We start from the raw sequence: 69,797 nt of genomic DNA, 5'->3' as shown, positions 1-69,797 counted from the left end.
GCCTTGCATGCTAATTGGCTCCAGTCTGAAGCTCCAGGGACTTACTTGTGAGCCCATCACGACCCCTTCTGTCCTCAGATAGGAATGTGCACAGGCTTGTAGCAGAAACCAGGGTTGCACAGGGACAGGAGGCCTGAGAGTGGGCAGGTGGAAGTTCTTGGATGTTAGGCTTTGCCCAAACAGATGCTGTCTTCTGAGGGAGATGAAGCACCAAGGTCAGGAGGCTCAGGTCAGGCTCAGAGGAGGCAGGTGCAGCGTTTCCCCGATGGAAAAATCAGGAATCAGGACACAGTGTGGAAAAGTTAATGTATCTTCCAGATCCTGGATATTGTCTTTCCTTCTGACCTCAGACACTTCCCAAATGATTTGTCCAGACCTGGCCAGTCCCTCCGCAGAGCCCGGGTGGACGAGGTTAGGGCAAGGAGGTCAGTACTGCCAACAGGACTCGAGAGCCCCAAAGAACCCATCTGTCTTCTTTCCTGAGTCAGTTCAGGCTGCCTCCGCAGGCGGCCTTGCCTGGCCCTCACTCCCACGGGGCCCACAGCACAGTCCTGTGTCGCAGCCCTGCATCCAGGCAAGAGGGATTAAAGGTGCTGAGTCCAGTGCTCTGGGTCTGAGTGTCAAGCCCCCCTGGCTGTTTATCCACCTCTGATCACAGGCCCCAGTGCTGGATCCAGCTTTCTGCCTTCTCTGAGGCCCTAGTCCAGGGGTGGGCAAACTTTTTGACTCGAGGGCCACAATGGGTCCTTAGACTGGACCGGAGGGCCGGAACAAAAGCATGGATGGAGTGTTTGTGTGAACTAATATAAATTCAAAGTAAACATCATTACATAAAAGGGTACGGTCTTTTTTTTTTTTTTGTTTTATTCATTTCAAACGGGCCGTAGTTTGCCCATGGCTGCCCTAGTCCCTCCGCCTGTCTCACAGTGAAGGCTTGATCTGATGAAACCTGCCCTGGAGTTGTCTGGTATCCTGCCTTCCTGCTCTTGCCCACTGGGCACCTATGGTAGCCATCTTTCCTACATTTTCTGCTGAAGTCAGATCCCCCCCACCCCCAATACATTTTTATTGATTTCAGAGAAGAAGGGAGAGGGAGAGGGAGACAGGAGCATCAATGATGACAGAGATGCCTCCTGCATGTCCCACACTAGGGATCAAGTGCCCAACCCAGGCATGTGCCCTGACCAGGAATTGAATTCTGGCCTCCTGGTTCACAGGTCAACGCTCAACCACTGAGCAACGCTGGCCAGGCAAAAATGTACTTCTAATCCCTTCACCTTTTTTCAGGTCAAGGGGAGTCCCGGGGGCAAGCTATGCTGGAGCTGAGAGCTGTGGCTGGAGAGTGTGTGGGCCTCGGTGAGTCCTAGGAGCAAGCGCAGAGCTGGTGTGGGTCTGGGGCCCGGAGCGCACCGGAATGACCTTGGCCAGCTGGCTAGGACACCTGGATTGTGCTCCTGCCTATGCGTCCAAGGTGAAGAGGAGTGCAACAAATGGTGCTCTCCAGCTCTTTCGTAATCCCTCCCTTCTGCAGGTTGGTGTGTTGGGGGTGGGGTTCCCATGGCACCATGTCTCCATCTGTCCTATTCATTTCTGTGTGGTCTCTCTCTTTCATTTGAGGTGCAAAAGCTGTTCAGTCAGCTCTCAGTTCTTCAGGGGGTGATTGCTTTGTCTGTAGGTGTAGATTCAATGTGTTCATGGGAGGAGGTGAGTTCAAGGTTATCGTTGGTGCTGCCAGGGTTCAGAAAGCCCCACTTCGGGCATCCATTATTGCCAGGGTTCTTGTCCCAGCATCAGGCAGGGTTCAGGAATCTGGAGAAGGCTGTGCATAGATGTTAATAGGAATCCACAGACTAATAAAGAGTCCGGAGACGATATATAATTTTGAAAGGCATTTGGGGGTCAGAGGAGCTTAGCTAAAGGAGCTAAATTCTAAGGTCTTAGGTTCTCTTCGTCCCCAGGACCCCATGCTTTTTATTAACACAACTTGTCCTGAGGCCAGGCAGAGATATACACTTCAAAGGGTATACACAAGCATTGTCAGAATGGGGGAATTTGCCTACGGCTGTTCAGGTGTTTGGCCAGTAGGAGGCAATAACATGTAGATTAAGATGCCCTTTAACTGTCTGACAGCCAAGCAATAATCCCTTTTCAGGTTTGGGGAAATGCCATCAGCCATTCCCAGATGCAGCCCTGCTGTCATGCTGGAATTGGTCTCCGGCACAAGGTCTTCCTACACCACCATCTTGGACTGGACTCCTGGGAACTTCTTACTAATGGAAACTCTCTGTCTCCCCCAGGCTGACTAAATTAGGGTTTCTGGAGATTGGGCCCAGCAACCTGTGTTTTGACAACCCTCCGGGAGATGCCGATGCACACAAAAGTCTGAGAACCAGGTGATTGTGAGATAGATTCAGGTTTGGGAGCTATTGATCCAAAGGTATTTCCAGAATACGGATTCCCACTGTGGCTCCTTTGGGCACATCCAGTGCAGTCCAGGTGGTAGGGCATGAACACTGGACATCTTTAGCCTTCTCTAGGGGAGGAGTCTGTGGAAAGGGAGGGGCTGGAACAGACAACCTCTCAAGACTTGCTATATGTGGCAGCAGTTTCTGTTGGGCCAGCCAAAGGCGTTTCTGAAAGGTTCTATTCAAAGTTGTTAGATGAGCAAACACGACTGCTTTTTTTTCCCTCCTGCACCTGGAGCTGTAACCAGAACTGTTGGCAGCTGGGGCTGTGGCCCCAGGAAGTCGTCGGGGGCTAAAGAAGACCAACCTCACCTGCTGAGGAGCTGGACAGCTGGGAAGGAGATGGCCAGGGGGTTGGAAAGAGGGAATGTCTCGCGGAAATAGGGCCAATTCCTTGAAGTGGGAAAAGCAACCCTTGTCCCTATCCCGGCACAGTGTTTACATTTAGAAGGTGCCTGAAAGGTGGGCTGTGCTGAACACGCACCAGATGGTCTCTGGGGGTTTCTCTGTCTGAGGAAGTCACATGGGCAGGCCGACCACCCACAGACAATCTAACAGCAACATGGAAACCAAGACGGAACCTTATATCACAACCCGGTCAGGGCACTTCGGGGTGGAGTGTGGCCCCCTCTAGCTGCAGACAGAGTGGGGGTTCGAATTTGTCCAGTCGTTCGTGGCTCACATCACATGACCAAAGCAGTGGTCTGTGCCGAATGGCCACTGCGCAGAGGGCATTCCATCGCTGAGGAGCCTGTCTCAGGGGCCTCGCGCTCTTATTCATTTCCACAAGGCAGTGCTAGTTCTAGTTTCTGATTTCAACTACCATTTATTTCTTTATTCTCCTGTCCTTTGATTCATCCTGAGACCAGGAGTCAACCCTCTGGTATTTTTGAAATCATAAGGCTTTGTGCTGAATTTTAACCCCCAAAGAGTCAGCATACACTCCATCACCACGAATGTTTTAGGAAACCATTCTTACCAGCAGTGGGATTGGGTCGCCTTCATGCTCTTTCCCAGCCTCAATGTCCTCATCTGCACAGTAGGGATGACACTGGCAATCTCACAATGCCCTTCCCTCCCATTAGAGGCAGTGGACAAAGCCAAGGAATACTAAGGATTGCTGGGAGCCCCCAGAAGGTAGGAAGAAGCAAGGACACATAGGAAGAAGCAAGGAAGCATTCTTCCCTGGAGCCTTCAGAGGAACTGTGGCCCTGCCAATGCCGTGATTTCGGACTTCTAGCCTATAGAACTGGGAGAATGTATTTCTGTTCGTTTAAACCTTATATCATAGCTGGGCCAGGGCACTTAGGGGCTGGAGTTGTGGCCCGCTATAACAGCCTTAGGAAATTCAAACGATCCTCTCTCCAAACCCAGAGCATGGCTTTGACCTTTCCTTGGCTGGCCTGGTTCCCAGCAGCCTCTGCTCTCTGGCTGATTCCCACCTTTCTCTGGTTCCCCCTAAAATAAAGTGATCTTTTACATGTGGATCATACTTTACAGTTTACGGGGCACCAACAATATCCAACTTCTCACTTAACTCTCACAGCCACCCTGGGAGTTTAAAGGTTTGTTCACCCTGATTTATAGATGTGGAAACTGAGGACTAGAGAGCTTAAATTGATTATCCTATGATCTCATGACAAATAGTGGAAGAGCCAAGGCTGAATTCAAATATTCTGACTCTTAAGCCAGGGTTCTTTTTCTTTATATTTTTATTATAAAAAATAAAAACACACATACGTAAACATGCACAAAATACAAATGCAGCCCAGATAGTGTTGCTCAGTGGTTGAGCATCGACCTATGAACCAGGAGGTCACAGTTCGATTCACATGCCTGAGTTGTGGGCTCGATCCCCAGTGTGGGACATGCAGGAGGCAGCCAATCAATGATTCTCTCTCATCACTGATGTTTCTATCTCTCTCTCCCTCTCCCTTCCTCTCTGAAATCAATAAAAATGTTTTTTTTTAAATAAAAATGCATAATTCAGAGAAAGCAATACCCACATACCCACCATGAAGGAATAGAGCAGTGCCTACCTCCCAGGCTCCTCTGCCCATCACTCTCCGTTCCCTTTTCCCCAGGATGACACTGTCCTTTTCACCAGACCACAAATTCCATTCTGACCTTTGTGTCATTAAGAACCAACGAGGGAAAAAGACAGAAACCCGTGTACTTAGCAAGTCCTCCAGGCTTTCCCCCGTAAGGCTCAGGAGTTCTCTGAAGCTAGGTTCTCTAGGGCTCTTCTCCAGCCTTCCCTTTAGGGGGGAAAAACCCACAACAACTCCCAACTGGTCTTGACATTTTCAGAACCATAAAAGTTGGGAGTGGTTGCCATTCTTTGAATCAGGAAAACCACAGACTTTTAACAAGAAAGGAGGGAGCAGGGGAGGACAGAAGGAGAGGCCCAAGGGCTGGGACCATGTATGGGTTAAAGAAACAAAGCAATAATCTCCAAGTCCCCCAGGACAGCCTGTCTGCCCCTTCCCCCCTCTCCCCCCAAATCAGGGCAGAGTCATGCCCTGAGGCAGGGGTAAACCAAGGCTCCTTGCATGCTTCCAGCCTGAGCTTGTTGCCCTCTCTCCTAGAGGAGTCTGTGTCCTGCTCTTGGTATTACAGGGTAGGGTGACAACGGGAGAATAAGAGAAGAGGGGCTCCTCAGAAAGCTCCAGCCAGGAATTTGAGCTGTCGCCTCCTGCCCAACTTCCGGAAAGTCTCTTACTTCCTCTGGGCCTGGGCCAGCCTGCTAAAGTAAGGGCAGGAGTCAGTCAAGTCCCTCTGGGGTGATGGTGTTAACACTGATGTGAGATGCTCAGTTGGGTTCCCAGATGAGAAGAGACAAGCAGATGGGTCTTTCCACAGTGGGGCAGACTCTGAGTTACACACATGTCCCCCAGGGTCAGTGCGGCTGCTTCTGCTAGTGGGCATCAGGGCAGGAGAACCAGGGGCTCTGAAGGGACACCAGAAGGTCAGGGTGAGTGACCGCTCAGCCAGCTGTCAGGGCTGCTGTGTGGCCAAGGCCGGGAGGAGGCAGGACAGTGCAGAGGGTCAGGAGAGTAGAGCGGAAGGGCTCTAGGCTCAGTTGTCCTGTCTCTTAATCGTGGGCCAGAGCAGGGCAGGGCAGGGCTGGTCCCTGAGCCCAAGGAGAAATCCATACTATTGGAGTTGTTATCTGAGGAGCAGCTGCAGTGTGAGGTCCTGAAATCTATTCCAAGACTGGCTTTATGTTCCAGAAACTGGAAGCCCTCAATTTAGGTCTGGTTCTACCACTTATAGTGCCTGAGCAAGTCACTTCCAGTCTCAGCCTCAGTTTCTGCATCTGGTAAGAATAAAGTTTTTTAATTTATCAAGCTCATATGTGCTAGGTAATGAGCAAGATGCTTAATATGCATTCTATCTAATATCTTTCCCTCTACCTCAGAGGGTGCTGGGAAGATCAAATACAAAATGCATTTCCTCAAAAAGTAAAACAGAATTACCATATAACCCAGTAATTCCATTCCTAGGTATATAATTGAAAAGAGGTGCTCAAACCAATACTTGTTCATGAATGTCCATGGCAACACTATTCACAATAGTCAAAAGGTGGAAACAGCCCAAATGTCTACCAACGGATAAACAGATAAACAAATTGTGATTTATACACTCAATAGGATATTATTTATCCATAAAAAACAATGACATCATTTTTAAAAATATATTTTTTATTGGTTTCAGAGAGGAAGGGAGAGGGAGAGAGAGATAGAAACATCAATGATGAGAGAGAATCATTGATTCACTGCCTCCTGCACGCCCCACACTGGGGATCGAGTATGCAACCTGGGCATGTGCCCTGACCTGGAATCAAGCCGTGACCTCCTGGTTCATAGTCATATGCTCATCCACTGAGCCACGCGGATTGGGCAAAAAAGCAATGACATCTTGACACAGGCCACAGTTTGGATGAACTTTGAAGACTTTATGGCTAAGGAAAAGAAGCTGAAGACAATGAATCACATATTGCATGTTTTTATATGAAATATTCTGAATAGGCAAATCCATAGAGGTAGAAAGCAGATTAGTGGTTGCCAGGGGTTGAGGGGAGGGAGGAATAGGGAATGGTTAGTGGGCGAGGGGAATTCTTCTGGGGTGACAAAGATCTGAAACCAGAGCGTGGTGGTGGCTGCAGAACCCATGAATGCACTGAGACACTGACTGTATCCTGTAAATGCCTAACTGCATATTCCGTGAATTTCATCTCAATGAAATGCATGTGTGTCTTTGCGATGTGTAGCAATCACTGGTATCCAGGCCTACTGGATAGCTTCCTCCTCTAAAAGGAGAAGCAATAAGGGCGGCTTGCCTTACCTTTCCTCTAACGTAGATTGCAGCCACGCTCCACACACACACACAGTCGGATTCAGCCTCCGGGTCGCTGCACACTTTCTTGCATACACTGACCTGCCCACAGGCCGAGTGACACAGTTCCCACGTGGAGCGAGGCCCTCTGCCGCCAGTGCACAGAGCTAATTGCCCATCTCCGGGAGCCATGAGTAAACACCACCACGGTTCCTGTGAGCCCTGCGCCTCCGCATGCACAGCAGTGCCCACCGAGGCTAATGGGAAGGTGAGGGCGCTGGAGATGGAGCACAGAGCAGGCCAGCCAAGGGGGAGCTGCGGGCAGCTGCCATCATGCAACCCGCAGGATTCCCTTTGAGCTGGTGAGTGATGCACCACGCTCACCGGTGCCCACTCCCACGCTGACCTCCAAGCATGTAAAGGGGAGTGTTCTCCTTGGAGAGGCCCCTGGACAGGCAGGGGCCAGGAGGGGAGCGGAAGCCTAGGGGGCAGGATGTGCACCCAGCAGAAGGGAGGAGGGTGGCTGAATTGTGACTGCCCTGGCACTCCGGGTTGGTACGAAGCCTCCTTCACTGCTTGGCCTGGGTTTACTCTTTTGCATGAAGAACCCACTAGGCTGGGTAGATGGAGCGTGGGGGGCGGGGGAGGGAGAGAACAGTCTTGGTGCTATGAGCTCACCAGGAAAAGGCTACTTTCTCATCCTGTCAAGAGCTGGAGGGGCCACCGGCTCTTCTCCATCCATCCCCCGCTCTAACCTCCAGAACACGCGGGGGCTTAGCGGGCCCTGGTTACCAACCTCGGATGAGCTGCCTTGCTGCCCCTGAGGCCACGTGCATGGTCCCAGGTGAGTGGAGCCAGGAGGCCTCTCTGAAACTTAAAGAAGTGTGTTCATGCCACTGGGCTTCTCTGCCCTGGGTGGGTTGGCACAGCAGTTACCACACAGGCTGCCAGGGGCCCTGCCAGCTGCACTCAAGGTCCCCACTACCTGGTGGCCAAGAGCACTCAACTCCCGGATGCCGGGCCTTAGGTAATGGCTCCGTAGTGTTTCCTTGCATTTCCCCAGACATGGGAAGTACTGCGACTTCAGGAGAAGCTGCTGGCAGCCCAGGGACTGTTCCTAACCCCATGGCTGCCATGTGGCTGGCCCTTCATTGGGCCACAAACAACAGTCTGAGGAGGTTTTGTGGGGAGGGAGCGGGGCCAGCATAAGCCAGGCAAGCTGCTTGCACCCCTCACTCTCCCCATGTGCGCCTGTGCACACACACTCTCTTCCATAAGAGACAAAATGTCAATACTCAACACAAGGGGGTGACTACTGAGAAGGGAGGAGGGGGGTTGTCAGAAGGGAGTCCTCTGTAGCTAGAGAAGCATCCAGCTGAGAAAGGAAAAAAGAAACAATAAAATCTGGCTTTCCTTTACCTCCAACCAGCTGGTGCTCTCTTCCCCAACCCCCTGCTACGTTAAATTAGAAGCAGGCCCCACACTGCAGAGGGGAGGATGCTAATTAGAGCATCAACTTTGTGCCTGAACCCCACTTTTTCTTGATGGCATCCCCACATAGCTCAGAGCCTCCTCAGGGTCCCAGCCTGGGCTGCAGACACGGGCCTCTAAGGACAACAACACAACTAGGCAAGAACACGTCCCAGCTACTAACCTTGCAATTCTTCATTCCCTTTCAGCTAATGGCACGCCTTCATGTCAAATTCCACCAGGGCCCAGCCAGCGTGCCCAGGCCATGGGCGACTGGGTTGGCTTCTCAGAAACACTATGGGCTCTTTGTCTGAGACTTCAGGCTGCCTGAGAGTGAGCCAACTAAGGACAAGGCTTCCTAACTCAGGGGCCCCTCGAGCTCCCCACCTCCCAATGGCTCCTCCCCTTCTTGCTTCCTGGTCATGTCAGGGACTCCCTTCCTGTTGAGACAAGATGAAGGTGATGTGTCTGGCAGCTGTCAACTCAATGCAATTGACCACACCTTCCCTGAATACCCACAATGCCCAAGGCGTGGGTGCCGAGCTAGGGAAGCTGTTCCTTCAGCAATGCAGATAAACCAAGGCCAAAGTCAAAGAAAACTAGGCAAGAACACAGAAAAAGAGAGAAAAACTAAAAGGACACATTCACCTCTGTCTTCTTCAACGTGGTTTTCATGGAACCTGGTTCTTAGGAAGAGGAGACCGGAAGTCAGGCCTGTGCAGCAGGTCCCATGACACCCACAGTCCCAGGCTCCGGATGGAGATTCAGAATCCTGTGCCCCACAGCAGATGTCTGTGTTTGAGCTTTCGGGGAGAGCTTTTATCCAACTAACTCGCACAGCTGACTCCTTTGGACAAGTATGGGTAGTAACGCAGGTCTCAGAGCAAGGGCTAAGTCCCTCTGGTGCGGCCCTCATCCGCCATTGCTGAGGGGGAGCCTCAGCAGCCAGGGAAACATGGATGAGGAGGAGTTAGCGCTGCCTGTGAGAAGCGTGGGAAGCCTTCAGTGCATTTCCCTGAAGGGATCACTCACAGTGACTCCAGGTGACCCTCAGGCAGGTGGCACAGTTGGAAGAGCCCTGAGTTTGGTTCCCAATTTACTTCATTCATTTGTCCTTTGTTCATCTATTCATTTATTCATCCATCCATCCATCCATCCATCCATCCATCCATTCATACTGTGTGTGGGCTTGTGTTTAAAAACTGAGCTCACCTCTTCAAGCCTCAATCTATCTTACGTGTTAAATGGAGATCATTGTAGCTGTGCTTCAGGTTTACGAAGATGAATGAAATGATGTCTGTGGAGGACCTAGCCCAGAGCTTTAAAAAATGCAGATTTCCTTCTTCCAGTTCTCCATAAAGAAGTCTCCCACTTCCAATCCTGGCCCACAGTCCAGCTACCCCCTCAAACCAGAGCAACCAGAGCGCATCTGCTCCTGGAAGATGCCATTTTGTTGAAGTTGGTCGATGGGGAGCTGGAGGAAATGGGCCAAGGGATTAGGAGAGGGGGCAGGTCTGAATGTAGCTGGACAGAAATGCCTCAGAGGCAAAGTTTGAGAACTTCTTATGAGTCTGGCTGCCAGCAGGGAGCGGGTGGGGGCACATTCCCTTGCAAGGGTGTGTTCTTAGAGTAGCTGGGATCTAAAAAGTGGGAGGTAGAGGAGGGAATGAATCTTTCTGTATCTTCACTGAAGATGAAAACAATTTCTATTCTTGCAAATTCCCTTGGAAATACAGCCTCATGGGGATTGAAAAAGGACTCTGTTTCTCCACAAGGCTCAGTAAGCAGCCTGGCTGGGAGCCATTCGGTGGTTTTCTCCAGCAGGAAAGTTGTGGAAGAAGCAACGGTGCCCCCTCCCACCACCAATGCTACAGCAACAGACATAGGGAATGGGGTCTGCGGGCTCCTGTCCCTGTGACCCCACAGCAAGGGTGTGAGGGTGCATCCTGAGATGCTCAGGGGGGGCTCCCCCCATGCCCCATCCTGACAGAGGGGCTTGCCAGCCCAGGTGAATGGCTTGCACTGTGCTCTTCAAGTTGGGACCAGGGAAGTGTGGTGTATCTGGGGCACCATCGGTACCCAAGAGCTGGGGGGGAGGAGGGGGGAGTGGCTGGGGATTTCTATTGAAATAAATATGAATTTTTTATTTATATGGGACAAAATGCAAAATTCACATAATATTTTTATATCAAACGTGAGATGTAAGCTTGAGTGGGCTGCTTCGGATTCTGCTTGTTGGACCCTGAAGGGTACATTTTCATTCCTCTCTTCTTTTCTGGGTACGTCATAAAGAAAAGTTTGGAAGGTCCCCTCTCTTGGAGTTAGATGTTTAACTGATGACCTCTGTTTTGAAGGTCACTGTGTCCATTTCCCTGCTTTCAGATAACACTCTCAAACCTGGATACACACTAAAATCATCAATCAATCAATAAAAGAGGCCTGGCAGCGAGGTGGCCCTCACCCCATCCTCTTCACCAGTCCTCTCACATTTGGTTGTGGGGAAGTCATGGGCTTTGGAGTTCCTAGCTTCAAATTCTTGTGTAAGCCCTTTCTTGCCAGGCAGTTTCCACATCTGAGCCCTTGTTTCCAATGCAAAGTACCTGCTGTGAGCATTTAAAGAGATAACACACATAAACCTCCTATATAGTAAGTGGTCAGCAAAAGCCCATTCATCATGTTTAATCTCCTCAAAGCCTCTTTGCCGAGAAGACTGAGCCCCTGACCAGGACTTTTTGAACAGCCCGCACAGCTTCAACCTTTTAGAGCAACCGAAAGTGCCATCTGCCTGACACCTCTAAATTCTCCAAATCCAAGACCTGGGGCTTTCTCAACCTCTTTTTAATACAGACTGTCTCCAATTTGACCCTCTGCACTGTTAATAAAAAATGTAAAATGGTGCATCTACTGTGGAAAACAGCATGGTGGTTTAGAAATTTAAAAATAGAATTGCCGTCTGGTCCGGCAATTCCACTCCTGAGCACACATCCAAAATAATTAACAGCAGAGCCTCTGAGAGATATTCATACGCCCATGTTCATGGCAGCATTAGTCACTACAGCAAAGCTGTGGAAGCAATCCAAATGTCCATCAGCAGAGAGATGAATTTTTTAAATGCGGTGTATTTATACAAGAGGAGAGTGTAGGAAGGAGATTCTGACACATGCCATAACATGGATGAGACTTCAGAGCATTATACTAAGTGAAATAAAACAGGCACAAAAGTATAGATACTGTATGACGGAACCTATATGAGGTATATAGAGTAGTCAAATGCATAGAAACAGAAAGCAGAATGGTGATTTGCAGAGACTGGGAGTGAGAGGGTGGGTGAGTAATGGGGGATTTTTGTTTAGTGAATATAGAGTTTCAGTTTTAAAAAAGTGAAAAAGTTCTGGAGACCAGTGACATGCAATGCAAATACATTTCCCTCAAAATGGTTAAGAGGATAAATTTTATGTTGCATGTAACTTACCACAATTAAAAATTATTTTAAGGGGGTGTTTCTTGGAAGTGAGGCCATTAGGTTGAAGAGAGCAATTAGGACACGTGATCTAAATTCCGAGGCTCCCAAATGTCTTCTTCCAACCCCCAAACTCCAACTTCAGACTCACAGACCTGTCTGAGCACATGTCCATGGAAGGCCTAACAGGGAACTTGCACATCCAAACCCAAAGCACACGTTGTTTCCCCCCAAGTCTGTTCCTCCCCGTCTTCCCGATGTCAGGAATAGAGCTCCCACCCACCCAGTGGCTCACACTGCAAATCTAGGACTCATTCTTGACCTCCCTAACTCCTCATATCAGGTGCATCTTCGGGGCTTGTCAGTTCCTTATCTAAAAGTACATCAGCCTTCCACTGCTCTAGGCCCACCTGCCATCACCTCTCAATGATGCTTCCACCCCCGCCTCCCTTTCCCCACACAGTAGTCTCGCCCGTGTGCCCTTAGAAATGTGAGTCAGATCCTGCGGCTTCTCCCCAGTAGATTATAAGACAACATGTCTTTTTTAGAATAAAAACTAAACCCATTCCATGGCCTAAAGGTCCCTTCCTGGCCTAGCTCCTGCACGCTTCGCAGACCTCATCCTCCCCTTGCTCAGGGTGTCTACATCTGTAAAATGGGTACAAGAGCAATCATCTCTCCCACGTGGTGAGCATCACTGGGTGCTGGGCCAGGCACCTCACACACAGCCTCTCACATCATCCTGTCTCAACCCAACAAGTTAAGTGTTGGGAACCCTAAGGATAAGTGCAAGTGTATGGTGCTGGGAAGGATGAATACTAGCTAGTGGAAGACACCATCAGCTGAAAGAGTTAATTAAGATGCCTTTACCCAAAGCCTGGCTCTCCCCAGCCCGGCATCTGCCCTGTGGGTTTAATGAGAAGCCCAGAGCCTGTGCAAATAACTTGTAGGGCGCCACTAACTCATTCAGCAGAGAGAGCGCAGCGCTGCCAATGCTGGGGAGACAGTGAGTGGAAAGAAGGTGGTTTTCCTAGCGGCAGGCAGACAGGACCGCGCGGTTGGGTGTGAGCTCCGCCCCTGCAGCCGAGCTGAAAAAGCCAGGATCCTGGCTCCTCAGCCCCTCTCTTCACAATATTTGATTAGGAATTCGGGGGCGGGACCCTGGCCTGGCACAGACCGGGCGCTCTCGGTACACACGCTCACTCCTTCGCTCTCACACACACTTCCTTCAGCCCCAGGAGTCCACAGGCAGAGGGACGTGGTCACTCTGAAAGGTTCAACTCCAGGTAAGTGTAGTCGTTTTACTTGTTTTTGTGACTTGTCGTTCCACCAGAAAATAAGGGAAAGGGGCTGGGGAGTGGGAGAGGGCGGCAGGGGGAAGTCATTCCTCCCTCTCCCTCTCTGGGCCGTGCCCCCAGGATGCTGGAGACGGCCAAGGGGACCTTGAAAGAAGGGGTCCCAGCTTGCTACCTTTGTCCTGCAACTCCTTTCTGATTGTTGAGGGGACCTCCAGTTCTCAGGCACAAAAAGCAAAGGGGAGCCAGCTCTGCCCGGCTACTACTCATCAATGCCCCCACCCCCGCACCCCCGCCCCCGCCCCGTGTCCCTGCAGTCTCTCCTATAGAGGGGCTGTGGGGCCAAAACACTGCTGGGGAAGGGGGGAGGGGAGTTTTGTGTATTGAGTCTGAGTGTGTGTGTGTGTGTGTGTGTGTGTGTGTGTGTGTGTGTGTGTGTGTTGCTGGGGTGAAAGGGAGAGAAAGAAGTGTTGAGAGCTGACCATGTGTAGGGAGCTGTGAGTGGGGGTCCAGTCCAGGGAGGGGATGGCTTCTGGTTTGACCTCCTCCACTCTGCTAAGGGAGGGGTGGTTCTGTGGAGTGGAGAAATGAGAGAGCAGCAGTAACTCCTGAGTAAGCTTCCCCAACTCACAGAGTGGCAGTCCGAGAAACTTCCCCTCAGGAAACGCTGAGCACAGGAGGGTCTCTAGCATTAGGGGTGATTTAAGAGCAGACAACAAGAAATGGGGGTAGGACAAGCAGAGGCATAAGGTCCCCACCAAACCCTGTCAGCAGTCAGGGCTCCTAAGGAGAGGCCAAAGTGGGCAGGATGCATGCCCCTGGAAAGCTGAGTCTTGAAGAGGAAGGTGGCTCTTGTCTGCCAAAGTACCCAGTCTGGAAGGAGAAACGGAGACAGAGGCTCACTGTGCCAGCCTCAGACAGCCACCTTGGTCCTGCTGCAGCCCAGAGCTGTGCATGGAAAAATGTGCTGTTGGCAGTGGGCCGCTCCATCAGTCTTCTCTCCTGGCCAGAGCCAGGGCCCAGCCAGCGTGCCCAGGCCATGGGCGATTGGGTTGGCTTCTCAGAAACACTGTGGGCTCTTTGTCCGAGGCTTCAGGCTGCCTGAGAGTGAGCCAGGGTACCTCTCCTCTGCAGCCCAGAGGCTGATGGGATGAAGCTGGCCTAAGAGAACTGTTTTCAGGGAACCAAGAGGTCTGGGATGGGTGGTGGACACAGAGTGACTCTATTGTCACAGTCAGGGTGCTGCCCATCAGTTCAGTGGATTTCATGCTGGCTTTTAGACTTCTCTCTTTCTCCTGTCCACAGCTGCCAACCCCAGCAAGGCCCAAAAGTCAGGTGAGAGATATCTGTGACTTTCCCAGGACCAAAAAGGGTCTAAGGTTTCCCCATCCAAGGGTGACAGTCACACCTCTGGACGGTGCCCATTGCTCACAGGAGCTATGCAGCACTCTGGCTATAGGTAGTCAGAGTAAGGTGCTCAGGCCTGATGCGTCACCCCCTGACCCCTCATCTTCCATACCTTCAGCTTCCCTCTCAGATGGCACCAAGCCTGCATTTGTCCCCAGGCCTGCCTGTTCTCATCTCACTAGCATAGAAGTTCAAAGGCAACAGCTGATGCCAGTGTGAGGGCCTCGATAGGAAGCCTGCTAATCCAGATGTCTCCACAGGGATGGCAGGGGCATGCCAGAATCCCATTCTAAAGCCACGTTCCCTTGGGCACACGTGTAAGTCTTCAAATCCTATTCCCTTTTGTGCTGTTCCTCAATTCATGTCTCTTGGCCCCACGTGGCTCTTGCGTAATGTCCGTGGTGGAGCATGAAGAGTGCTAATACTTTCCTAGACATCACAGAGGACAGCAGGTGGACTGACTCAGGCTCCCTGCCCTCAGCCACTCTGGAAGACAAGGGCCATTCCCGGGCGCCAGTGCCTGCCAAGTTGCATGTGTAGCCACACACTGCTAACCCAAGAGTATCCTCACCCAGCAGACTGTTCTAGATGCTGGCACTCTGGAGGGCGGCCCACGCCTCCCCAAAGACTCAGGATCAGAAACCCTCAGCCTGCCCAAGAGACCAAAAGATCTTTCAGAAGTAATTCAGATCTTCCCCTTTGAGGGCTCCAGCCACTTCTGGAGGTTTCCCAGAAACATGGGGCTTTTTCCTTGGACTTTTGAAAATTTTTACTTCCCCGGGGAGTCCAAGTTGGATGTGAATTCAGGCCCCCCACCCCACAGGGATTGCTATGGGCTCTCCAGCTGCCACAATAGAACCTTCAGGTTCTGCCCCTCCAAAAAAATGCAGCACCCCCATTCAAGTTTCTTCTCATCTCAAAGACTCCCCCTTCTGGGCCTCTATGCACCCAGCTCCCCTCAGACAGCCAAGGTCCAGCTGGGAGGAGGCAGGCAGGAAGGGAGAGCCAGGCTCCTATTTGCAGGTGTTTGGCACCAAATCAGATCCGCTCAAAGCCTGAGGCTCGCCCACTCCCCTCCCTGGAGTCTCACTCATGTGGGCTTGCCCTGTTCTCTCTCCCTTCTTGCAGAGACAACATGCAGTGGGCCTCTGTCCTGCTGCTGGCAGGGCTGTGCTCCCTCTCCTGGGCCCAGTATGACGACGACCCTCACTGGTGGTTCCACTACCTCCGCAGCCAGCAGTCCACCTACTACGATCCCTATGAACCTTACCCTTATGAGCCCTATGAGCCTTACCCCTACGGGGTGGAGGAGGGTCCAGCCTATGCCTATGGCTCTCCACCCCCACCACCAGAACCTCGAGACTGCCCCCAGGAGTGTGACTGCCCCCCTAACTTCCCCACGGCCATGTACTGTGACAACCGCAACCTGAAGTACCTGCCCTTCGTCCCCTCCCGCATGAAGTATGTCTACTTCCAGAACAACCAGATCTCCTCCATCCAGGAAGGTGTCTTTGACAACGCCACCGGGCTGCTCTGGATCGCTCTCCACGGCAACCAGATCACCAGTGACAGGGTGGGCAGGAAGGTCTTCTCTAAGCTGAGGCACCTGGAGAGGCTGTACCTGGACCACAACAACCTGACCCGGATGCCCGGCCCACTGCCTCGATCCCTGAGGGAACTCCATCTCGACCACAACCAGATCGCGCGGGTCCCCAACAATGCGCTGGAGGGGCTGGAGAACCTCACAGCCTTGTACCTTCAACACAACGAGATCCAGGAAGTGGGCAGCGCGATGAGGGGCCTCCGGTCATTGATCTTGCTGGACTTGAGCTACAACCACCTTCGGAGGGTGCCGGATGGACTGCCCTCCGCCCTTGAGCAGCTGTATCTGGAGCACAACAACGTCTACTCCGTCCCCGACAGCTACTTCCGGGGGTCGCCCAAACTGTTGTATGTGCGGTTGTCCCACAACAGTCTCACCAACAATGGCCTGGCCTCGAACACCTTCAATTCCAGCAGCATCCTTGAGCTCGACCTCTCCTACAACCAACTGCAGAAGATCCCCCCAGTCAACACCAACCTGGAGAACCTCTACCTCCAGGGCAATAGGATCAATGGTGAGACCTTGGCTAAGGGGCATGGGGAGGGGCAGTCTATTTCACTGGAAAGACCCTATTCTGCGTGCTGGTGGCAGCACAAAAGACATAGCAGTAGAGTAACTGGAGAGCACAACTAAAGCAGCCTGACCCAGCCTTGCACTAACAGCAGCGTGAATAAAAGTTAGTGGACAGTGGTGGGTAAGAAGACTTCCCAGAAGGAAGTTTCAATGTACGTCCTGAGAGATAAGTGGGCATGGGCTAGACCAGTGGTCGGCAAACCGCGGCTCGTGGGCCACACGCGGCTCTTTGGCCCCTTGAGTGTGGCTCTTCCACAAAATACCACGTGCTCGCGCGCACGTACAGTGTGATTGAAACTTCGTGGCCCATGCGCAGAAGTTGGTTTTCTGCCTGGGCGAGTCTATTTTGAAGAAGTGGCATTAGAAGAAGTGGGGGGTGGACATATAGAGAGGATGAACGAAAGGAGGTAGATGAAACAAGTATACAAGACGAGTGTGGATGGGAGAGTTGGTAGGGGTTGACCTCAGCGAACGTACCTCAATCAGATTGAGGATGTTTTTAGCAAAGGCCAGCTTAGGAGTACCCTAATTAAGTTAATAACAATGTACCTACCTATATAGTTTAAGTTTAAAAAATTTGGCTCTCAAAGGAAATTTCAATCGTTGTACTGTTGATATTTGGCTCTGTTGACTAATGAGTTTGCCGACCACTGGGCTAGAGGAACTCAGGACAAAGCCATTCTGCGAAGACAAATTTCCAGGATCAAAGGAACCAGTCATTGAACAGGTCACCTGTAGGGGACAGCCAGGAAATTCGTGTGACTGAGAGGAAGGGGTCATGAGATTGAGGAGCCGTGAGAGATTAGTCTGGAAAGGGTTGGGAGTGGCCATTCATAGAGAGAAGGGATTGAAGTTGAATTTGTAGGATCCATCCTGGGGGTGGGGGGGACGGGGAGGTGGGCTAAGAAACCATGGCATCTGCACCTACTCACTGGCCCAGAAGAGGATGCGCTCTCTGTTTCCACACCATCTACTCCTGCCTCTACAGCCTGGTCTTGTGTTTGGGTGTTTATTTGCTTTTCAAACATTAATAGTTGGTGGACAAGATTGTGCAGCTGCTCTGAGCTGAATGCAGTACTTGTTCTGGTCAGTTCTCCCTGGAGTTCAAGGAGTCCCTAGAGGCAGGGCAAAGGTCCCCCTGGAACAGGGGTCCTCAAACTACGGCCCGCGGGCCACATGCAAATACAAATATTGTATTTGTTCCCGTTTTGTTTTTTTACTTCAAAATAAGATATGTGCCGTGTGCATAGGAATTTGTTCATGGTTTTTTTTTTTTTTATAGTCCGGCCCTCCAATGGTCTGAGGGACAGTGAACTGGCCCCCTGTTTAAAAAGTTTGAGGACCCCTGCCCTAGAATAACATGAGCCTGAACACGACAAAGCCCTGGGGTGGTAGGAAAGGACCCCGGGCTTCTTCTTTCCCAAGCACTTCCCTGCAGATGCCTAAAGGAACCCAAAGAGCTGCCTATTCGTTTCAGATTGGATTACCTGGTTGCTTGCCAGCTCCTACTCAGAATGTTGCTTCAGACTGTGCTTACATGGCTCCGGGCATCTGATGTCTTAATCCTACCCGGAGGGCCCAGAGCCAGCATTTAACCTCCCTTCCTCTGTCAGCAAAGTCCCCTCTCCCTGGGGAAAGAAAGACTAACAAAGGGCTTTGAAGCAGAGCCTGCTGAGAGCAAAGAGCCCCTATAGGGCTGAGTCATCACCCTGAGTCTCTTGATCCTTTTTCTCCCAGTGCTCAGCGAACAGATCAGTCATTTGGTGAGACCTTAACGAGCTGGACAGCCCTCAGAGTGAGAGAGACACCAGTCCCAGAGGTTGGCAGTGGGGCTAGAAAGCTGACGAGGGCCCTAGCCTGTTTGGCTCAGTGGATAGAGTGTCGGGCTTCAGACCAAAGGGTCCTGGGTTTGATTCTGGCCAAGGGCACGTACGTTGGTTGCTGGCCTCCCCTGCCCAGCCCTGGTTAGGGCGCATGCAGAAGGCAACCAATCGATGTGTTTCTCTCAAGTCAATGTTTCTGTCTTTCCCTCTCTCTCTAAAAACCAATGGAAAAATATCCTCAGGTGAGGATTAACAACAACAATAACAACAAAAGAAAGCTGACAGGTGTCTGGTCCACTAGTTTGAAGTGCCAGACACCAGACGGGGTTTTGTCTTTAATGTCTCATTCCAAGGGGGCAGTTCTCTAAGACGTCTCTAAGATGGTGCATGCCACAGGGGGTTTGACATTTACCCGCAGCTGTCCATCATTCCACTAACTCTCCCTCACCCCTCCCAGAAGTCATCACTCCTTACCTGCCACCCATTCTGAATCCAGGAGGACTGTCACATCAGAAACGGCATGTTCTATGCTGTGCTCCATCAGAGTTTGACCTTGAAACCGTGACAGCGAAGAGCATCTGTCGGGGGAGAGAACCCATTTGTCACTGCCTAACTATGCAATCAGAGAGACTTGGGGTGGAAATGGCTTCATCACAGCGTCTGTTACCATCCTGCCCTCATGCAGAACCATGTCTGCTGCTCAAATATTAGGTGGTCCATCCCTTTCTAAAACTCTGCTGAAGATAAAATTACTTTAGTAAAGTGTCCTAAGGTCTCCCAAGAAAGTTCTCCCTTAAGTCAAAAAACCTAAAAGTGTTCTGCCCTGGCTGACATTCCTCAGTGGTTGGAACGTTGGACTGTGCATCAGAGGGTCTCGGGTTTGATTCCCGGTCAAGGGCACATACCTGGGTTGCAGGTTCGATCCCTGCCTCTGGTCAGGGCCCGTGTAGGATCGTTGTGTCTTTCTCACATCAATGTTTCTCTCTCTTTCTCCCCCTCCCCTCTCCCTTCCCCTCTACTCTCTCTAAAAACCAATGAGAAAATATTTTCACTCCTTGGGTGAGGATAAAAACAAAACAAAACACAAAAACATAAAATTTTTCAGTGTCTACCCCAAATCCCTTCTTGTACAATTTAAGCCAAATAATCTTTGTCTTGTTATTAGTCTCTCTCCTAGTCTTCTCTTTAGACAAAATAACAGCAATTCCTTATTTTTCTTAATTAGTGAATTAGCACATGGAAAGTGCTTGGTCCAGGGCCTGGCACATTATTGGGACAGCAATGCACAATCACTGTTATTAGCTTTTCTTCTTTTTGCCACTTTAAAGTTAACAGGCATAGTTTTGTTTTGTTTTACCTTTTGTGTTGTGAAGATGGGGAAACTGAGGCAGGGAAGGAAACGCAGCCTCTCCATGTCACCCAGGCTGTGTAGCATTGCACCCTGAGCCCCTCCTTTCGTGCCCCCCCCCCCCCCAGCCAGGCGTCTCTGGCTGAGAATGTGAGGAGCGGCCCCTGAGGCAGATCACCAGCAGGGAAGACAGAGCCCCAGCTTAGCCCCTCTCCTCGGGCGCATGACAGAAAGGCCCCCCTGCAGGGGCCGGCAGGGACCGGGTGGGGGTGCAGGCAGGATTGAAGGAGCCCTCGGAGAAGGGCAGGAACTAAGGGTGTGCAGGGGACAGGCCGTCCTCCCCCTCCTCTTCCTTCTTCCACTAGCATCGCCCTCAGTTTTTCCAGCCTGGCAACAGCAGGGAACACAGCTCGGACTGTACTCAGCAGCTCTGGGATCCAGTGGGGCAGGGCGGGTACAGCAGCAGGAGTTTGGAAAGACTTATGTCAGCTTTTAATCTGGGCTGGAAAGTGTCCTCAGAGTCTCCAAGCAGAAGAGCCCTGTGCTATGAATGAGCTTGGAGAAGGAACACAGGGGCTCAGGGCACCCAGCATGTGGGCGGAATCTACACACTGTGTGCCCACAGCCCCCAGAGCCCCCGGATTTATATGTGCAGAGCGGGGAGCCAGGGCTTGAACAGGGGGTAGAGATTCTATCCTGGGACCTCCAGCGAGCGCAGTCCCAAATAGGGTAGGAAATGCTACTCACACTGGGCCACTCTGCTTCTCCCCAGCTCACCCCACTCACTGCTTCCATGCGGACACCTAGACCCAGCCCCTGGCCTTTACTCTGCCCCCAGCCCTCCCACTCCGAGGCCACTCGGCCCATTCCCCAGGACCGGAAAGGAAGCATCCCAAAGATTTCAGACTCTCTCTCCTTCCCTAGTACACTCTGGAAAAGGGAACTCCCCCCCCCCTCCCCTCCCCTCCCCTCCTTCTGCTTTGGGCCTGGATTTTCTGTCTTCTGTTTACATTGGCTGCAGCCTCACCTCATCTCCTCTTGGTCAGTTCTTAACAGAGACGGAAACCCATTGGTTGTATTAATTTAAAAACACGTTCTTCCCCAGCCTGTGGCGTCTCTATACTGTCCTCCTCGAAACCTTCATTTCATCCCCACAACGCCCTCCACCATCGCCCCTGGGAAGAATCAGAAAGCCTTCCTCCCACTCCTGCTGCCCAGCTTCAGGCCTGCAGAGCTCCCAACCACCGCGGCAAGCCGAGAGCGCCTCTGGTGGACATAAAAGTGAGCCCCACCCTGGCTCAGCCCGGCGTTTCGCCCTGGAGATGTACTGAGTGGGCCCTACCCTTGAGACCAGACCCAGGCCGATACTCACATGAGCATCTTCCTCAAGCCCTTACCACGTGAAGGAGCCCCAGGGGCCTCAGAGCTTTTCGGTGGTGACTTCTGGTGTCCCTGCTGGATTTTTAACTGAGTTCTTGTTTTTCTCCTTTCCAGTTCCTGACCAGTAGATCCTAGACCAGCGGTTCTCAACCCATGGATCACGACCCCTTTGGGGGTCGAAGTATCCTTTCACAGGGATCGCCTAAGACCATCGGAAAACACATATATAATTACATATTGTTTTTGTGATTAATCACTATGCTTTAATTATGTTCAATTTGTAGCAATGAAATTGGGGGTCACCACAACATGAGGAACTGTATTAAAGGGTCGCGGCATTAGGAAGGTTGAGAACCACTGCCCTAGACAGAGGCGGCTGATGTGCCTAAGAGGACAATCAGAGGGAGAAGGGGGTGAAAAGCTGCAGAAGAGTTTGTTAAAACCGAACAGAACTATTGCACCTCTTAGGATTACGTGGTTTGAGGGGAGAGCTTTGAAAGGGGAACATTCTTTTGGAATTTAAAAGGAAGAGAAAAACCATAGTCATGTGAAATGCAGGAGGCGGGGGAATTGTGTACTTGACTCCGGGGGTTCTTGGCAGCCTGCTTCGTCTGTCGTGTCCTTGAGCCTCAGCGCCGCCTTGCTCACCCCTGGCAGTGCTGGGAGTGGAGGGGCACAGCCCCTCTGAGTCTGGCCCCCAGAGGCGGTCTCTCCATCCCGGAGCTCTCACGGTAATTTCCTGCCACTTTCTCTGTCTGCAAAGTGCAAGGGATATTCTAGCTTTGAGTCCCTCCATTTGCCTTGTCTTTCATCTCAGAGCAAAGCCCTCTCAAAAGCTATCCATACCTCTCGCTGCCAGGCTTGGTCTTTGATTTCCTCTGCTTCCCCCTGCTGCACGCAGATGGGAAGGGATCAGGTCCTGGTGGGAAGAACACTCAAGGGCATTCCAGGGTCTGCAAAGTGCTGTCCAGGCTGGGGGTGGGTAGGAGGCTGGAGCGGCAGACACAGCTGAAGTCCCACTTTTTGCGCCCCCTAGTGGTCGGAGTGGGTATGACTCCAACCCTAGAGCCCTCCTGGGCCACCCAGCCAAGCTCCAGCCCCGGCGCCAAGCAGCTTCCCAGGCCTCGCTGCGGATCCGGGACCCTGGTCCCGGCTCCTCCCACCCACCTCCGCCCCTCTTGTCCCCGCAGAGTTCTCCATCAGCAGCTTCTGCACCGTGGTGGACGTCATAAACTTCTCAAAGCTGCAGGTGCTGCGCCTGGACGGGAACGAGATCCAGCGGAACGCCATGCCCGAGGACGCGCCCCTCTGCCTGCGCCAGGCCAGCCTCATCGAGATCTGAGCGGCCCTGCCCCTGCGCGGGGCCCAAGCCCCCCCGCCCCTCTGCATTTGGCTTGATGGTTTGGTTTGGCTTTTGCTGGAAGGTCTAGGACAGACCATGTGACAGCACTCCACGGGCTCCCCTCATATCTTCTTCCCTGTAGGCAGGGTCAGGTGGGCCAGGGCACAGGCAGCTTTCCACCGAGGTGCAGGCCCAAGCTCCCTTTCCCAGGACAGAGGTGGCGGCAGAGGGAGCAATACCCGCAGTCCCAGCGTCAGGAATCTCACTACCCTTAGCTTCTTCCCGAGGGTCTGGAGTCATGAGCTCTGCAGTTGCCTGGGCACAGCACATTAGCTATTTTCCCAACAATCCCCGACTCTGAGCAGCGCCTGCCCGCTCCCATGTGCGCGTGCGGGGCTGGTCATGCCACTCCCCTGGGCTGGCACTCACTGTTCCTCAGAATATACCTCTGTCCAGCTGCCTCCCAGCTCCACCTCATCCCCTCAACTGGCCCCACAGACAGCTCTCTGGCCTCAGCCCCAGACAGGAGGCCTCAGGCCCTTGGCATCTGCCTGCCAGAGGACCCACCCTTGTGTCTGCAATTGGAAGGACCCAAGAGTCACCTCTCTGCCTCCCTAACCTCACTCCTTGAAAGCCACCAGACTCAAGGTCACCATTATGATGACAATATTCAGGGCCCAATATGGGAGGAGACAACCAACCTTAGGCTTAAAAGTGTAGGGGGCTCTTAAAACTGTACAGGGCAGGTAGATCGGACTTCAAAAGAGGAAGGTCAGGCAGAGCAGGCTGGACGAGGAGGCTGCCCCACACTCTGCATGGCCAGCAGCTCCCTGCTTGGGTCTTATCCTCAAAGGAGAGACCAGCATGAGAAAGGGAGGTTGGCCCCTCCTCTGACCCATGCACGAAGGCCCACATCCTGGTGGGAGAAGCAGACTCCAGCCAGCCCCAGGCTTGCCTGCTGGCCCAAGGAGGAGGCTGTGGCTCACCTGTGTTTATTGATTTGCGCTAAGGCCACGGTTCTGCAGGACCAGCGCTGGCTGGGGATGCTCACTGGGTCGCTGAAGCCCAGGCCAGGCAGCCAGCTCCTTCCGGTGCTGAGCATAAAACCCTCTGCTTTTGCAGCTCTGAGCTACACTCTCGTTACTGAAGGTTCCTGTTGCTTTATAGCTTGGCTGGAGAGCATTGCTATATACTCCCCATTTCTGAACGGTAATGTCGCCTGGAGCCTAGCCCTCCTCTTTGGGGCCCCATGGGGATGGAGCCACCTGGGAAGCCCGAGGCAGGGACCCCTGGAAGAGAGAGAGCCCTAGCCTGGCCCCTGCCAGATGCCATTGTGTCCCTGATACTGTGCGTGTTTGGGAGCAGCTTGCCCAAGAAGCGAAGGAGGGGTCCTTGGACTCTGTTCTTGGTCCCAGACCCTGAAATCCACAAAAGCCAAACAAACCAGCTCATTTCAACAAAGGAGCTCTGATGTGAGGGGCAAGGCTGCCCCCGCCCAGGCTCTTCAGGAAGCACCTGCACGTGAGCACCGTCATGCCGCTATACAGGGTTCTTATCGCAGGAGAAGCATGAGTGGTGGCTGGCTGACCAATAAAGGTATCTTGCTATTGCATCTGCAGGAATGGAGTCATTGAAGGCAGACACTTAAATCGGACCTAGTGGGGTCACACAAGCCTCAGACAGGAAGAGCCCGCCTTCTCATCTACTCTGCTTGGGCAGATGTAGTTAAAGGCCTAAAAACAAAGCAAAACACCTGTATGAAATCTCTAGCAAGCATACTTTGTGCATTGGAAGTTCTTCTTGAAGTCTAACTTCAATCTCTCTGGCTACACCTTTCCTTCCATTGGGTCCACCAGAGAGAAGGAACTGGCTTTTTTCAAGCATTCTGATGTTTTCCTCCAAGCCAGTAATTCTGGGTCCCAGGGGTCCTGAGTGTAGTTGTCTTAACCTCTCCTGCCCTCTAGCGGCAACTGTGCAGAACTGGGGGCAGTCAAGCACGGCAAAGCCCAGCTGGGCCTGGAAGAGGAAAATAAGCTCATTCATCCTCTCCACCCCCCACATTTCCTGAAAGCCTTTAAGTGCCAGATGTCGTGCTAGGTGCTTAGCAAATGTTACAAAGTCAAGAGGGCAGACTAGGATTGCGACTTTCGGGACAACCCACTGTTTCCCAATAGAGAAATAACTGATATTTATTGAGCATCCTATATAATGAAACCCTAATATGCAAATTGACAGAATGGCAGAGTGACTGGTCGCTATGATGTGCACTGACCACCAGGGGGCAGACACTCAACGCAGCAGCTGCCTCCTGGTGGTCAGTGCATTCCCACAGGGGGAGCACCACTCAGCCAGAAGCCAGGCTCATGGCTGGCAAGTGCAGCGGTGGTGGCAGGAGTCTCTCCCTCCTCTGCAGTGCTAAGGATCCCTCAGGGGATTTCCAGCTGCGGGGAGCAGGCCTAAGCCGGCAGGTGGACATCCCCCAAGGGGTCCTGTACTGTGAGAGGGCACAGGCCGGGCTGAGGGACCCCCTCAGTGCACGAATGTCATGCACTGAGCCTCTAGTTAATATATAATGTGAAATTCTGTGCCAAGTATGTTACCAATGTTATCACTCCATCTGAAGCCAGAGTAAAGGACTTTGATTATAAATCTCTGGAGCGAGAATTGGGCAGGGGTGTGAGTGTATATAGACCAGAAGGAAATTGCCACAGGCCTCACTGCAAAGACAGCACGTTCAGCACATCCTGGGGGAGGCGAAGGCATGGACACATAGGCTGGGATGCAGCCCAGCTGTGAGAAAGAACCCCCTGCTTCTACTTTTTAAAAAATTCTCACTCCCGGATGTTTAGGGAGAGGGGAGGGAGGGAGGAAGGGGAAGAGGGAAACATCAATTGGTTGTCTCTCATACACACCCCAACAGGGGATCAAACCTGCAACCCAGGTATGTGCCCTGACCAGGAAGCAAACCCGCAACCTTTTGGTGTAGGGCAGGGGTTGGCAAACCTCGGCTTGCGAGCCACATGCGGCTCTTTGGCCCCTTGAGTGTGGCTCTTCCACAAAATACCACGTGTGGGCGCACACGTACAGTGCGGTTGAAACTTCGTGTCCCATGCGCAGAAGTTTTCGGCCTGGGCGAGTCTATTTTGAAGAAGTGGCATTAGAAGAAGTGGGGGTACGTTTGCTGAGGTCGACCCCTCAGATTGACGACGTTTTTAGCAAAGGCCGGCTTAGGAGTAACCTAATTAAGGTAATAACAATGTACCTACTTATATAGTTTAAGTTTAAAAAATTTGGCTCTCAAAAGAAATTTCAGTCGTTGTACTGTTGATATTTGGCTCTGTTGACTAATGAGTTTGCCGACCACTGGTGTAGGGGATGGTGCTCCAATCAGCTGAGCCACCCAACCAGGGCTCTGCTTCCATATTTTGCTTCTTAGCGGCTCCCATGAATATCACAACTGAGACAGAGCAACGGGGAGAAAGGGAGCCGGGGCCAGGCCTGCCGCAAGGCTGCCCTCCTGGCTGCACCCAGTGCCTCTCCCCAGGGTAGGGACGGGGACTGACCATCCCTTGGGCTCAGTTGGCTCTTTTCCTTTAGGCGCCATCTGATCAGCACTTGCCATGTGCTGGGTGCTTTCCTAGGTACCTCGTTAGCACTCCTAACCTCCCTGTGCCAGAGGTACTGTTACTTTCACTATTTCACAGACGGGGAAACTGAGGCACAAAGAGGCTGAGGTCACCCAGGAAGGAAGCCCCAAGGCCAGGATCTGACCCCGGGCCATCTGTCTCCCCGGCCTGTCAGTCTTGCTACCCTGTTTCTACTGCATGATCCTGGGGGGACCCCGTGTCACTGGTGAAAGTGGGACCCCTGGGAGCATGTAGAGGCTTGGCAGTCATGGGGTGTCACGGTGGAGGGAGGCCATCTGCCTTGATTTGTCGTGGACCTCAACCCATTCTGCTCGCATTCACGGGCCCTTTATGAATTTTCCAGTTGGCAGTGACTCTTCATGAATAAGTGCTTGCTGAGTGCCCTGGGCAGGCAGTGGGGATACTGCAGAGAACAAACAAACAGCCCCTGCCCTAGTGCAGTGATAATCGATGAGCAAAAACCACCTCGAGGAGAACAGCTGTGGGCACAGATCTAGACGAGGATTATCCAGGAGCCTGGCCTGGTCTGGGGGGTCAGGGGTTGAGATCAGGCATGGAGGGAGAGTGTAGCTATCCAGAGGTGATGGGGGAGGGGCCGGGCAGTCCAGCAGAGGTAAGAGCAAGGATTAACACCCTGGTGCAGGCCAAGGCTTCGAGGCACTGAAAGACAGAGCAACATGGGTGGAGCATAGGGAAGAGGGAAGAGAATTTTAAGCGATGAGGCTAGAGTTGTAGGCAGGGGTGGGTTAAACCACCTGTTGCCTTTAGCCTCTCATTTCAGACACAAGTACCAAGGAATTTCACCAACATCCCCAACCCACTGTCCAAGGGCCTGTGTTGTAAGCTGCCTCACAGTTCTACATTCCAACCACTAGTGGGCAGCATCTCACTTCGCACCGTCAGAGGCTTTCAGGAAAGTTAAAAAGACTTCAGTTTGCTCCCACATTCTCCCAACCCTGCTCCAATTACGCCCAGCCCCACTAGACTCTGACCAAAAATCAAGACCCCAGAAGGCAGGGTGTAAGCAGGGTCGTGACCTTGTATGCAGCGAACCTCTTTGGCAGTCTGGTGAAGCCAACCTCTTCTCAAAACATTTTTAAAGGCATGAAATAAACACATAGTTTTTACAAGAGAAACCAGTTACCTTTGACCCACTGGGGAGGCTCAGTTGCTTGAGCATCATCCAGTGCACCAAAGGTCGCTGGTTGGATTCTGGGTCAGGGCACATGCCCAGGTCTCCGATTCAGCCCCCTGTTGGGGTGCATGTGGGAGGCAACCAATCAATGTTTCTCTCTCACATCAATGTCTCTCTCTCTCTCTCTCTCTCTCTCTCTCTCTCTCTCTCTCTCTCTCTCCCCTCTGCTTTCCTCTCTCTTTGAAATCAATAAAAACATTAAATAAATAAATAAAAACCAATTACATTTAAATAGTTATAAAATATATAAATGTTTACATCGTATATATTTTTATTAATGAACTAAATAACAAGATCTAGCAACAAGTCTAATTAGCTATCGTCACTGCGAAGTGCCGATGAGCCTAAGTGATGATTCTAAGTATTTTCAATGACTAGTGTGATAAGAAAATACCTGTGATTTCAGTTGGTGGCGAAGCCTCGAGGACTCCTAATACCGCTGTGGTCTGTTTCCTTCATAACTGACAGGAATGCTCGTTTTCAGTTAGCTGTGTGGCAAATGAAAATACAGTGTCTTCTCATCCAGGCTCACCAACTGCTCTCACTTAAGCCATGAAGAGACAGGCAGGACTCTGGATCATTGAGAAAAGGCGGGAGAGGAGGTGAGCGTGGTCTTTTCCCGCTCTGAGTGCAGCTCACACGCTCCACAAGTTTTAGCTCCCTGCAAAACCCTGAGCCAGACAGCGTGTCCCCAGCTGGTACACTTAGGATATGAAAGAATGAACGTAGAGCCCTGGCTGGTTTGGCTCAGTGGATAGAGTGTCAACCTGCAGACCAAAGGGTCCCGGGTTCAATTCTGGTCAAGGGCACATGCCCGGGGTTGCAGGCTCAATCCCCAGTGGGGGGCGTGCAGGAGGCAGCCAATCAATGATTCTCTCTCATCATTGATGCTCCTATCTCTCTCTCCCTCTCCCTTCCTCTCTTAAATCAATAAAAATATATTTAATAAATAAAAAAAGAATGAACATAGAGCTCTCAAGGTACTTGCTACAGAGTTTGGTGGAGAGAATAATAACGAACATGCATTTTGCTTTAGCCGCTTACAAAACAGTTGCTTTCGAACCCATGACACTGTCTGATGTAAGCGCCGAAGGAAGCATATGGACAAAATGCCTCTTTGTTCTTTCTGAAGAGGAAGGAATGCTGAGGGCGGGGTGGCCAGCAAAGCCACCAGTACCTTCTCCCTGGGAGCCAGAAGCCACTTTTTTTATTCCTTTGCTCAGCCACTCATTCCACTAAGCTCTGGGGCACAGGGTCCGCAGCCGAAGTGTCATCAGGGGACACCGCGTCCTCTGTAGACCTCCTCAAGCTCTCCCAGGAAGTGCTCTGCCTCAGACAGACGGATGGCAGCGCCCGCCACCAGCTGAGCCTCTAGGTAACCCCGGCCACCGCGCTGTGCCCAATGCAAGCAAACACATTGCTCAACCCCATGGCAGCCTGAGTTTCCAGAGCAGCCATCTTCCTGGAAACCAGGCCCTGCCCTGGGGACAGAGCCCACGTGTGGTTCAAGCAGGACAGACACAGAGACCGGCCAAGTCCTTGGCTTTCCCATGTAGTCCGGGGAGCAGAACCGGGGAGGGGGGGGAGGGGACTAGGATAAAGAGGCTGAAAGGGACAAATGAACACAGCAGACCCTGCCCAGTCATGCAGGGCTCCAACAAAAATCGCAGACAGTCATAAATGCGCTGTTCCCACCTACGTGTCCAGGTTGCCAGCTGCACTTAGAAGAGAGAGAATTACACTTGACCCAGTTTAAGAAATAATAACAGGAAATGGGTCAGAGTCCCAGGAGGCAATAATGAGACCTACCTACACAAGCAAAAACATTCGGAAGCAGTGGGGTTAATCTTGAACACTCCTAATAATATATCCAGTAATCCCCACGTCTCCGCTCCGGGTGTCACACCCAGCCCTGGGTCTTAGCAAAATAAGGCTCCAGGGACAGGTGGGGACGATAGCAGCTGAATGGCGTAGCCGGCAGTTCAGAGGTAAACCTGGGTCAGACAACAGGGCCAGCAGTTTGCACAAGAAGGTGTGGGGAAGGCTGCTTCAAGGAAGAAGCCACAAAACCCAAATCCCAAAGCAGAACAAAGGTGTGCGGCCAGGTTCCAGGGCAGAATCAGCTCCAAGCCCAGGAGGAACGGTGAGTCAGGATCAGCCGGGGGTGTCATTATGGCAACATCCCTGATGACTTCAGCCTGGAGAAGTGTCAGGTGGTGCTTCCTGGCCCATCCTCACATGTGGCACCTTCAAAATGTGAACACGCCCTGGCCAGGTGGTTCGGGTGGTTGGAACATTGTCCCAAAAGGTGGCAGGTTCGACTCCCAGTCAGGGCACATGCCCAGGTTGTGGTTCCATCCCCGGTTCCTGTGTTGTGGGTTCGGTCCCTGGTTGGGGCACGTATGGGAGGCAACCAACAGATCTCTCTCTCTCTCTCTCTCTCTCTCTCTCTCTCTCTCTCTCTCTTTCTCTTAAAATCAATTTTAAAAACACAGCCTCGAGCCTCGGAAGTCTGAGACATGCAACCAATAAGGACTACGTGGAAATCAGATCATCAGATAGAAGGAGGGGCTGTGTCCGTCCCCATTCTCTAGCAACAGACATTGAATGTAGCCGATTTAAGTTGCAAAGGAACTCCTTTATTTGTCTGTGTTGCCTGTCAAGGAGGTGTCATAGCAGGAAGCTCACAGACGCTGCGGGAGGCTCTAGAACCAGGCTTGAAGGGTGTCCAGCCATAACAATGCCATGACCGTGTCCATGTGAACCTGCAGCCACCGCTCCCAGGGCACAGACGCAGGGGTGGCTCCCTAGCACCACAGCGGACAGCGGGTGCTTCACGAGAAGCGCGGCTGCTCCTGCCTCTGGCATCCGGGCGCCATCCCTGCCCTGTCCTCCCCAGAGCGGGGCCACGGGCCCCTTCCTTTGTGCCACTAACTTGTCATGCAAGGTTGCATGGGCAGAGCATGCCATTGCTCTCGAGGTGGGCGAGGCTGGGAAAGTGAGCACCGCATCCTCATCTGCCACCGCTGGCGTCCGGCTCTGGCACGTGTAGGGGTGACCCAGAGTCAGTCAGGGCTCGGATGCGGAGCAGCCAACCAATGGCAGCATCTCCTTTGGGGAGATCTGTGGAGGGAGGTGCATGAAATGCATTGGCTCCCACGCCGGCCTCCATTGCAGCTCTGAGGAGCTGAGTAACAGACACCGCGTGGGCACGGGTGCCCTGGTGTAGGCAGGACGCTGCTACACGCCTCCTTCCTCTTCAAATGTTATCACGGTCATATTTGCTTTAGAGAAATTTTTAAGGAACTAAAACATCACAATACATTTTAAGTCCCATTTTACCTCTTCCCATTCCTGTTTCATCCTCTCCAGAGATAAACTCCCTCTCTCAGAGGCCTGTGTGTTGTATCACTTTATTCCCTGTGTTATGCCCATACATTAATCAGGGTTATATGTGCCTGTAAACTGCATATGGTAGTACTTTACATATCACTCTGTTTCTCTCACTGACTACTGTGCTCAAGGGTGATCTGCATTGATTCTATTGATTCTTGTAGTCCCAGTTCGTTCATTCTAGCTACTAGACGCACGCACCTAAATTTAGTTCTCTAATCGCCTTTGGAGGGACTGCATTTGAAAATAATTTGGATTATTTTCAACCTTTTACCGTTTGAAATAAATACGCAGTGAACACTCTTACCTGTCTCTTTGGGCTTGCCTGTGAGTCTTTCTAGTGCAGATGCCAGGGTTTCTCAACGGCGGTGCTATTGGCATTGGAGCCTGGATAGTTCTTTGTTGGGCAGGGGTGGGGAGGACAGGGTAGACTGTGCTTAGCAGCTGGCTGTTACCCTGTAGAGGCCAATGGCACCTGTGCCCTCTCCAGTCAAGATAAAAAATGTCTCCAGTGTTGCTGAATGTTCCCTGGGAGCAAAGCACCAGTGAAGAGCCACTGGCATATGTGTCCCAGAGGGAGCTGCTGAGTTAGGAAGTGCGAACAATTTACCTTTACCGGCTGCTGCCAAACTGCTCCCCAAGGAGTGGCACAAATGTACTCATACCCACCATGTGCAGGAGCCCCATGTCCCCCCAATGCCAATATTGCTTTAGAATTGAATAATTTGACAGTCTGGTGGGTGAGACTTGGTTTGCTTTTTATTTTAATTGGCACGTCTTCTTTTCAAACAGATAGTACTGATCCGTCCCTTTTCAGTAGTTATGCTGAGCCTTCATTGGCAATCCCAGAAAAGGAGAGGACCTAACTCCGTCACCCCAAACCGGGGAAACTGAGGCTGGACTCTACCTGCCAGGCACGCAGCAACAGAGCTGACGCTTCACCAGGAAGCCTGGGGTGGGGGGTGAGGGGAGGGGTCTCCGAATGAGGGCACAGCCCTCTGTGCTGTGGGGAAAGGTGAGCACCTTGCATCTGTTCTAGTCTGTTTGGTGGGGGCGGGGGAGGCAAATGCAGGTATTGGAAGGGGCACACTAGCACCCTTCTTCCTCTAGTGCAGTGGTTCTCAATCTTGGCTGCATATTAGAATCACCTGGGAATCTTTTTAAAAATCCTGATTTCTAGGCCTCATCTTCTGGCAATCCTGTTTCTTTGTTGCTAATGTTGTGGCCCCACCCCATAACAAAGAAACAGAATTTCCGGAGGACGAGGCCCAGAAATCAGGGTTTTAAAAAGATTCCCAGGTGATTCTAATGTGCAGCCAAGGTTGAGAACCACTGCTCTATTGGAAGGGGGAAGAGAGGTGGCCTCTTTTGCCCAGAGCAGGATGGGTGGGGACAGCAGCAGCCCTGGTGTCCTGCCTAAGGCCCACCCCAGAGTAGCCACTGCAGCTACAATAGCTGTGATGGCATTTGTAAGCAAGGGCAGTGGGCAGGGGCAGGTGAGAAAGCATCGGGAACAGATGCCTACATGACTGTAGGTGAAGGGCAGCATCAAAATGAGCAGGAAAGGAGGCCCCAGTGAATGCACTGGCATCTCCCCAGGCCCAGGACGCAGGCATCAGGCCTTGACTCATGAGTGCGTGTGAAGACAGCGGCAAGGAGTTTGTGTGACACTGTGCTCCTCCATAGTTGGAAAGGGAGCGGTCAGAGGCCAGCAGTTGTACTGGTCAGAGTGGGGCCCGTCCGCCTATTGGTCCGTTGTCACATCACCAGAGTATCCTTTCATTGCAGAATAGAGTAGGACAAGTGGGGAACCATTGCTGTAAACCCACGGTCAGTGAGGACCACACATGAATGTTTCATGTGTTAGCTGAGCAACCTGGTTAGATTGTAAATTCTTTAAAGGTAGAGATCATGTCATATGATTCCTCCATATACCCCACAACAGGTAGCACAGAGTTGGGCTCATAAGTTTTTAATAACACTTGTTGGATCATATTCTTTGGGGCCCAATGAAAATACTGGCGTGAGATGGATTTAGTCGCCCATTGTCCCCCCTCCCCCCCCACACACACCCAGCACACACATACACACCTTTTTTCTATTTGCCAAAAAATAGAAAGTACTCTCAATTGTATGACTTCATTTCTCTCCCTAAAATATCTGTACAGTAAGGACACGGGGATGATTCACCCATTTTACAGGTAGGGTAACTGAGACCTACCACTTTTGACTTGACCCTTAAGATATAGACTCAACACGGAAATCCAGTTGGCTTCCCAGTGAACCATACCCCAGCGCTTCTTGCCCTCCACCCCGTCCCCAACATCGGGCACCATGGAGGGCCTCAGATACATCATTGCTTTTGTTCTTAATGCAAAACATCAATTAAAGCCTCCTTCTGACATGAATAGGGCACAGCGGGTGATAAAAGTAGGCAGCTGCCAGGGCTCTGTGAGCACCGGTTTGCCAGTCTCTGCGTTCACTAAAGACCATCTAGGTGCCAGTGTGTAGATTAGTGGGGAAGACAAAGAGGGCAGAAAAAAAAAAAAGAACTCCAGGAGTTTGGGGAAAAGAACCCCATTCTGAAGTGAATGCAGGTATGTGGGGAGATTAGGGGGGACACTCCCCAACTCCATGAAAAAAGGGAATTTAAATCCTATTAAAATGGAATCTTATCTAATAAAAGAGAAACATGGTAATTGGCGTACAACCGCTACCCTTCCCATTGGCTAATCAGCAAGATATGCAAATTAACTGCCAGCCAAGATGGCGGCCGGCAGCCAGGCAGCTTGAAACTAACATGAGGCTTGCTTGCTTCAGTGATGGAGGACTCCAATGTTCCCTGCCTGCTTTGCTGGCCTCTGAGCCTGTAGTTTAAGAAACATTGTAACAAATATAGAAGCTAAACAAAACCCCAGAAACCTGCTTTCAGGGAGCCAGGATCTCAGAGCTGGAGTTACACATTGTTTCGATTATAGAACCGAAACAAACCAGATACCTTCTTTCAGCAGCAGAAGCCTCAGAGCTGGAGCCAGAGCTGGCCCAGAATAAAAAAAAAGAAAAAAAGGAGCAGTTGGGAGCTTCAGTCGGCCTGAAAATAGCCCTCAACCCCTTACCCAGACTGGCCAGGCACCCCAGTGGGGACCCCCCACCCTGAAGGGTGTGTGACCAGCTGCAAACAGCCATCATCCCCTCACGCAGGCTGGCCAGGAACCCCAGTGGGGAACCCCCACCCTGAAGGGTGTGTGACCAGCTGCAAACAGCCATCATCCCCTCACCCAGGCTGGCCAAGCACCCCAGTGGGGACCCCCACCCTGATCCAGGACACCCTTCAGGGCAAACCAGCCAGCCCCACCCATGCACCAGGCCTCTATCCTATATAGTAAAAGGGTAATATGCCTCCCAGCACTGGGATCAGCGGAGCCGAGAGGCCTCCCGGCACCAGGATCAGCGTGACAGGGGGCAGCGCCCAAACCCCCTGATTGCCCTGCGGCTCTGTGTGTGACAGGGGGCGGGGCCACAACCTCCCTATCCTCCCTGCTCTGTTCATGACAGGGGAAGGCGCCCCAACCCCCTGATCAGCCCTGCTCTGTGCCTGATAGGGGGTAGCTCCTCAACCCCCTGATCACCCTGCGGCTCTGTGTGTGACAGGGTGCGGCGCCTCAACCCCCTGATCAGCCCTGCTCTGTGTGTGACGGGGTAGAGCCATAACCTCCCCATCGGCCCTGTCCTGAGTGTGACAGTGGCGGCACCCCAACCCCCTGATCGGCCCCGCTCTGTGGGTGATAGAGGCTGACGCCCCAACTCCCTGATCCACCCTGCCCTGAGTGTGACGGGGGCAGTGCCCCAACTCCCCTATCGGCCCTACTCTGTGAGTGACAGCGGGGAGCTCCCCAACCCCTTGATTGACCCTGCTCTGTGCGTGAGGGGGTATGGAGCCCCAACCCCCCTGATGGGCCCTGCTCTGTGCGTGACAGGGGGTGGCGCTGCAACCTCCCCATCGACCCTGCCTTGAGTGTGACAGGGGGCGGTGCCCCAACCCCCCAATCGGCCCTACCCTGGGCGTGACTGAGGGTGGCATCGTAACCTCCCAATCTGCCCTGCTCTGTGCATGACAGGGGAAGGCGCCCCCAACTCCCCAATCGGTCCTGCTCTGAGCCCGACCAGGGGCTGCACCTAGGGATTGGGCCTGCCCTCTGCCACCCGGGAGCAGGCCTAAGCCAGCAGGTCGTCATCTCCCTAGGGGTCCCAGACTGCGAGAGGGCACAGGCCGGGCTGAGGCACCCCCCTCCCCCCCGAGTGCACAAATTTTGTGCACCGGGCCTCTAGTTTATTATAAATCCTCAGATGCAGCTGTTCTAAAATTTTCGAGAGGAAGGAATTTAAAAAAAAAAAAAAAAGTCCTCAAGAAAAAGAGGAATCCCGTCTTGCCAAGAGACAAGCTCCCTGGTAAAATCCAAGAGCTAAAGACAGGACACATGCTCGGGGTGGGGCTCTGAGACGATCCGAAGTGTTACTCTGAGTTATAGTGCTCCACTGACGGGAATGTTAAATGTCCCCAGAACCAAGTGTTGCCTCTAGCCCCAAAATCAAGAGTGGAGGGCTGAGATTAAATGCGGGAAAGAAATACTCATGCCTTTGTTACTAATGCCTAAAGTAATATCATCATTTATCAGCCAGCATTGTGCGCCAGGCATTTTGTCACAGTAATGCTAGGAGGTAGGCCCTCTTATTAGCGTTTTTCACAGGAAGAAATGGGGGTTCAGAGAAGTCAAGCGGCTGGAGTGAAACTCTGGTCAGAGTTTAGAGTCCTTTTTAAAAAACATATATTTTTATTGATTTCAAAGAGGAACATCAATGATGAGAGAATCATTGGTTGGCTACCTCCTGCACAACCCCTTCCCCCCATCCAGCCAGCAACGTGGGCACGTGCCCTTGACCAGAGTCGAACCTGGGACCCTTCAGTCCGCAGGGTCACGCTCTACCCACTGAGCCAAACCAGCCAGAGTCCTAATCTCGATGCTAATACCCTAGGTTCTCTGGGTCCGCACCTGCATGTTTGTGCGCATCAAGGTGGGGCAACAGTTATCCAAGAGACTTCCTCTTACAAGGCTCAGAGCCCAGGTCCTCGGAAGATGCGCCCTCCATTCAAGCGCGCGAGGCTGGTGCTCGCGGGTTCAGGATCATGAAGGGGCTGGTTACCTGGTTTTTAGAGGGAGGGTGAGCGGGAATGCGACCAGGGGGGCGTGCGCACACAGGCAAGAAGAAGAAAACGAAGAGGCCTAAGTCACAAACCTGGGGACATAAGTGCCCCAGCTCAGAGGGGTTTGGAGAGGAGGCTGGGAAGGGCTGGAGGTTCGGAACCGACCTCCAGAATTGCTCCAGGACGGCTGGGCCGGCCCTGCAGGCGGTCAGCCTGCGGGGAGGGGACTGAGAAACGGGGCACGACCGGGTTTTAGGGACCGAGAATCTCCGGCAGCAGGTGGCGGGCGGGAGGGGCTGCGGGTACAGCCGCCACCGCGCCCAGGCCTCCCCCCGTCCCGCTTCCTGGAGGCCCCCCCACCCCCCACCCCGCTCCGCAGCCACAGCCCACCCCGCCCCTCGGTTTCCACCTCTGCAGCCTGAGCGTCAGGGGGGAAGTTGATTGGCCCGCTCTGTCCCCGGCCAGCCAATCAACAGCTTGTTGCCGAGGCGGGGCTGGCGGTGGAGACAGACTGGGAAGGGCCGCCCAAGAGGTCTCGCCAGACTCTGCAGGCAGACGTGGCGGCGGGTGGGGTGGGGGCCAGGCACTCCCTCGCAGGGCAGGGCAGGGCAGGGCAGGGCAGGGCAGGGCAGGGCAGGCAGGGCAGGGCAGGCAGGTCCCCTCGGCCTCAGCTGTCCCGGCTGGGCTGGAAGGCGTCGCTGTTGTCCCCAAGCCTGTGGAGGACCAGAGAGCAGCTTCCGCTGGAAGGAGCAGACCGAGAAATGAATGAGAAGTGGAGCCGGGCCCACGAAGACGGTGTCTTGCAGTGGGTGCCCCACAGGGACCCGGTGACCACCTCGTGCTGGGGACCTGCGGCTTGGGGGGTGGGGGGGGCAGCGAGAATGGAGAAAGCCCCTGGAAGCAGAATCTACTCCCGGCCCCTAACCATTGGGGTTGGTCCTTCATCCCATCCTAGACCAGGACTGATGACGGCGCCCCAAAGTCCGCAAAGCAAAGATGCCCCCCCCTCGCTGCCCCCCCACCCCCACCCCCAGGACCTGGTGGGAAAGGGGGCTACCGAACAGGACTAGTCCTGGAACAGTACAGACCACATTTCCAACCCTAGCTTATTACAAAAGGGGGAGCCCCCCCCCCCCTCCGCCTCCCGCCTCCGGGGAAAATTCTGCTCTGGCCTCAGACTCAATTTCCAAGTCCCTGTTTCGGCTGCCATTGTGCGGTCGGTACAGATGCCCCCGGACCCGGCGATGATGACAATAATGATGTGCGCACTGGGAGCCAGGCACTCTTCTGCGGGCTGCACACAGTCAGTCCTCCCCACAGCACCGAGTGGGAGCTGCTTCATCTCCATCGGATGGGTGAGGAACCGAGGCACTGAGCAGTGTAGGAAGCGGCCTGGGGGAGCAGCGCTGGATTTGAACCGGGGTGGCTTCTACCTCGGGCCCTGTCTGTCCTTGTCTCCAAGAGGGAACCTTCTGGTAATACTGTCCAGAAAGGGGCTTAGAATGGGCTACCTCGAGGCAGCATGTGCTCACAAGAGTAGAACCTCCAATTTTCCCAACCGATGCATTGTACGGTCTCACAAAATATGACGAAACCAGATAAAATGGTGAATTTTGTGTCATATGAGTGTGTTTTTTTTAACCACAATTTTTTAAAAAATGAAACCGGAGGAAATTCTCCCAGCCGTCGGCCCAGTCCTGGTCACAATCCCTACGTGTCAAGAGTCAGGGGGAGGGTGCCGACCCCTCTTCTAGTGCCATGGCTCTCTCATCTCCAACATGGCTCTCGCGTGGGGCGGACACTAGGGCTGAGCTTGGGGCGTGGCGGATGGACACCCTGCCACCAGCTGGTGTCAGGAAAGGCCACCTGCTTGGGTCTGGGGGGCAGTCCCTCGTTTACTTCCATCCCCCATTCTCTTGTTCATCTCTCCCTGCTTCCTCCACCCCCACCCTCATGCGCCCTGCAATCCTTTCCCAGTCCTTGGGCACACCATCTGCCTCTGCTCCCCCTTCCCCGGGGACTTAGCTCCTTTTATTGAGACTTTTAAATAATTAAATGCCCCAAGGCCTCCCCCACACTGACCCCAGCCCCTGGCCTGGGGTGCTATTCAAGGACCAGGAGCTGGGCTGGAGGGCTGCCAGCCCCCCTTCTCCTCCCACCCACCCCCCCCCCAATTCAGCTCCTTTCTCTTTCTGCTCAGCTGCCTGGCGGCTAATGGGCCTTTTCTCCTGCTTTGGCCCCTCTGCCTGCCAGGCCACAGAAACCAAACAAAAAGAGAAGAGATGTAAGGAGCTGCTGGGGGTGAGGAGGGAGGAAAACCCCAGATCCACCTGAGCTGGGAAAGGGATGGGGGCAGAGAGGTCCAGAGCAGCCTGTCCTGGTCCCCATCTTTGGGGAGGAGTGGGGGGGGGGGGCTCTTTCTCTAACCCTGGGGTCTGTTTGGCTGAAGGGGGAGGTGGAGGGGGTGTGACATGAGGAGAGGGCTGGAGGCTGTCAATCACTTGAGTGGTCTGGGGCTTGGGCAGCTTCCCCATGCAAATTACCCAGTGAGTCACGGAAAGTTTGGTGTGGACACAAAGAAGCTGCTTCTGTCACCCGCTGCTCCCCTTCACTGCCTATTGCAACACCCCCTCCTCCCCAGCCAACTACACAAAAGGCCCAGCCCAGCGGTGCACAAGTGAATGGGCCAGGCCCTCCCTGGCCACGTCCCACCAGACAGATGGCAACAGTTGCCCCACACTAGTTGCAAACCTCCTTTCATCCATCTCCCAGTCATAAAGGAGAGTGGCCCCAATCCCTCCAGAGCCCATTGGCTTCTCCGAGCCCGCCCAAGGACAGAGGAGGGGGGGGCACTGCCAGGGAGCGGGGGATGACAGGGGAACTGACGCTGGATGTTTGGCTGGGAAACAAAAAGGTTGTTCAAAGTGCAGGCGCTTGGGCCAGCCTGCCCATCTGTCCTCCTTTGGAAGAGGGACGGGTTGGGGGTGGGGGTGGGGGGGGGACGACACTCTGCCTCATGCTCCTCCTGGGCTGGGGGCCGCTCTGGGCAGAGCCGGGGCCGCTCTGGGCAGACCCAGGGCCTCTGGGAGGGGAGACCCCAATTTGGAGCAGCAAGGCTATGCTGCAATAGACTGGGGCTTTGTGCTTTGAGGTTCTCCTTAGGCAAAATCCCTTGACTGGGTGTTGCTTTACCTCTTCAGAAATAGGGTTCAATGGAAGAATCCCAGGTTTGGGGGAAAGATGGGAAAGAGTGGGATCTGGGTTCCCAGCCATTCAGTAATACCGTTTGAGTTGCTCTAGAATGGGATTCCATCAACACCATTCACCTGTCCTCGCACATTCAAAAGCTGGGTGCGAAGGAGTGGCCTGGAGTTAGACACCAGCGTCCACGCCCACCTCTCCATCTGCTTGCTGTGTGCTCTGGGCAGTCACCCAGGCTGTCGGAGTCCCAGTTTCCTCTCTGTCCATTGGGCGTAAGGTCACCCACCGCCTCTGCTCCCGGCGTGAGGAGAGTAAGCTGACTGGGGGCTGGTGCTCTGTAAATGGAGAGACTGCGTAAATGTATGGCCTCAATCTCCCCACATCCACACTTCCCAGGAGACAGAGTGGGCATGGCCCTTTAAACGTTTTCAAAGTACTTCACATCTATGATTTCGTGGGGCAACTGAGACCAGAAAGGTCTAGGGGCAATGCAGAGATCTGTTTTTGGAGAGCAGGGATGGAGGTTTCCCTCCCCTTTGCCCCCCTCTCCCAGGATCCTGAATCTCCCTTTTTTTTTTTTTTTTTTGAGGTTTTTTTTGTCTCCCTCCTCCAAATGCTTTGCAATATCAGCCCAGCCGAATTTGGGAGGAACAGTGGGAACTCTAGGTTAAGGTGCTAAGAGATCTCAATAAGTTTAAAATAAAAAGGAACCTCCCCTATGTCTTACACAGTAAAAAGGTATACCAGGTGCTAGTTATGATTCTGAGGCCACAGGTGGCCGGTCTTTTGGGGTACCCCCCTGCCCCTCTGTTTCTGCAAAAGGGCTGAGCTGGTGGGCTGGGTGAGGAAGTGGAGGGGAAGAGAGGACCGCAGTGGCTGCCCAGGCCACTGAGGGAACAAAGCCTCTCCTACCTGGCTTCATGCCCTGCTCCTCCTCCCACCCACTGGCCTCCAGTTTGTGTTGGCCAAGGTGCCCATGCTCTGAGCTGGGTTGGGTTTCTTCTCTCTGGCCTAATATAGTCAGGGCATTTCTCAAAACATCTTTCTTTGTCAAGTTTTGCTCAAGCTAACCTCACCCATCTCTGATCATTTCCATTTGTCTAGCAACAGTCTGAGCGTTGATGTGTCATGTATTGTTCTGTGTAATCCATTGGTTTGCATGTAATCCCTGCTGTCAGTGTTTGATGCACTCTCATGTATAATCACCCCTCGCCTCCTTTGCACTGACAGCACCCTGAGGACAAACACCCAGTTCCGCTGTCTCTGCCTGACTCCCCACCCTGAGCGTCTCCCAAGGACCTTTCTCCGGACAAAAGAGGGCCCTTACTCCAGGATACCCACCGCCTACTGGGCAACCAGAGGCTCAAAACGCAAAGCCACAAAAATATCTTTCAATCTGCTACCTGCAGACGGCCCTGTGCTAGTTTCCAGATGGACCCCAGACCCCAAGACCAGCACTAATCCACTCCAATCCCTCGCGTTCGAACACAATGATAACTTTAACAAGTGCTTTTACATCCTGTTCCACCCACCAGGGTATCTCTGAATCTCATCCCAGGACACAATTCATGTCCCATTTTTTCTTTTTCCACCTGGGCGGTGCCATGGGAAAAGCCCGTGGGTCGAGCCGTGACTGTGACAGGGAGATTATTTTCCTTCTGTGAGAACAAAAGGAGCCACTGAGAACGAAGCCTCCACCCTGACGGTAAGAAAGGAAGTGGGTCACGGTGACCAGGAGTCCCTGTGCTTTGCGCCGGGGCTGGGAAATAGCTCTGAGGCTGAAGCATCCATCTGGCTGGCCCGTCTCAACTGGATCGGGATTCTTCAACTGCGAAGAGCCAACGGGCAAGGGGTGGGGGTACAGGCAAGTGTCTGGGCTGGGTACCTGGTCCCCCAGTCCTTCCTGCTGTCAGATTAGGACCCAGGTGTTTCTTTGATGCTGTGGTGGACAGGGGGCAGTACCAGAGTGGCCTCTAGGACCTTATGTTCAAGTTGAAATATGATATGTAAACAAAGCAGCAATCCATGAGAGACACACACACAAAATCCCACACACATAAATGAGCGCGGGAGCAGTGACTTCTTCCTATAGAAATCCTGAATATTTTTATAGAATCTCTAAGACTCGGATAAATGTCAAGGATTGCATGGAGGAGAGGCAACCTGAGCTTGGACATAAAGTATGTGTCAGACAAGAGTCCAGACTCGTTATCTCTTGCAGACTCTGGACCGTGAACTGTGCCTTGCAGTAAAAGTCCCTGGAATCCAGAAGCCCTGCGGGCGACGGGTGACAGGGAGAGAGAGAAGAAACCCGGGTTCCAGTTCTGCCTTAATTGTTTTTCCCTGTTTACTCAGCCAGTCCTGGGTTGGAGTCTGACTGCCACTGGCCAGCAGTGTACCCAGGGGTACATTGTTTCCCCTTCCTGAGTGCGAGTCTCCTCATCTGTACTTTCAGGGTCATATCAACCCCACAGAGTTATTCTGAGGATGGAAGGAGGTTCTGTGCACGGTGAGTGCTCACTGGTGCTGTGTTTTACTGTGATTCTTCTAGCCCATCACAAACATAAAGGCAGAAAAGGATAAAAGAGGTAGCGATTCATTCGTGTACGGTATTGTTCAAAGCCTATACAATATTTCATGCCAGACCCTATGCAAGCCTCCGAGATACTGTGTAGCATCAACACAGACAGCCCCGCTCCCGGAGCCAGCAGCCCGCCCGGGGGACAGAGAAATAATCACACGGAGGAGTGGATCATTTCGACTGAAAGGGAGAAACTTGAACCGAACACGGCCCTGCCGGCCTGGGAAGAGTGGCCAGAGAGAAACCCAGGACAGTGCCTGTCTTTGCACCCATGGGCTGGGGTTGGGAGGCCTGGAGGAGGCGGGAGGGCGGCAGTTGCAGGTCTGAGGGAAGGACATGGAGGCTTTACCATGGCCACTGTCCACTCTTGGCTTTTGCCTGGAGAGGCGACTGTCATTTCAGGTAGGGATTAGGGTCCAGGGTAACCAGGCCTTTGCCCTGAGGTCCCCGGAGTGACCCACACTTTAGGTCCTGAGCCCACCGTCTCCCTTGAGGAAAGGGAATGGGGGTGAAATGAGCCCCTCGGGCCTGACCCCACGCAAGCCCCTGTCCCCATCTACCCCCGGTGCTCTTCACTGTGGTCACGCTCCGGAAAGCAGGTGTCAGGAGGCAGCAGCTGTTGTGGTCGGTCCTCTCCAGATTCGGGGGTGCCCTGCCTCCCCCGCCCTGGCTGCCATTGGCTCACAGGAGCCAAAACAGACTCCCTCTCCTGCCCCACACCACCCAACCCCCAAACAAAGACGGTCCGGAAACACCTGGAGGAGCAGGCAGCTGGTGAGGGACCTCTGCCCACAAGAAGAAAGGGTGTTCGTTTGGGGAGCAGCGAGGCTGGTGAGGAGCGGGGAGGGCTCCGGCACTTCATCGCCCTCCTCTTGCACCCACCAGCTGCTGGGAACGAACAGCTGAGTCGCTCACATGTGCCATCTCTCCCAGCCTGCCTCCCCCTCCCTCCCCACTGCCCCCACCCCCACCACACACACACACACTCACACACACACACCCGCACAGGAAAGGGATCACTCCCCTCTAGCACCAGCTTTCGGAGAGCCAGGATGAGAACAACCAGAGAAAGCTCCCAGCGGGCCTGGCCTCTGCCCCTTCCCTCCTTCCACGGCTTCCTCACTCTCACCCGAGTCTGATCCTCTTTCAACCGTGGTCCAGGCGTGAGCCAGAACCCTCACCCTAGGCCTCAGCCTATGTTACATGAAAGCTCCTTCCAAAGATAAGTCTTCGTTCACTTCCCAACATATTTATCTAGATCTGTGTCCTGATCTGCCTACGCTGCTTATCATTTCCGGTTGTTGTGGCTCAGGTTGGACAGGCTTTACCAAGTAGCCCGATGAAGCCTCCAGCCAGGACCTGGTGTGTGTGTGTATGTGTATGTGTGTGTGAGAGTGTATGTGTGTGTGTGCACGCACGTGTGTGTGTATGTGTGTGTGTGAGTGTATGTGTGTGTGAGTGTATGTGTGTGTGAGTGTGTGTATGTGTATGTATATGTGTGTGTGAGTGTGTGTGCATGTGTATGTATATATGTGTGTGTGAGTGTATGTGTGTGTGAGTGTGTGTATGTGTATATATATGTGTGTGTGTGAGTGTGTGTGCATGTGTATGTATATATGTGTGTATGTGTGTGTGCATGTATGTATATGTCTGTGTGTGAGTGTGTGCATGTGTATGTATATGTGTGTTTATGTGTATATATATGTGTGTGTGTGAGTGTGTGTGCATGTGTATGTATATATGTGTGTATGTGTGTGTGTGCATGTGTATGTATATGTGTGTGTGAGTGTGTGTGCATGTGTATGTATATATGTGTGTATGTGTGTGTGTGCATGTGTATGTATATGTGTGTGTGAGTGTGTGTGCATGTGTATGTATATATGTGTGTATGTGTGTGTGTGAGTGTGTGCATGTGTATGTATATATGTGTGTATGTGTGTGTGAGTGTGTGTGCATGTGTATGTATATGTGTGTGTGTGAGTGTGTGTGCATGTGTATGTATATATGTGTGTGTGTGTGAGTGTGTGTGCATGTGTATGTATATATGTGTGTATGTGTGTGTGTGAGTGTGTGTGCATGTGTATGTATATATGTGTGTATGTGTGTGTGAGTGTGTGTGCATGTGTATGTATATATGTGTGTATGTGTGTGTGTGAGTGTGTGTGTGTGTATGTATATGTGTGTGTGTGTGTGTGTGCGTGTGTTTGTGGGCTCCGCTCACAGGGATCGCTCTCCACTTCTTAGAAACCCCAAGGAGGGCACTTTCCCTTTTAGGTCTGGAACAGCAGGGCTGGAGGGGACAGTGAGGAGAGGACGCTTGCCCTGCGGCCCCGGTGGGAATACCACGGTTTACTCAACCCTTATCTTTTCCTTCAGCAGCCAGTGTACTCAGACTGCCCTGGGCCAAGTCACAGAGAGCACATAAAAAGAAGTAGGATACATCTTGGCTCCTGGTATGGAGGCTCATGGGGTCACAGCTGGAGAGGGGACTCGAGTTTGCAGAGCCACCAGACATCACCCAAAAGCAATACATGAAGGTGTGCTGACTGTGTTTGTTATAAATGTGTCATCGGTAATAAGCCAGGTGTACACATCATTAAGAAACTCTGGAGCAAGAAATATGGGCTAGCCCTGGCTGGTGTGGCTCAGTTGGTTGGGCCTTGTCCTGGGCACCTAGGGGTTGCCAGTTCGATTTCCAGTCAGGGTACATGTCCGGGTTGTGGGTTCGATACCAGGTTCAATACCTGATTAGCAGGAGGCAGCTAATCGATGTTTCACTCTCACATCCATATTTCTCTCTCTCTCCCTCTCCCTTCCTCTCTCTAAAAATCAATAAAAATAGTTTTTAAAAGAAGTAGGTGCTAACAGTGTGAGCAGTTTTAAAGCACAAGGATAAATGTTGAACAGCCCGGAGGTAAGTGTTTTTAAAGAGAACAAGTGAAGTCATTCAGGGACGCCATCCCGAAGAGGCCATGGGGAAGGGGGAACGGCGTCCACTGTGGAGACAGACACCGGAGGCTGTCAACCCGTGTCCACCGCCTCCCCCCGTGCTTTGCTTCCCTCACCTGTGAGCTTGAGGTGGCAATGCCTGGCAGGTGCGCCTCTGCGGGAGAGAATGTCAACGTGTGAGTGTGCAGCACGCACAAGGTGCTCATATCCCAGAAAAAAGTGTCAAGTGCCTTTTACAAGTAATTTTAGGCCCTGCAAATAGCCGAGTAGAGAAATTTGCAAATGCTGGCACAGCTACAAGGTGAGCAGGAGAGAACGGACAAGGTGAGGGGTCCTGGCAGGGTTCATTTGGGGTTGGAAAGACTGGGAGAGCCTTGCATTCCCATCTTGGGGATTCTGAGTAGGAAAGAAAGGCAGCAGGGAGGGAAAGCAGGATGGAGATGGAGGTTTGGGTTGGCCCGGGCTGCCCAGGCTAGTGGGGCCGGTCGAAGGCTGTTGTGGAATTTCAAGAGTGAAGGGGCAGGTCCGGGACTCTGTGCTGGAAATGGAAATGGAATGGTGAGAGGTGGTTTAGCACAAGGGCCTCATTTTACGTATGAGAAAATGGCAGAGGCCCAGAGGCGAAAGGGACTAGTCCAGGTCAAAGACATCTGTTAGGAGCTATTGTCAGGCCTGAGGTGAGGCCCTCTACTACCCAGTCCCTAAGCCCAGAGCTATGTCCACCACCCTGCAGGGGCCTCCCAAGTGGTCAGTGGGGACAGGATGGGTGCTCCGTGGCGGGGGAGTATTTCCTGCCACTTCTGTCAGAGGACCTTCCTGACCCAGGCCAGCCTCTCCAGGCCACTGCCTTCTAGACAAGCCTACTTAGGAAGTTAATTGATAACTGAAGTTCTCGCACATTCTGGTTGAAAGTGCCTCCGCCCCTCTCTAAATTACATTTACATTTTAATAGCAGGTGCTTAAGAACATGGGAGCCTGCAAGGTTTAAAGGATTGTTTTCTTAAGGTACAATCCACAGGTTGGCTCTTTTGAGCTGGGACTCCTCATGGCAGATCTTGAATGGACCTGATTTTTTATTTTTCTTCCATCTGATCCAAATCCCTTTCATCTACTTGCTTACTTTTTGGCAACTTTGACATTCATTCAACAAATATTCACTAACACCTATGAGGCACCAGGCATGCTTGGCAAGGTCCTGGGCCCACGCTCTCGCTAAGAATCGAAGTTATAAGGACAAGGACAGAGAGAAGAACTGAGCATCATGGGAGCACATGTAGGGGAAGGAGGAGCCGTCACTGGACAGGTACCTGGAAGAGATGGCCTGAGAGACTAATTAACCAGGCAAATGTGAGCGGGTGAAAGGGGGGCAGGGAATTCCTTGAGCAAAGGCCCAGAGGCTGCAGTCCCAGGCACAAGGTTAGGGGACACCAGTCGAGTGAGGGTGGGGAAAGCTGCCTCCAGCTGAATCCTTGCAGGGGAAGCCGAGGTCCCACGCATGCCCTTGGTCCTATCAGGACCATGCTGGTTGCTCCTTCCTGAGACCGTGGCCATGGCGACAGCCTGCTGTTGATGTGCTGGATGCAGAGCCTCACTCCTAGTGCACATCTGGGCTGGGAGGGAGAATGTATGGGTGGTAGCCTGGATTCTTCTTCCTCACCAGCTGTGTGAGTTTGGACAAGCCCCTCCATTTTCCTGTCTCAGAAATTAAAGGGTTGGATGACATGATTTCTATTCCTTTCTTCAGCTTTTGATTCTAAATCATCTCCATTATCCCAGCAATCGCTGGAGGGCAAATTAGCATCATAATTATCATCATTTTCAATTAGTTGAACTGAACAGTTTTGGGGGCTGGGAAGGGCAATGAGCACTCCTCTTCTCTTGTTTGCATCACACTCCTGCCTGATGAGGGTTCAGTTTCTAAGCAGCAGGGAGGCAGCTGCAAAGAGGTGAGGAGCTCCGGGCTCTGGTGTGAGGCTGCCTGCAAGGTTCTCATCAGCTCTACCACCTACCTACTGGCTGTGCAACCTGGGCCCAGTCACTGTACCAATCAGGCCCCATCTCCCTATTTGTAAGAGTGGATTAGAAATAGAGTCCAGCCCAGCAGGTGTGGTTCAGTTGGTTGAGTGTTGCACCATGCACCAGGAGGTCGCTGGTTCCATTCCTGGTCAGGGCACAGGCCCGGGTCGCCGGCTCGATCTAGGCAGTGGATCCATATGTCTCTCTCATGGATGTTTCCATCTCTCCCTCTCCCTTCCTTTCTCTGAAATCAACAAAAATGTATGTTTTTAAAAGAATCTGTCTCACATTGTTGTTATGAGCATTAAATTAGATCAATAAACTACTTAGAATTAGTGCTTTTCACATTTAAGTTACTCAATAAATGGGAATTGTAGATTTAAGTAGATTTGGTCCTGAGATGAATAAGGACACTCTGGCATTCTGATAACTGGAAGGAAACCTTTATTAAGGTAATAGTTCTTACTAGTGCCTCTAAAAATGGCTAGAGTTAATGCCATCTAAGCAAGTCTGTGTCCTCTCCCATAGAAAAATGACTTTCAATCCTTTGTTTAAAAAAATCTTCATAGTCACAAAGCCCATCCTAGTGTCATATGTAGCCTATAATAGGCACTAGAAGAACCGGCTGAATGAATGAATGAACTCGTGTCTGACCGCTCTCATTCTTGCTGAAATGGTGGTGTCCTTGCCAGACAGCTCACCTTGGTCCACAGAGCGGCTTTGACCTGCTGGCTCCATGGTCCGCTTGTGATTAATACCAAACTGGGGTACGTGCTCATCCAGACACAGAGTGGGCAGGAAAGGGATTTTCCAGTAACGACTTTACTTACCTCCCTCCTGCCCACCTGTAGAATCACAACCACATGCTCTCCCTTCCCAGAAGAGAGAGAGAGAAATGAGGACGTTGAAAAGGACAAGCCTGACTTCTGGAGAGTTCTGGCTTTCTCTCCACGTCATTTCTTTATAGAACTGGCAAGAAACATGTCTGCGTTCAGCCTAAGAAGCTACCAGGGCTCTAGATAATGATCTTATACAAACGAGTGTACCATAGATGTGCAGCCGGCCCTATCCCCACCTTTGATGGGAGCCTGGTTCTCTGGACCCATCAGCTCCAAGTCATTTTGTTCCCAGCTGCCACCTGGCTCTGCCACTCCCCACTTCCAGACCCATAGACAAGGGCAGGCCTTAATGCAACCCTTGTCCAGTAAACCGGATGGGCTGCCCAGAGCACATCAGATAAGAGGGGTGTAGCTGGGGAGGTTGAAGCAAAGGTGACTTTATTTACCACCAGCAGCAGGGAGGGGCCTTTTAAAGTTCAGTGAGCTCCAGGGGAGAGAGGGTGGGCCAGGACATCAATGGGTGAGAGAGGCAGGACAGAGGAGGTGCTAAACTGGGAGAGCAAGCTCAAGCCTTGTCTGTACCCCCACCCCTCCTCGGTGCTAGTCCACTGTCATTCTGGGAGACCAGCGGTAACATACTATGATTTTTCAAGAGAAACCTGAAATGTACTTTTAGTTGACATCTCCCTAAATTCTAATGTTGTTAACTTTTATTTTTTAAGTGTTAAACGGCCTGGCTGAAGTAGCTCAGTGGTTGAGCATCAACCCATGAACCAGGAGGTCAAGGTTTGATTCCCGGTTGGGGCACATGCCCAAGTTACGGGCTCCATCCTCAGTAGGGGGTGTGCAGGAAGCAGCCGATCGATGTTTCTGTCTCATCCATATTTCTGTCTCTCTCTACCTCTCCCTTTCTCTCTCAAAAAATCAATAAAACCATTTTTTTAAACGTGTTAAATGCTTTTTTTAAAGTACATACATTCATAGGCCCTCATTAACCTATGATGCACCTGGGACCACCTAGGAGTGGGGATGTGGGGGTTTCCAACATGGCCCCCCATACTAGGAGTGAGGTTCTGCATCCAGCACATCAACAGCAGGCTGTCGCCATGGCCACGGTCTCAGGAAGGAGCTCCCAGCATGTTCCTGATAGGACCAAGGGTATGAGTGGGACCTCGGTTTCCCCTGCAAGGATTCAGCTGGAGGCAGCTCTCCCCACCCTCACTCAACTGGTGTCTGCTAACCTGTGCCTGGGACTGCAGCCTCTGGGCCTTTGCTCAAGGAATTCCCTGCCCCCCTTTCACCCGACCACGTTTTCCTGGTTAACTCGTCTCTCAAGATTCAGACCATCTCTTCCAGGCACCTGTCCAGTCAGTGGCATCACCCCCTTCCCCCTACATGTGCTCCCATGATGCTCAGTTCTTCCCTCTGTCCTTGTCCTTGTCCTTCTCTCCAGTGTGCAGGCTTTGTTGGGTGGGGTGCTGACACTGGCCTGGAAGCCTGGAGGCTGGCGTTGCTTCCCAAAGGTTGTACATGATCAGATGTCAGGCTCACAGCAGTGGGTCTCTTCCTCCTGAAGTTTGTTTGTTGCAGCCTCATAGACTACCCCACCCAAACCTCCTTATCAGGCCCCTGGTCGGCTCTTAATCTGCAGCTCCCAGGGCCTTGTCTACACTCTCTGGGAGGTGCATTATCATCCAGAAACAGCTGACTGAGCGAGCACAGGTCTCCCAGGGCTCAGTCAGACTGCAACTGTTTACCAACTGGGGAAGCTGGGAGCAGAATGATGGACTACTGCTCAGTCCTTGACACAGAGACCACCTGCTGCTCTGTAGGCGGTTCCTGTCCACAGCCCCTGCACCCAGCTGGCCAGGGGGCACTCTCCAGCCCTCCTGGACCTGGTCAGATCTAAAGCAAATACTGTACCACTTTGCTTGATCACAGACCCTTTCATGAGAATTGAGGGACTGTTAGTCTGCCCAGACCCACGATGAACCTGCCGTCCTGCAGGTCCCCTGGCTTGGAGACAGGGGTTTGGGATGATGTCCCCTTAACTTCCAGACAAGCTTCCATGAATCTCAGGTTTTCTGCTAAATGAAATATCCATCATGAGTGGGGCCTATTAGGAAACAAGATAGATGCTGACTTTGTAACAAACAAGAGAATAGCACTCTTGGATGGGCGAAAATTCAACCTTAACACTGGGTCCTTACATCCAAAAAAAGTAGGTCCTTATAAATGAGTGTCTAAGACTTTTGCATTAGGAGTTACAAATGAACCTGGGAACCTTCCTTTAAATAACATCTTGACACAAGTGGGTCCTCATCACCAATTCTATTTATAATACAGGTGAGCGGGCTTCCCTCGTCCCCATATTCTGGCTCACCAACCCTCCCAGCCTATCACACCGTCTCCAGGGCCCACTTGCAGGTCAAACTACGTGTTTCTTGATGAGGGTCATGGAAGAGTGAAATGAAGTGTGTGTGTGGCAGGGGGGCGGGATCCCATAGTTTATGAATCAACATGTTTAAATTTTAAGGCAGCACCTATGGCCAAGAAAAACAAAACAAAAAAAACTAGCTCAGGTCAAAAATGCACTTGCGACTTCAAGAGCAACAACTGAAGTCCCCACTATTCTAATGAGACCAGAAGGGTGGGCAGCGAAGGGTAGTTCCAGAGAGCACAAGGAGAGCCTGCACCAGGGATTTCTAACAATTCTGCCCCAACCTGAGAAGGGGAAAGGGGCTCCCTGTTCACCACCCCGTCTGCGAGAAAAGAGGCTGTGTCTAGGCATCTTTAATATTTCCAGTGCCCAGAACTGACTGACAATACATTCTTGCTGAATGGAAGGAATGAATACAACTAAGGCCTAGCAAGGATCCATCAGATGAATCCTCTCACATCTAGTATTTTCACAGAATATGCATCAGAGGGGGTAAATATGGAGCTAATTCCTAGAGAAGAGGGGATGCTTGGAAATGCCCTCGCCACACAACTTAGATTCATCTTTTATCTGGCCACGTGCTATAGGTTTTGAGTGCAACTGAAGACACAAAGGATCTGGATCTGAAAGACCCAAGTTAACGATGTGGGAATTTTACCTTCTCTACACCACACAACTTCATCTGCTACGGTTTTATTAAAGTAACAAAACAGGGTACATTTGTCCATAAAGCTGTACATTCTTCCATTAAAAAAACACTATTATACAATTAGTAACCTTTGTCTTTTCTTTCAGAATAGCTTACAAATGCACGACTATTTATTTTTACCAAATAGGAGAGACAGGCCTGCTCAACAGTCCAGCTCTGGGCATTTAGTTGTTTAAAGTGAACGTCAAAAGGAAGAGAAGAGAGAAGAGATTAAGCATGAGACCATGAGGCTGCTTCTGAAAAGGCAGGACCTGTTTGCAACATGCAACAACGGAATCTTCAGGGATTCACAGCTTTGTTTCAACCCACAGGCCAGAATAGAAGCTCTTGGGTCTGTGGGGCCCCAAGTCCCCTTTAAAGCAATTAAGATTGGAAACAGGGTCTGGGAAAAACAGCTTGGGTCTGGAGAGTTGAAAAGGAGGAGGCAGAATAGGCAGGGATGGGTTGGGAGAGTGTTTGGTAAATAGCACCTCTGAGTCAGAACTGAGTAGTTAAGAAACCCAGGAAAGGGGGATGCGGTGGGGAGGGGACTTTGGGGGTTGGAGCAGAAGGTTCCTCACTAAGGGTCAATAGCAGGAGGGTAGCCAGGTTGACCAGATGGCCTCGCTATGTCCTTTTTAAGGTGATTCAGGTTTGGGAAATTCAAGGCCTTCCGAGAACCCCTCACTAATGTCACTGAGAAACCAAAGGTAGTTTTCCATTTTTCTCCAACCCAAAACAGTAAATATTGCACAAGTCTACAGACAAATTTGGATTGCACTGAGAGAGACAGCAACCTCTCCCAGAGGCGCTCTGAGCACCAGGGAGAAAAAACAATGCCCAATGTTTGGTGTTTAGTGTCAGCCCTACAAGAATACCCAGGAATCCTACAGAACTTGGGCTTTCTGGGGTCAGCCAAGGGACACCTGCAAGGCTGAGCAGCCAGCCAGTTCCGAGGACAGAGGGAGAGATGGCTCCCCCAGCTCCCTAGAGCGCCAGGAGGTTCTGAGGGCCAGTTCTCCACATCCTCTTGGGACTAGGAGGCCATATTGCACAGTGACTGAGGAAATAGGGTCGCTCCACAACCCAACCAGAGGGGAGAGGAGCGAGGAGAGTGAGAGAGGAGTGTTGTGCTTTTAAAAAGAAGGCAGTAACAAAGAACTTGGAGTTCCCGGTAGCTTTTGAGCCACCTCTCAAAGGGATAATGGCAGCAACATTAGCACTTTCATGTGGATCCAGAAAGAAGGGTTTTGTAAATACCCAGAGGACACTCTTAGAGTCTTAAAGTCCATTGCAAGTCCCCCCCAGGCTATTCAGCACACTTACACACAGAGCAGCAAGCACATTGCCAAGCAGAGGTTTTGTGCAGAGTACCCTGCCATCCTAGTCGCCCCCCTACCCTCCAACCCTGCCTCACTCCCGTGACTCCCACAAAACAAAAAGCTTTAGATTCCTGGCTGGGAAGCAATACCTATAGGCCCCCTGAGGATAGAATTAGAAACAAGTGATGATTTTAAGGAAAGCTGTTTGGGGCAAAAGGAATCACTCTCTGCCCAGGATCTCATCAGAAAAATAAAAGTGAAGATTAGGCAACACGAGTTAAGTCCAGGCTTGAATGGCCCTGAGGTCAGGGATGCAGGTGTCCTCGAGGTCCCATCTCTCCCATTCACAGCTGCCAACCACGCTTGTTCCCTCTCACATCTTGAGGTGCTGGCCCAGCTTTCTCCCACCTCCCCTTGGTCGGGTCCACCCCTAGCGGCTCCCCCTCCCATAGGCAGACACTGGCCCCCCAGACTGAAGCCACCACAGTTCTCTCCAAAGGCACCTGGGGAGGCCGCTTCCACGCAGCACCCTTTAAGGACTTTTTTCTTTAAAAAAATCTTGACGGTTTTTTTTCTCCCCTTTTCTTAAAAAAATAATATATATAAATAGCTCTTCATTTAAAATACAGTTCCCCAGGTTGAGGTATGCTGTGGCCTGCTGTCCAGGCAGGGTGAGTACAGTGGAGTGCCCTGTGGGGGGCAGGGGAGCTAACTGGAGACGGCCATCACGTAGTTCTTGGGGGGGCTGCGCCTGCCCAGCATCATTTGGTTCTTGCAGGTGAGGAGACCGTAGGAGGCGACCAGCGGGGCCTCCTCATACAGGACGCAGATGGAGCCATCCTCCCCTATCCGGTAGGACACCTCGTAGGGATCCACCCACAGGGTGAGCTCTCGGGGCAGCAGCCGGTGCAGCTGGGGCTGGCTGAGTCCGATCTGGCTGGCCACCTTGCTGATGATGGGGTCCATCTTGTGGTTGATGCGGATGCAGCGGTAGCCGGAGCCCTTGGAAGGCTTCTCGGGGAACCAGTGGTGTTTGTAGTGCTCTGTGGAGACAGGACAAAGGGGAGACCCCTTGGTTAGAGCAGCTGGGCCAGGGGTGCCACGCCTGCAAGGGGGGGAGGAAGGGGTAAAGGAGCGGAAGCGACCCGGTGGTTTTACGTCAACAAGGTGGTTTGCCCTGACTTCCAGTTTCAAACCCAGGTAGACAAGCATCATGGTTGGATCCTCAGAAAACTACTGCGCCTCCCACCCTGGGCCCCAGAGGTACCCTCTACCTCCTTCAAAAGTCAGAGACCCTCGGCCACTGGCTGGCTAAGGAGTCCAATAGGGTTGCTTTACTGAAACACGATGTTCCCCAGCAGGCGGGACCTGCGTGGGCACAGTCGGAGACCGCTGTCGCTGCCGGGCACCGCCGGCCAGGGGGCCAAGTCAGCTGGGGGACAGGCCTCGCCCCGGCCAGCAGCTGCTTATCTCTCGTCCACCTCCCCGCACCGCGCCGCCCCCGCCCCCAGCACACTCTCCCGGGGGGGGGGGGGCAGTTACTTCTACAAGGCCCCGTCGGCCCCCTAGTAGGTGGCAGGTGCTCGGGGGCCTGGAGGACACAAAGGGAGCCCGAGTCCAACTCCGAGCGAGTCAACAACCCGCCCAGAGCCGCGCGCGCACAGCCGGAAGCAGGGCGCTGGGGCTCGGGCTGCTGAGAGGCTCGAGTGCGCCTCCTCTCCCGAAGGGCTCCGTCCCCAAAGGGCTCCCTCCCCGGCGGCCGGAGGGGTCGCCGCAGAGTCCGGGGCGTCTCGGGGTCCAGGGAGGGAGATCGGCCCGCACTCGGACCCGCTGGCACCCCTCTTCCCGGGCAAGAGCCGGGGTCAGACTCGCACTCCAGGACTAAGAATCCGCGCCCGCTGCGTCCCCAAGAACCACCGGGGACCGAGACCTGCGCGCAGGGCCGGGAAGGGAGACGTGGCCCGGGGAGCGGAGCCGGTGGGCCGTCCCGGGCTGGAGGGAAGCCGAGTCCCGAGCGGCTCCCCCGGCCGAGGAGGAGGAAGGTCGCCGGGCGGGGGCTGAGCCCGGTGGCGGGGTGGCGGTCGGCGGCCCGGACCCCGGCGCGCTCACCTGTGAGCGCCTCCTGGAGCGCCCCGCTGAACACCTTGAGCCGCTGCTCGCTCACGCAGCCCCGCGTCCGCAGGAGCCCGGAGAGGAAGCCCACGGCGGCGGCGATCTCGGGGAGCATGTGTGTCCTCTTCCCGGCCCAGCCGTTCTGGCTCATGTGCGCGGTTCGGGTGCGGCGGCGGGGGGCTGAGAGAGGGTTCGGGGGTCCTGCCGATCCTGGGGTGCTCGCTCGGCCGCGGCGGGGGCTCTGCCCGACGGCACCCGGAGGCGCCTTTCATACCCTGCGGAGAGGCGGGGCAGCCACGGCCTCGCCCATTGGCCGCCGTCAGCGGATGGGGGCGGGGTCGGAACCGCCCGCCCCGCCCCCCGGGGCCGTCCCCACCGCCCCCCCTGCTCTGAGGTCACTGCCCGCTGACGTCAGTGCTGGGAACCCGAGCCCCGCGCCAAGGCCTGGCGGTGGGAGGAGAAAGGGGAGACCTGGAAGGGCGGGAGGAGAGCGCCCCAGGGAGCGGAGCCCAGCTCGCGCCCGGCCGGGGATTCCCCGACCTTTCCTCTCCGCCCTTCCTTCCTGACAGGCTAGGGGCCACCTCCTCCAGGAGGCCCTCGCGGATGCCATCTCCCCCAGTAGGTCCCCCTTTCGGACGCCCACATTTTCCAACCACTCGCTGTCATAATCACTCACCCGGACTGTCACCATGTGCCGTTTTGCCATGTTTCTTAACCAGTGGGAGTGGGTTCCTCTTGGCTCCTCGGAAGTGGGGACTGCCTTCAGTTTACGTCCACAGTAACCGCCCTGCCCTCAAGTCCTGCCTCTACAGCGGCCTTTTCTCCAGCCTGGAAATATCCGGGCTCGCCTGTGGGTGGGTGGGTGGTGTGGGGGAGTTGGCAAGGCTTTTCTGTGCCCTAGTTCTGGTTTTCCTTTAAATGCCAACATTTTTTAATAAGTGGTCTGCTCTCAACTGTATGCATTTTGCCATCCACTCCCCCTTTCTCCTTCCCTCCTTCCCCACCCCTGGTCCTCCCTCATTGTGGACTGAAGCTTTTGTGAACAGGGCTCCTCAGGGGACAGAATCCAGCCTCAGAATCTCCCTCTTCCACACACAGGACTGTGCTCAGGGCCTGGCTCTCCTGCGGTGACTTCTAACCAATATCCCAGGGGCCGGCATACATACATGTTAAATGAGTCAAACCCAGTGGTCTCTGTAAATTCTTGTTCTTGAACTCAGGACCCTGCTGACCACCTTTTCTGGGGGACGTCTCCCTTCCTTTTCCTTGATAGGCATGCGGGCTTCTCTACCAAGGTCCCGGGCTGAACAGGTCTGCCCCGGATGTCTTCCTGCCCCTGTTCCTCACCTTGCACCTTGTCCGCCCCTCTTCCCTTTCCTCTCACTTTCTTTCCTCAGACAGATCTTATTCATGTTGCCCATTTTGATGTTTATTTATTTTTTACAACTGACTTTCACATCTGCACAGTCCAACCTGGTTCCCCTTCATCCTGCTCCTCCTCTTACCTGGGCGGCCCCTCCCCTTGGATGTTCGGCCACCAGCTCCTATCAGTCTCAGCCCACTTCTCTTCTCCAGAACCAGCTCTTCCTGATCTCCATTGTGTCCGAGATACCATCATTTTTATCCAGTTACTCCACCCACAAAACACAGTCTTTTTTTGGCTTTTCCTTGTCCTTTGCTCCTCAGATCCAGTCCCAAGACTTGTTGCTTCTTCATGTCTAGAGGATTGCAGTGGAATCTGTCAGGCCATCCATCCCACTGTTAGTAGCGTCCTGCATTCGCTTTCTCTTCTTTTGCTCAGATCATCTGAGATACCCCCGCCCCACCCCTTTATCTACTGCATTAAGTCTGAACTCCTTTGCCTAATAGGTAAGACCTTTCGTAATTTGGCCCCATATGCCTTGTTAGGTTTTTGTCACTTTATACTCCTGGGTCACTCTCCTTACTGTTCTCTAAGCATCACACCAGCTCTGCAGCCCAAAGGCCGCAACATTTTGCCCATGATCCCCATCCCTGCCCCGTATCATGGTACCCAATCCCTACATGCCTGAACATGCCTGCCCTACGGTACTGTCGCTCATGTCATAACCTCTTAGATTCCTCACTGCCTCCTTCCCACCCCTCCCAATCCTCCCCAATCCCGAAGGCACAGTTAAGCTTGGCCTCCCACCTTGAAAACCTGCCCTGACCATTTTCCTGACCACTACAGAGTTCATGTAAGTCGTACCACCCACTTGGCATTTATAATCTATTGTTTGGTTTTGTCGGCGATCAGTTTGCAAGCTGCTTGAAAACAGGTTCCTATGCGCATATACCCTACATCTCCAGGACAGTTCAGGTTTCAGATGCCCTGCTCCACTGCTGCATGCACTCCTGGAGTTCTCGGATTTGCCATTGAACGCATCTCCTAGCTGGCCTCTTTACTGGCTCCTTCCCAGAGTTGGATCAGGCCAGATGAGACTCTTACCTCTGCCCATTGAGGGGGAAACAACTTGTTGCAGGAAACATGGCTGGAACTGGATATAAGATGACCAAGAGAGCATCAAACCAAAGAGATCAGGTGTCAGCAAGACCAGAAGTGACCAAGGTCAAACGCCAAGGAAGTCAGGAAAGCAGGTAGAGACAGGTGTACAGCTTCATTCAGCACCTGAATCTGAAGACACTTAATCTCTTCCTGGGTGTGCTGTTGACAGGGATCTGGTGTCCGGGCCTTGCTTTAGTCCAGAGTTGATGAAAAAAGCGTTTTGACAGGCCATCACCTGATGGTTTGTTTTTTGCCTGAGGAAATGGAACTCTGTCCTTATGTAGATTTTTGTATCACGCACCAGGTCACACAGCTGGTTTTCAAAAAGCCAGAACTAAGACCATATCTGCTGACTTCAAATGAGACCATGGAGCCCCCCTGTTATTGTTACAATGGCCCAGGGTCCCACATGGTCCTACAGGGCTGTTATTCCAGATGATGATGATGCAATGAACTGGGGGGAGGTGGTGTGCATTTTTGAGACAGGAACAAGGAGACCTTATCCCCACCCTTGCCCATTACCCAGGGTGTGTGATAGCTGCATCACTGGTGGCTAGTTCCTGAATTCTGTAGAGAGCATAGATCATCAATAAGAACCAGAAGGCACGCCCCCTACTTTCTCATCCTCTTTTCTTTCTCCACACAAACCTAGAAACTGGAAGCTTAACTTATCTCACATTCAAAGTCCCCAAGTCACTAACAGTGTAATTGTACACAACTCCCAACTCAGGATTTGGGTCTCAGATAAGTTTCTTATAAGGTCAAATACATTATAGTACAAATTCTTTTTGAAACTTCCTGAAACTGCCCTTAAGTTGCTAGAACCAAGATCCTTAAAAGCTCAAAGGTTCAGATTTCACTTCTTTTTGCCATTGTGTGTTGCCTGCTGCCTCCCTCTCCGTGACACAGCCAAGAAGTAGTCTGAGCATCAGGATAAGGACAGTAGGTCCTTCCCCTCCTCCTCCTGCGGCTTTTCTTCCTCCCCTTCCTCCTCATTCATCTCTTCCCCTTCCCCTGAGGGCCTTGAGTTGAATTTTGAACATGAAATGTCCTGACAGACTGCACTGACCCGTGACTCCACCCACTGCCAGAGGGCAGAGAGTGGCGGAGGTGGGGTTGGACATAAGTGTATATGCCTCACCTGGACCAGAAACTACTGTGCCTGTGATCCCCAACCCACCGGCTCCCCTGGTCCTGGATGCCCACCTGTGTGGCCCACTCTAGAGTGACCCAACACATCCCAGCTGCCCCCCTCAGGCCAAATCCCCATCCAGAAGGGGTTCTCTCTCCTGAGGAGTCAGCTCTGGCCCTGTCTGTAGGGTCATCACACAGGCCTTGCCCTCTTCTCCCCGTCAGGAGCACCAGGGGGCTGCCTGTTACCCTTGTCTTCCCAGCATCCTGTTGGGCCTGCAAGGCCTTGGCTTGGTTGCCAAGGTTACCTCCCACTCTCCTGACCTTGTGTAGAAACCTGAGGATGAGTAAAGCCCGTTTGCAGGCAGGGGCTGGGCTGAGATATTCTAGGAGGATGACATCAGCTCACTCCTACACGGCACAGTGTGTAATTTGGTAGGTGTGTGTGTGTGAGAGAGAGAGCGGGAGAAAGAGAGGGAGAGAGAGAGAGAGAGAGAGAGAGAGAGAGAGAGAGAGAGAGAGAGAGAAGTAAATACATGAGTGAGCATGCAGGCACACACATAAAGGTGCCTGCATGCTCTGATATTTGTGGGTAGGAGTGATTGTGAATGTGTGTTTGTAGATGTGAACATACACTATTATATGTATTGAAGAGCATCATTGTCAAGTGTGGGTATTTGGATGGGTGTGTATTTTGGCGGGGAGAGTACGTTTTGGCAGAGTATGGCTGAGTGTGGCTGGTGTAGATGCTAATTTGACCTTCTTTTCAGACCTCATTGGTGACAGCCTTGCTGAGCTGCCCAGAGCTGATAAGAGGCATCACCCAGGGAGGACCAGGCACCGCTTCCTCCCTTCCTAATCGGGGTGGGAAGACTGCGAGATATACTCGTACCTCTTTGCAGGCCTTACTGGGCAATGCACAGGACATCTGGCAGGTTCTCTATCATCTTTGCACACAATTGTGCTTTTCGAGATTGGCTCTAGGCCGGTCAGTCTAGGACTTTTCCTTTAGAACGAGGAGCAGGAACCAAGGACAGAAGAGAATGACATTGTCCCTCAAATCTGTTCATAAAGAATGTGAGAAAGTAGGGGTATTAGCTGTATTACAAATTTCTGTCTGAAGCCCCTTGTCCCACTCCAAGTGAACTGAGTCAGGGACAGAAATAGGTAATGCAAAGATGATTGGGGTTAAGGGAAGTGGAAACCACACACCTGGACGAAAGGAAGACTTGGTAAAATATGAATATGCAAAGGCCTTTCTAATCTTCAGGTCATGATCATTTTTAAGTCCCAAGGAACCAGTTCCGGGAACCTGTCAAGGCCAGAGAAAAACCTGAAAGCTAAAAAGTAATTCACCCCTTCAGTTGCTCTGAAGATAGAAGCGAAAAGTAGATGCAGTTATACAACAAGCACCTAAGCAACAGAACACCCTGACGGGAAAGGGAGCATCCAGAATGTGCTAAACACAACACCTGCTCCGGCCAGGACTGTGACTCTCTGAGGGGCAGGGCGTCTTTACGTGGGGATGAAAATGACCGTGGAGGGGTTGGAGTGAAGGCTGCAGGCTCCTCCCCACGGTGCACCCAACCTGGCAAGCAGCAGAACCGCAGAGGCTGCTTACACAATGTCCAGGTGGTGAGCAGACATAGCTGTGACCGATGCAGGCTCCCTTCGCTGCCACCAGCATGGAAGGCCATCAGAGAGCCAGTGGCTAAAAAAAAATCAGGGCCAAAGCCCTGTTTTTACCCAGAGGCAAGCTTGGGAAACTGGGAGGGGGGTGGTGGATCCTAGTTCTCCCTGGGTTAGTTCCTGGATTTCTTTTCAATTTGCTCAGCTCTCTCCTGAATCCCATCTGTGTGGCTCTGATGTCACAAACTGGGAGCCTGTAGGCAGAGCTGGCTCAGTCACAGATAGATATGCTTTGGATAATGTTTAAACAGTTTAAAAATTGTTGTCAACATTTATGAAGTGTCATATTTTAAAAACATAGAATTAGGATTTCTCTTTAAAAACCAGGATATCTATGAACACTGGTCCCTTATGTCTGCCTAGCAATGACTGGCACCTAAAACAGGAGTGTGTCCTCCAGTTGGCCACAGTCCCCAACACTCTCTATTGGTCCTGATAAGACCAAGTGGCAGTTACTATTTACCATGGACATATGTTGGGTTTTTAAAATTATACTTAATCCTCATTTTCATTACCTGTCTTGACCCTGGAGGTATTTGAATTTGCAACTCCTGATATGCAAGAAATTTCAAACCGTTGTCTCTAACCCCTGCATTACTAGTGAGCTCCCAACAATTTTTTTCCCAGTTGAAAACTGGACATCTGTAAAATATTTTTTCTGGTATTTTAATCTCAACATACAACACATCAAGATACTTTTCTCCCTTCTTCCTCATGTGGGATTTCTTTCTCTCTTGCAATAGCATTCCCATTCTTTTTCTAGTCGCCAGGCTCACGCCCTGGCAGACATCTTTCACCCCCCATCCCCACCCCCACCCTCACCCCGACAATCAGTTGCCAAGGCCTAGAGAGTCCATATTTGCAGGATCTTTCCTGCATTTGCCTCTTGCCATGTGCATTGCCTTCCTGGCCCTGGCCCTTCTGTCCCCTCTAGACTATTGCCGTGGGTACCGGTTGGTATTCTGCCCTCCAGTCTCTCTTCATGTCAATCCATGCTGCAGACTGGTTGCCAGAGTAATTTTTCCTTAAATAATAGTCTAATTGTGTTACTTTGACATGTAAAAACCCCCAGTGGCTTCCCATTGTCTACACTCAGCATTAATTAAAATCTCTCACCCAGCATTCAAGTCCCTAGCCCAGTGATGGCAAACCTATGACACGTGTGTCAGAGGTGACGCGCGAACTCATTTTTTTGGTTGATTTTTCTTTGTTAAATAGCATTTAAATATATAAAATAAATATCAAAAATATGTCTTTGTTTTACTATGGTTGCAAATATCAAAAAATTTCTATATGTGGCACGGCACCAGAGTTAAGTTAGGGTTTTTCAAAATGCTGACACTCCGAGCTCAAAAGGTTCGCCATCACTGCCCTAGCCTATCCCATAAGACTGCTCAGGACAGGGATTCAAATCACCTGGGGAGTTTGGTAAAAATTCAGATTAAAGAGCTCCCCTCAAAGAGTCTGATTTAATGAGGTGGGGTCCGGGGCATCTGTATTTGTAATGAGAACCAAGCCATTCTGATGCAGGGACCTGGGGACCCCACTCAACACACCCTGTCTTCGAGCTCCAAGCCCACAGTTGCCAGGCATATCTGCCCGGACACCAGAAGCTGTCCCATCCCTATTGTATTCCCCACAATATTCCCCACCCCCACCCAGCCTCTCCTGCCAGCAGCAGCACCTGATTCACAACTGCTGGCTGAACTGAATGGTGGGGAGCAGGCCCGCAGAAAGGGTGGGATAAGCAAGGCCTTGACCCCTAGCCAGATCTCTGAAGGCAGCCCCTGCCCTCTCAAGAGAGCCCTTCAATAACCAGAAGAGCACACGGCAGTCCCTCTGAACACAAGACCTCTGTGACCTTAAGACATGGTCGTTTAGACATACTTGTTCTTGTGAACTGACCTGGATTCTAATCCTGAACCTGCCACCTATTATCTTATGACGCAGCAAATCATTAATCTCCCTAATTCTTATCTTTAAGATGGACAATATGTTCTTTATAGTTCCTGGGTAGATGAGTAATAACACACAGAGAGTGCCTAGCACAAGGCCTAAATATCATAGATGCTCAATAAGCCATAACTCTTATCATTGTCAACTGCCAGAGGTGACGTTTTCAGAAATCATCTACCCAGAATTTCTAATTTTCCAGATGAAGAAAAGGAGCCCGTGAGATGGGAACCGATGCCCTAAGTCCCACAGCGACTTAGGGGCAGGCTGAGGACTAGACGGTAGTCTCGCCCCCAGTCTCGTGCTCTTCCCATGATGCCAGACTCCTGTCTCGTGACACTCCCTTCATTCATTCACTTGCTCAGGAAACATTTATCAAGTTCCCCTGGGTGCCTGGCTCCGGAGATACAGTGGGGTTTTAGAGCATCTGCCTGGGGTGGGTGTGGAGGATGAGAGCAGAAAGGTCACGTGGCAAAAGGCATTAGGAGACTGAGCGTCCAGGGGCAGTGCGAGCTCCTCGGCTCACACAGCTGTGGGTGTTTCCTCATTGGGGTGGGGGGGGGGAGGGGGGAGGACGGCGAAGGGGGTTGGCAGGAGTTAGGGGTGGAGAGGAACGCTGTGAGCCTTGCAGAGGCAAGATCTTGGGTCAACGAGAAGGCGTGACCAGGAGGGTCAAAGATGATGGTACACGGCACAAAAGGAACTTCAAGAAGGCATTGGGGAGTGAGGGTTGGAATAGGCCATGCAGAGCAGGGGAGACTCTGCCCGCCAAGTGAACCTGAGGGATGTGGGGTGACTGAGCAGCAAGCTCTCCTTGAGGGACCCCCAGGGAACAGGCGGTTTCAGTAAGTGAGGAGGCGGAGAAGTGCTGGGAGGAGGGAGGGTGCAGGGGGCTTTGCTGGATCTAAAGGAGACTGAGGACAGGGTTTGGAAGGGAAGGGGGCAGGAGCCAGATGAGCGGAGCCAGGTACACAGCAGTGCGAGGATAAGAGCATTGCCCTTCAGACAGTGACCAGCATCAGGAGAAGGAGGCGGGATTGAGTTCTGGCTGGGCTTTGGGGACAACTGAACGCAGAACCCCAGGAGAGAGGCTCAGCCACAGAGACAGGGCACTCAGAGTATTGGGGGTGGGGGCAGATGCTGCCACTTTTGCTCTCAGGGACCAGCCAGGAGACCGCAGGGTGACCTCTGTGGCTTGAACGGTCGAGGCTCCCAGGTTCCTGGACTCATACAGACTAACTCTCCTTCCACCAGGAGCAGAACTGGAAAGTGTCACTAGCTCATTAGGCTTGTCCCTGAGGATGACTGTCTACCAGGCCCCAGCCAGGGAGGGAATCTGCCCCCCAAAGGACAGCTATTCCCTGAGGGTTGCTTCTTGGCTTCTGTGCCCTGCTGACCCACTAGTGTCCACAGACAGGAACATCTGGTTTCCCTCCCCTCCTTTGCCAGCCTGGCCCTGCGGCAAGGGCAGAGCAAATGCAGACAGAGGGTTGAGGTGGCGAAAGAGAGAGAGAGAGAGAGAGAGAGAGAGAGAGAGAGAGAGAGAGAGAGAGAGGGAGAGAGATGAGGTAGGAACTGGGGGAGGGGAGAGATGTGGACAGATGGCCAGACCAGTATTTGGCTACAAAGGTCTCCAGTGGTGTGTTGTGTGACTCCCTCGGTGTATCTCAGGATGGAAACTATCTGTTAAGGTCTATTATCTGGGAGGCCTCCCAGCAATGTGACCTCCCACACCTGCACTCCCCAGGCCTCTCCAAGTGGTCCCAGGAGGTGTGACTGAAAGCACCAGAAACGCAACAGGGGACACATGGCCTTGGGCAGTAGCAGATCTGACGCTGGATTTATTGCCTCTTTCCCAAATTTAGAGGACAGACATGTTGTAAACCCTCCTCATCCTCACTCCCGGGGGCACAGGCTAAACCCCTTCATCTCCAGACAGAGAACAAGAGGAGAGGCCCTGAGACTGTGGGAGTTTCCCAGATGTTGCTTCCGCAGAGCCATAATGGGGCTGGGCCTCCTGGGCAGCGTGTCTGGGGCTGGCAGGAAGCTGGTATCACAGCTGTGACAGCCAGGGACGACCCTGGTGTGGGGGCCAAGGTGTGGAGAAAGACAAACTCAAGGAAGAGGGAAGAACCTGAGGAAGAGGTCCTGCCATTTCCCACCACCTCCGGCCTCCTGGCTCTGGGCTCAAGGTGTTGTTCAACTGCCAGGAAGGCCAAGCCTCTGATCCACAAGGTGGAGAGAAAGGAGCCTGGTGGCCAGACTGGGAGTCAGCCACCTCCCTGAGTCTCAGTTTGCTTGTCTGTAACCAGAGAGTGGTCCAGCCTGTCTCTTCCCTAATCTGCGATCTATGGTCCACACGGATAACTTCGGTCATATTATTTGCTCTGTGTAGAGTTCGGATAGTCCACTTCTCTGCCCATCCAAAAGCCTACTCGTCCTTCAAGACCCGCTTCTGTGTTGCCTCCTGGGTGAAGCCTTCCTGCATCCGACCTCCTCCACTCCCCAAATCCCCATGGCAATTAGTCACTTTCTCCTTCCTTACTTTCACTGTGTAGACCTGTGAGACTGGGACTCCTCGAAGGCAGAGACCAGGTGACAGATTTGTAATTCACTGCCTCGCACATCCCTTGGCCCTGAGCACACAGTAGGTGTTCAGCGACCCTTTACTGAATTTGGTTAAATCCATTATCTCCATGATAGAATGATGGACACGTAAGAAAAGACACTGACAGGGCTGGGGTGAGGAAGCGTTGGGGAAGGGTGGCAAAGATTCTAAATCTTACTTTCTCCAACCTTCCCATTAAGAATAAGGTTGGTGGGGAGGAGTCTTTCTGTAGATGAAGAATGGATGCTCTGAGCTGCTTTTACTAGTAAAAGCCTTGTTCTGAGGATGACTGACCCAGATGACTCATAAGCTTTTGAACTACTTTGTAATTTACCTGTTCTAGTGTGAAGGTTAGAGCACATGCGTTAAAGCCATACTGCCCAGGTTCCAATACTAGCTGTGTTATCTTAAGCAAGTTATTAAACACTCTGTACTTGGTGTCTTTCTTAGGAACATCAGTGATGAGAGAGAATCATTGATCAGTTGCCTCCTGCACGCCCCACACTGGGGACCCAGCCCCACAACCTGGGCATGTGTCCTGACTGGGAATGGAAAAGTGACCTCCTGGTTCATAGGTCAATGCTCAACCACTGAGCCACACCAGCCGGGCTGTATTTTTGTTTCTTTATCTATAAGATGAGGCTAATAGTAGTTCTCACCCCCATAGAGTTGTTGGTAAATGAGTTTACAGTACTTAGATTAGTGACCACATTAATAGTGGTCAGTACTTGCTAACTATTATTACTTATCTACTCTGCTTCCTTCCAAGAGGAATTTGAGACAGCTTAAAATGTTAAACCACATAGAAAAGAGGATAATTATATTTTACTGAAGATCAGAAACCAATGAGTTGTATGAGGGAGAGAGACAAAAGTAGGTATGTGGTAATATGTTTGGATTAGTTACTTCATTGACACCTAAATTTATCTCTGGGCTTCCAGGAAGACCAGGCAAAAAAAGAAATACAAGTATTGCATAATTTTCATTGTGAAATGTAAGCAAGTATTCAAATTAGCCTGTCAAAATAACACCCGCCCCCCCCCAACACACACACATACACACTGAACTCAAGGAGAAATTTAGGTTGTGAAACGCTATGTTGGATCATTGGAGCCAGTAATCTAAAGTTATTCTCAGTTGGCATTTAGGATCATCATATGAGAGGTCAAAATGACACTGGGAGCAATCAGGGTCAGGATGGTAGCTGAGAAAATAACAACCAACATCCTTTCCATGTTTCTTTTTTAAAAAAATCCTCATTCAAGGATGTTTTTATTGATTTGAGAGAGAGAGGAAGGGAGGGAGAGAAGGAGGGAGGGAGGGAGAGAGACACCGATCAGTTGCCTCCCGTATGCACACCAACCGGGATCAAACCTCAGCCCAGGCATGTGCCCTGACCAGGAATCAAAGCCGAAACCTGTTGGTGCATGGGACGATGCCCCAACCAACTGAGCCACCCGGCCAGGGCCATGTTTCTTTCTGTGCTCAGCTCAGGGCTTCCTTCCCTCCTCCTTGGCTCAGGAAACTCCCTTGAGGTCAGTCCTGCCTCATCAGGCAATGGGTCAGGTGGCCCCAGGTGTTTTCAGCTGCCTCCCTCCTGCATTAGAGTCCTGTCAAAAGCTCCTGAGGTGAGTGGAGAGATGAATGTTATGAGATGGGGTTAAGGGTTTGGGGAAAGTGGAACCCCCAAATTTGATCAGAATGATGATCGTAGTGGCAATGTGGGAGCTCCTAGAAAGATACTCCCTGCTCCTTCTGAATTCAAAGAAGAGCTTAAGTAAATATTCTTATGTACAAAACCGCTGAATAAATCCAGGGAGACCAACACCCCCTCCAGCTTGGCCTGGCTTAGGAGGAGGGATTGTGCCTAAGGACTTACACACAGGAGCTTTGGACCCATCTCAGAGGGCGGGTGAGGGCTATAAAGAGCTGAATTACTCTGCAAGAGAAAAGAGAAGGGATGTGCATTTTAGCTATTGGGGAGAGCAGCAAGAGGAGGGGAAGCGGTAGAAGAGAGAGCGAAGAGCTTGAGTAACGTTAATGGTGTGGGACCGGCGCTGGAGCCAGTGTTACAGAGGAAACAGAGGGATTTTTTTAAATGTCTTTATTGATTTTAGAAAGAGAGGAAGGAAAAGGGAGAGAGAGATAGCAATATCGATGAGAGAGAAGTATTGATCTGCTGACTCCTGCATGACCCCCCTCCCCACACCGGGGACCCCGGGCATGTACCCTGACCTTCGATCTCTTGGTGTATGGGCTAACACTCATCCGCTGAGCCACACCGGCTGCGCCAGAGGGGGTTTTTAAGAACAGAAAAGTCCACTTGGAAGCTATTTGCATTTTGCAGTATTAACTTCTTCATAGACACAGCCATTGGTAAGCCTTTGCTGCATGTAAAGGCTGTGTGGAGTTCACTGTCTGGAGTCAGGAAAAGGGCTGAGATCCAGAGCTCACAACAGCGGGAGCACTCGTGGATCAGCAGGAGGATTCCTAAACTGATCGGAGTTGAGACACACAGGAGTTCAAAGCCAGAGGCAATGATGAGAAGGAAGTCCTCCCCGCCCTCCAGCCCCACTCCCAGAGGAATCTGAAGTTTTGAGGACTAGCATTCGATCTCCCATAGGTCTTAGACTGAATCTTTTTTAGAAACATATATTTTTATTGATTTCAGAGAGGAAGAGAGAGGGAGAGAGAGATAGAAACATCAATGCTGAGAGAGAATCATTGATCAGCTGCCTCCTGTATGCCCCCCACTGGGGATCAAGCCTGCAGCCCCAGGCATGTGCCCTTGACCAGAATCGAACCTGGGACTCTTCAGTCCGCAGGCCGACGCTCTGTCCACTGAGCCAAGCCGGCTGGGGCTTACACTGAATCTTTGAACCAGTTTTAGCCAGTGCCTCAGGAGCAGTTGACCTCAGCTGACTGACCAGCCATTGGGAGTGAGGCCTTAGGTGTCACCCTCAAGTGCCTTCCTTACCTGTAATGAGGACAGCACCTCCAAAGGGAGGGTACCTGCAACCCCCCAGCGGGTCCTCCCTGGCGGAGGTGGGGGGGTTCCGTGGGGATCACCAAAGCCCAAGCCCAGGAGCGGGGAGAGTGGGCACTGCCATTTATCTATGGGTCACAAATCAACCACTTGGCCGCAGGATGTGAACACCGTTTGTCCTGCTTGTTTCTGAGAGATCAAAGGGGACTTGGAACTTACACTCAGGGTGGAGGGTGGGGCTCTTCTGTCTGGTTTGGAATGGCCCTGCCCTCAGGAAACTCCGAGAGGAGGAGGAGGAGGAGGATGAGGAGGAGGAGGAGGAGGAGGAGGAGGGGAGGAGGAGGAGGAGGAGGAGGAGGAGGAGGAGGAGGAGGAGGAGGAGGAGGAGGAGGAGGAGGAGGAGGAGAGGCAGGCACACAGAGGACAGACATGCAAAGCAGCTGGCACACAAAGAAATGTGAGCAGGTGAGCCTTGGGCAAACCCAGTGGAAATTAATGGAGGGGCTGATGGAGACCCCAGCTGTCAGCGGGAGTCCAGCAGGAGGCAGCTTGTTGGGGCTGGGAGTTCTCAGCCTGGACTGGGTTTGGAGGTCGGATTAGAGGGACAGCAGACAGGCAGGTCCTGCCCGGCTTCTACTGCTGCCTGAGAGGCACCCAGACGGCTGCCCGCCGGCTGTGAGCAATTCTGTGTCCTCCCTGGTTTCACTGGAAGGGTCACTGGAAGCAGGCTCACCACGTGCTCACTCACCCAGGCCCCACACAGCTGCCCGCAGTCCGGGGAACAGGAGGAGGCAAACCCCAGATGACTTTGCTGACCAAGCTTAAGCTGTTCAGCCGGCTCAGAGGGCGTTCCCCAGCAGCTGGGAAGCCCCGGACAGGCAGGTTCTGGGAGCCTGGCACCCGCCTCTGTCCTGGGAAGGGGCACCTGGGCGGGCTCCTCCAGGGCGCCGAGTGACCCCCCATAATTCTGGCAGCCCTTCAGCTCACAAAGCTGTTTTACACCAACAGGTGGGAGGCCCATCTGATCCTCGCCCCCACCCCTGGCAAGTGTCCCCTGTCATTGATGGAGAAGGAAACGAGGCTTGTTGAAGGTCATGGTGGGGGGGGGGGGGGGGAGGCCTGGCTGCACTGTACGCTGCCCCCCACTGGCCTCTGGCCCGGGGCGCTGGGGACCCGGCGCATTCAGGGGCTGAGCGCATCTCCTCGAGCCCGTTCGTCATCCGTCTTTCCGCCCAGCGCTGACCCTTCACTGAGAAGCCCGAAGAGGAGGGCGCGGCCAGAGGACATCTGAGAAGCTGCCCACGTGGCCTCCAGCCCCAGGGAGACCGGAAGGCCACCCCCTCTCTCCGCACCGGCTCACCTGGGCCCGCGCCGAGCCGGGCGGGTTGGCAGCCGGGGACCTGGCAGGGCAGCCCGGCCGCCCCGCCCCGCGAGGCTGCGCCCATAAGGGCAGCGCTTCCCGTGACGTCCCGAGGGCCACGTCAGCGGCGGCAGGGGGCGGGGCCTCCGCGTAAACAAGTGACCTCGGCCGGGAGGGGAGGGGAGGGGAGGGGAGGGGAGGGGGTGGGAGGGGAGGGGAGGGGGTGGGAGGGGAAGGGAGAGGAGAGGAGAGGGGGGAGGGGAGGGGAGGGGAGTGGAGAGGAGAGGGGGGAGGGGAGGGGAGGGGGTGGAGGGGAGAGGAGAGGAGAGGGGGGGAGGGGAGGGGGTGGGAGGGGAGGGGAGGGGGTGGGAGGGGAAGGGAGAGGAGAGGAGAGGGGGGAGGGGAGGGGAGGGGAGTGGAGAGGAGAGGGGGGAGGGGAGGGGAGGGGGTGGAGGGGAGAGGAGAGGAGAGGGGGGAGGGGAGGGGAGGGGAGGGGGGAGGGGGGGAGAGGAGAGTGGGGAGGGGAGGGGAGGGGAGGGGTGGAGGGGAGAGGACGGGAGAACTGGAGGTGGGCGGGAGGCAGGAGGATAGGAGACAGGGAGGGAGGGTTGGGATGGGGGAGAAGGGAGGGAGGAGGGGCCCGCGGGTGTCACCCCACCCCCACCCCCCCCCCCCACCCCCGCAGCACCTGGCCCACCCGGAGCCTCTGTTTTCCCGCTGACCATGGCCCCTGCGAGCCCCTCTGCCCGGCCTGGACGCAGCCCCGGCTGCCTCGGGCGGCCCTGTCTTGGGGCACCCGGGTGCTCGCGGTCTGTGTCTCTAGGTGCGGAGGGTGGTGTTTCACCTCCCAGCCGTGATCGGTGTTGACGCTGGAGGCTAACAAGTTACTTGGCGGTGGGTGTTTAAAGGCACCCACATCGCCCCGTCTTTTCTCTTAAACAAACAAACCAGGAGACCCGCTTGGCCCTGTGCCTCCAGAGACCCCCGAGTCTCCCTGCAGGACTGGCTCCCCTTCCTACCGAGCGCCCCCCACCGCTGCCCCAGCCAAGGGAGAGAGGAGACCTGGGTCCGCTGTCAGGGGCCTGGAGCAGACAAGAAGCCCGAGGGGTTTCTTCCTGCGGCCTTGGTGGTGGTAGTGGGGGGCTGGGCAGCGGGGGCGGGGGTGGGGGGGGGGAGTCCAGCTTCGCTCAGGTGAAGCCTGTCGGAGTGGGGCCCTGGTGCCCGCCTGTCCCCTGACATTGTGAGTGAGCCCCTGGGGAGGGAGCCCTGAGGAGCACCAGGCCTCCCAGATTCAGGGAGAGGGGTGCGCTGCCCAGGGCGTGAGGACACAGATGGGAAGAGTCAGAAACCCAACCAGAGGCCCAGGCCTGTGCTGTGTTTGGGAACTGGGCTGCCCTGTCTCGGGGAGGAGCTCAGACTCAGGGAAAGTCCCCTGGGGCTCCCAAACTGCCCCTCA

General features: G+C 52.8%; 2 protein-coding genes and 1 long non-coding RNA gene across 4 annotated transcripts; 1 reads left to right on the top strand and 2 right to left on the bottom strand.

The window, feature by feature from the left end:
• Positions 1 to 10,396: 10,396 nt before the first annotated feature.
• Positions 10,397 to 21,370, bottom strand: LOC118673421. Of its 2 annotated transcripts, none has more exons than XR_004973364.1 (3): positions 21,180 to 21,370; positions 18,909 to 19,012; positions 10,397 to 10,876 (listed from the first exon to the last, which is right to left on the bottom strand). It is a non-coding gene; the product is annotated as an uncharacterized LOC118673421 (long non-coding RNA). The 2 variants fall into 2 exon arrangements; XR_004973365.1 differs by lacking the exon at positions 10,397 to 10,876 and adding an exon at positions 16,360 to 16,485.
• FMOD (fibromodulin) lies at positions 12,828 to 24,408 on the top strand. The gene is made up of 3 exons (XM_036344166.1): positions 12,828 to 13,019; positions 15,564 to 16,552; positions 22,353 to 24,408. The coding sequence occupies exons 2-3, from the start codon at positions 15,571 to 15,573 to the stop codon at positions 22,502 to 22,504; spliced, it is 1,134 nt and encodes a 377-aa protein (XP_036200059.1). The 5' UTR covers positions 12,828 to 13,019; positions 15,564 to 15,570; the 3' UTR covers positions 22,505 to 24,408.
• A 26,237-nt stretch (positions 24,409 to 50,645) lies between these two features.
• BTG2 (BTG anti-proliferation factor 2) lies at positions 50,646 to 54,343 on the bottom strand. Its single transcript, XM_036343405.1, has 2 exons — positions 54,088 to 54,343; positions 50,646 to 53,021 (listed from the first exon to the last, which is right to left on the bottom strand). The coding sequence occupies exons 1-2, from the start codon at positions 54,239 to 54,241 to the stop codon at positions 52,687 to 52,689; spliced, it is 489 nt and encodes a 162-aa protein (XP_036199298.1). The 5' UTR covers positions 54,242 to 54,343; the 3' UTR covers positions 50,646 to 52,686.
• Between the last annotated feature and the right edge of the window lie 15,454 nt (positions 54,344 to 69,797).

Source organism: Myotis myotis, unplaced genomic scaffold (assembly GCF_014108235.1).
Source record: "Myotis myotis isolate mMyoMyo1 unplaced genomic scaffold, mMyoMyo1.p scaffold_m19_p_18, whole genome shotgun sequence".
Classification (NCBI taxonomy): Eukaryota; Metazoa; Chordata; class Mammalia; order Chiroptera; family Vespertilionidae; genus Myotis; species Myotis myotis.
Note: the sequence above shows the minus strand (reverse complement) of the source record. Positions and strands in the feature narration are given on the sequence as shown.

Bases quoted from the DNA above. Each gene is read 5' to 3' on its own strand.
- FMOD (XM_036344166.1), top strand. From the start codon at position 15,571: ATGCAGTGGGCCTCTGTCCTGCTGCTGGCAGGGCTGTGCTCCCTCTCC. The intron at 16,553-22,352 runs GTGAGACCTTGG...TTGTCCCCGCAG, and splicing joins CCAGGGCAATAGGATCAATG to AGTTCTCCATCAGCAGCTTC.
- BTG2 (XM_036343405.1), bottom strand. From the start codon at position 54,241: ATGAGCCAGAACGGCTGGGCCGGGAAGAGGACACACATGCTCCCCGAG. The intron at 53,022-54,087 runs GTGAGCGCGCCG...CTGTCTCCACAG, and splicing joins GCTCCAGGAGGCGCTCACAG to AGCACTACAAACACCACTGG.